The 72,089-nt window shown below is 39.0% G+C and overlaps 1 pseudogene; it reads left to right on the top strand.

Annotated features, from left to right (window-relative positions):
- Positions 1 to 15,131: 15,131 nt before the first annotated feature.
- LOC127660593 (muscular LMNA-interacting protein-like) lies at positions 15,132 to 67,540 on the top strand (annotated as a pseudogene).
- The last annotated feature ends 4,549 nt before the right edge of the window (positions 67,541 to 72,089 follow it).

Below are 72,089 nucleotides of genomic sequence, written 5' to 3'. Positions count from 1 at the left end.
GAGCTCCTCACCCTATCTCTAAGGGAGAAGCCCGCCACCCTTCTGAGGAAGCCATTTCGGCCGCTTGTACTCGCAACCTAGTTCTTTCGGTCATGACCCAGCCTTCATGACCATAGGTGAGGGTAGGAACAAAAATTGACCGTAAGATCGAGAGCTTTGCCTTCCGGCTCAGCTCTCTTTTCGTGACAACGTTGCGATAGAGCGAGTGCAATACCCGATTCTCCGGCCAACCTTCCGCTCCATTGTCCCCTCACTCGTGAACAAGACCCCGAGGTACTTGAACGGTTACGGTATATTTTATTATTTGTATTTGGCATTGGAATTTTTTCTTCCAACCTGGTCTCACAGAATCATGTTAATAATGTTTGCAAAATTATTTTTACGTGCCTCGTTGTATGTATCACTGCAGTTTCCTGGTGAAAAGAATGCTGCTACAGCAACATTGGATTTATTCACTTTAACACTAATCTCGAGTAAAATGACAGATTATCAGTTCATAAACACTTAATTGCTCTATTATAACAACTAAACCCTTTAACTATAGTCCATGATTGTGAGGCAATACATATGATATGAATGTTTACATTAGATAACCAACTATATTTACAAGCTAGTTCTAGGACGGGGTCGAGTACTGAAGAACACACGAGTCGACATGTGAGCCAAAAGTGACAAACTGTAGAAGCATCACAAAATGAACCTGTTGCTTCAGAAATTGTGTTTGTCATCTCACAATTGTTTTTGTGACACTATCGGTTAGGTTTAGGTTGAAGGTTTAGTGTAGGGAGGTCGGCTTTGTTGATTTAAAACTCGACAGAGCATTCATCTTTAATATCTCACATGGTTTTCATCTCCGATTTGCTTTTATAACAATATCCATTAAGATTTAGGTTTAAGGTTTAGGGTAGGGAGGTTTGTTGATTTTAAGGTTTAGAGTAGGGACATGGGTTTTGTTGATTTAAATCTCTGTAGAGCATTAACCTAAGTTTAGGAGACTTGCTTTTAGCGCCCCTAAATTGACATTACACCTTGGACTGTGGCTATTGGAAAATGAACCGCATAATGACATTTGCAATAATGTCACCACAGTCACCTAATTTTTATGCGATCAGGCTGTTTTTTCCTGCTGTCCACAAACCTATCAGTTGAGAACCATTGGCATATGTAATTTTTCAAGGCAAAGTGGTTAACCATCTTGTGCAGATAAAAAGGTTAAGGCAGCAGAATTGTAGGGGAAGTACAGATCTGCCTGTCTGAGCTATGTTAATATATCCCTGGTAGTGTTTCCCGGCTTTGATGCACTCCCATATGGCAAAACGCACAGGCTCATGACAGCCTTTGACAGTTTGAGATGTGGGCAGAGGTGAGCTGAACTGTAGTGAGAGGTGGCTGACATAGGCCGGGGTATAATTATCCAAAAAAAGCAATCACACACCCACATGTGGAGTGTCAAACCTCTGTTGACATGCCAGCATTTATGCAAATGTAACTAAATAGCGCTCAAAACATGTGACTTCATTCAGGTGCCATAAGCATTTTGTTACTGAAACAATTCTGGAAAACAAAACAAGTTTAATTAGAAGAACAGCTAATAGTTAGACATTATATTGCATGCACACACAGTTCCATCCCATTATACTAGAGTACTTCGACCCACTTTTCATTTGGTGTTTTTAACTACTCTGTACTTACATTGGTTACAATGTACTTATTATATACATACATGTTGTTGCATTGTACTTACATTTAAAGTATCTGCATTTAATTACATCTGTAGTTACACTGTTAAACTTAACCCCTTACCCTACCCCGACCTTTACCATTACCCTAAACCCTAATCTAAACCCTAGCCCTACCTGTACCTCAACCTTAGTTGCAGAAAATGTGAATATTGTATGAATTTTGCAGAACAACATAGTTACACAATATGTATTGTGTTTTATGTATTTTAATGTTACATAGAATGTTGCATTTACAGTTCATTCACAGACTTTTGTCGGAACATCAATCGTGTGGCGACAGCAACCTAGAATATAGGTTACTATACCTATACTATATTACTATACCTACAAAATTATTTTTAAGTTGCTCTTTGTACATATCACAGCAGTTTCCTTGCAAAATGAACACTAGAGGCACTACAACAACAGTGACTTCCCGAGTAACACGGCAGATTCATATCAGTTTATAAACACTTTTCACTCTGTTCTTTACTGCTATCTTATGACATCTCTTTTACTATAGTGCAGGGATACAAAAATGATCTAGCTCGTGGGCCACTGATGGAAAGGGTGACCAGGGGCCAGTGAATTATACCTGGTAAAACCTGGTATATTTGTTCATCTTGTCAACCACACCTTAATTAAAACATAATATCATCATAATTGCTGGTCAGACACTTGGATATTGTTAAACTGCATGTTAGACACAAATGAACACATTCAAATTTGGAGTTTGATGGCTTATAATGGATGGAGTTCATCACTCCTTCTATAACATGCAACTGTGGTCTCTTTTGAAAGTGGACACTTGGATGTTTCTTGTCCAAATGTCAGAATTTATAAAGGTCATGAAGAAAAATAGTTAGTAAAAGACACATTTTTGGTCAATTGATCAGCAGTTTATTTCCATAAATTTTTTAGATGAAATAATACATGACATTGACCTTGTTGATACATTGAAATACAATGGAGCTAAAGCTAGAAGTCTGATTCTAGCATCCCCAATGTCAAATTTGAGGAGAATAACTTTATAACTTTTAGGATTAAGAAACATTTTCCAAGACCGTGTCATGTGATTCTGGCCATGTTTAGCATTAGCCATTAGCATTAGCACCATAAATGAGAATGAACAGTACAAATGAAACATTTTCAACTGCATAAATCTTCCAATCATAATCGAGTTGTTATAACAGCTGTTTACACTGATTTCACATGAATTAAATTCATAGAATGAGGCAGAAAGCAGATTATTTGGGCATATTCCAATTAAAATTAATCATCCCTGTGCCCTACTCACTCTGAATGACAGAACCATTGATGTGGGTACTCTGAAGGGAACATGGAATTACAGATCAATAAACCCTTCGCTACCAGTCTTTAAAAGGGCCCTTTGTAAAACGACTGATTTTCTCAAGTTCGTTTTGAAGGACCCTTTTGAGTGGCATCCCCTTCCCGAAGTTCCCTTGAAGAGCCCGAAAACGCTGTTTGGAATCCAGTGTAAAACAGATGACAGCTCCAAAACAGTCAAAAACAATCTGCTAATATAATATAGACACACCATATAGTTTCATAATCCTCTATTTATTTATGTTTCATCAGTCAAAATGTAATTTGTTGGGGGCACTGAGGTAGGCATAATGTAATATAATACCATATTTGAACAAAAGGTGTCTGAATCAGAAAAAAAAGAAAAGAAAAGAAAAAGGAAATAATAGCCGGGGAAATTTGAGCTGTTGGAGGTTTAATATGTGCCTAATGTTGTGAGTATTCAGGCAATGAATCAAATGTAGTCAGACCTGTCAGCAGGTCGAGCTGGTAGATCAGCCAGGCAAGCGTAAACCATCCAAGACCAGCAAACCAGCTTAGGCTGGTTTAAGCTGTGTGTGTGTTTTTGTACCCCAGCAGGACACTTAGTTTTTTTTAGCCTTCAGGATTTCTTGTTTATGCATTAGGTTATCATGCTATCCAAAACAAACTGTAATCATCATATCATACAGCTGTCTGTCTGTATGTCAGCAAACAGCTTTGACTGAGGCATCAGCTGTGTTTCAAACTCAAAATGAGTTTGTTCTGGAAACTGCACTGTGCATGTGTAAGTGTTTACTATCAAAATATAACCAAAAGCCATATTGTAGGTGTGGCCAAATCTAAGTTTTATGAAGTAAATCAGTTTTGAAAGCCTCTGCGTCTAGAGGACCACTAAGCGCACAGCATGTTTTCTTCCCTTTAGCAATTGTTCTTAGAAAACAAGAAAAAGTGAGATTTCTGAGCTGAGAATATGAACTTTTTTTTTTAAACAAAAAAAGGTACATTTTTGAAGAACATCCTGTCTGCTCTTTTCCGTTTCATTTAAGTGAAAGAGGACTGGGGCTCCAAATTTGCTATAACTGTAACACTTCATATGAACCCCTTTTTTAAGGGTTTATAAAGGGGTTCATTAATGACTAATAACTCGTTTAAAAAATACACTATAAATAATTTATATGTGGTTAAAACAACTAGTATAAAAAGGATGACATTTATGCAGTACCTGCCAAATAATGAGCTTTTTTACCTCACATATAAATGCTTAATAACACTTATTCAACATTAGTAACCTATACAAATGTACTGTACAAACATTGAAACATTGTATGAAACATTGTTTAAGGATTTGCCAACATTAGAACCTAAGTTCAGTTTGGTTTAATGGTCATCAGGCTTAATTTCTTGCTACATGCTAGTAATGAATATAGGGTTCTTGCAGAGGACTTTAGAGTGACTAGGACTAGTTAAGTTGGGACACCACTCTGAGAAGCACCATTCTTTTGACATCACTTTTGTGAAGATCCAACTCAATAGAGTATTTTTTCACGAATTATACATTAGGATTTCTCTCATAAATGAGGCAAGAAGATTTTCAGTAAAAATGCCTTTAAAGTGCTGTAAGCAATTTTTATTGGAAAGGTATGTGAAAAATGGTCCAACTATGTTCTGAAAGATATTAATAATATAAGTGTTGTGAGTCATATCTCACATGTCTATGTGACAGCACTAGACTCTTTAAACAGCAAACCAAATTGTGTCCGTGAGCCTCGGCCTCGGTCTCTGACACTTTCTGCCTGTCAATTATTTTGCACCATCTCACGGTATTGAGGTTGTAACAAATGATTGAGGCTTAAAGGAATATTCCAGGTTTAATACAAGTTAAGCTCAATCTACAGCATTTGTATCATAATGTTGTTTATCACCAAAAATGATTTAAACTCTTGCTTCTTCTTTTTTAAAAGAAAATGACAAAGGCAAATATCTAAGTTACAGTGAGACATTTTTTGGAGAGTTTAAAATCAGAAATGTGAAGCTTATAATTGTATGAAACAGTTATATTAATTCTTCTGTTAAAACACATGTACTGTATTATTTGAGCTGTAAAGTTGTTTAAATCGTCATTTTTACAGTCGTTTTAGTGTTTGTTGACATTACATCATGGTAACGAAGTTGTCAAATTGGCTATAATTTTACACAGGTAAGCTTAGTAAGCGGTTTTATAACACTCAAACTGTCTTGTGCCTATACTTTTGGTTATTTTAATAGTTTTGGCCCCATTCACTTCCATTATAACTGTAACTGTTTCACTGTAGCCTTAAGTTTTTCTTTTTTTTTAAGGAAAAAATTTTTTTTTTGTGGTAATTAATATTATGCCACAATTGTCGATATGTCAATTGATCTTAACTTGAATTGAACCTGGAATGTTCCTTTAAGGCCATATTTATGCCATGTTGCTCATACCAGTTGTCAGTTGAGGGTGCTATTTTGCTGCTATTTCTGCTCAATGTTGGTCTCAATAAAGCACGTTTGGTATCTTTGGAGTGCAGGCTTTTGAAAGAGGGGGCGTGGCTAATCTAAAGTTGCATTTTATGAAAATTCTAAAACAGTTGAAATCGCTTACAGCTCATTTAAATTTCAGTGCATTCCTTGCACAAAGCTAACATAGGGCTTCAGAAGTCATATGGACTACTTTTATTAGACGTTTATAGGGCTTTTTTCATCATTTTGGAGCTTGATAGCCTCAGTTTGCATTCATTATATGGAAAAGAGTGGCCAGGATAGGCTTTAAAAATTTAGCTTTTGTAATCAACTGAAAACATTAAACCATACAGGTTTGGAACAATTTGAGGGCAGTTAAAAATTACAGATTTTTCATTTTGAGGTGAACTATTACTTGAACCATTGAAAGCTGCTAAATGTACATTGGATCATGGGTCTGCAACCTCTGTCGAATTACAAATCAAGGAGGATCCAAGTCTTGTGTTCTAGATTAAAGATTATGCCAGGAACAGCCTGGGACAAACACACCCCTTGCTTGGCTGTGGAGCTGGAAATATGAGCTGCAAGGAATGGTATGATCCACATTACACTGCGGACTAGAAAGAGTAGGAAATGGCTGCTGTGGCCTTTGACTGCTTCTGTTTGTTTGTGGGTTTCCATGCAAAAAGCTTCTTTGAGGCATGTCTGTGAGATTTGAGTCCGGACCCCAATCTGGTTCCGTCAAGGAGGTCACAGTTTGGCTGGTTAGCTTTTAAATGAGCCCCTACTGGTAGATACAGCATCATTATGCCACCACAAAGCATGATTATCCATTTACGGCCTATGTAAAAGTGGCTAAAACATCATTGCATTATAATAAATGTCTTTACCAGTGTCCAATTTATACTTAAAAGTAGGGCTGCATGATAGTTGAAACGTCATGGTTACTGTTGTAACCTCCGTTCCCCGATGGAAGGAACGAGACGTTGTGTTGATTGTAGTGACACAAGGGGTCTCTTCTGAGAGCCTTGCGTACCTCTGAACTTGAACTAGAGAAAAGGTCCCCAACCCTCTTGATGGAAGCGAGCGCGATCAGGAGGGCCGTCTTCAAGGAGAGGGCTTTGAGCTCGACTGAATCAAGCGGCTCGATGGGGGGTCTCTGAAGGCCCGAGAGGACCACTGAGAGATCCGAAGAGGGGAAAAGGGCTTGGCTGGGAAGAGTTCAACCTCCGGGCGCCTCTTAAGGAACCTGATAATCAAGTTGTGCTTACCAAGGGACTTGCCGTCTACTGTGTGATGGTGGGCTGCGATAGCAGCGACACACACCTTCAAGGTGGAGGGGGACAGCCTCCCCTCCAGCCACTCCTGCAGGAATGAAGCACTGACCGAACTATGCATCTCATTGGCTCTTCATATCTGGAAGAACACCAATTTGCGAACAGACGCCACTTGAGGGCGTAAAGTTGCCTGGTAGAGGGAGCTCTGGCTTGGTTGATTGTGTCTACGACTGCAGGTGGTAGACCACTTAAGTCTTCCACTTCCTGTCCAGGGGCCAGACTTGGAGTTTCCAGAGGTCTGGGCACGGGTGTCAGAGGGTGCCCCGTCCATGAGAAAGGAGGTCCTTCCTCAGGGGAATTTGCCAGGGAGGTGCTGTCGCAAGGAGCGTGAAATCTGAGAATCAGGTCCGGGTGGGCCAATAAGGAGCCACCAAGGTGACCTGTTCCTCGCCCTCCCTGACCTTGCATAGCACCAGTGTAAAAAGGCTCACCGGAGGAAATGCGTACTTGCGCAGCCCCCGGGGCCAGCTGTGTGCCAGCGTGTCTGTGTCGAGAGGGGCGTCCGTTAGGGAGAACCAGATTGGGCAGTGTGAGTTGTCTTGGGAGGCAAAGAGGCTCAAGGTCCACTCGTAAAGTGTCCTCGCAGGAGTCCTGGCCTATGGAGCTAGGTGCTCAGGGTAGATTTGAGTATCCGCTGTGGATTGGGTCAGCAAACTACTCAGCTGAATTGCGGACCTAAATGGTTAGGGAGGAGTCATCTAGGGATCCGAATGATCGGGATCTCCTGGGAGAGAAAGCGCACAGTTTTACCTCGGTCAAAGGAAAGAGCGCTAGGTGCAAGTGATCCACCCGGTCAGTCCGTCAGCATGTACCGAGTTCTACCGGCTTGGACCTGAGAAAACACGGGATGATACTGACTCAACCCTGAGATTGTAAAACCTTGCAAAGGTATTAGGTGTTGCCCAACCCACTGCTCTACATATGTCTGGCCAGTGCCCATGAGGATGCAACAATTGTTGAGTGTGCTCGGACCCACAGGGGGGGGGGGCACAGCCTGGGTGTGATAGGCCAATGAAATGGCGTCCACTACCCAGTGGGAAAGCCTCTGTTTGGAGACAGCGTTCCCTTTCCGCTGTCCACCAAAGCAGACAAAGAGCTGCTCAGAACGTCTAAAGCTCTGCGTGTGGTCCAAGTAGGTACGCAAAGCACGTACCGGACACATTCTGCCTCCTCCCGGGGCAGCGCTTGCAGGTTCACTACCTGGTCTCTGAAGGGCATGGTAGCAGCCTTGGGCACGTAGCCCGGTCACTGTCTTAGGATCACATGTGTGTCTGCCAGACCGAACTCCAGGCAAGTGTCGCTAACAGAGAACGCTTGCAGGTCTTTAGAGAGAGGGTCCTGAGTCCAACTGATTCTAGCGGCTCGAAGGGGGCTCTCTGAAGGCCCGAGAGGACCACTGAGAAATCCCAGGAGGGGAACAGGCTTGGCCGGGAAGGGTTTAACCTCCAGGTTCCTCTTAGGAACCTGATGATTAAGTCGTGCTTACCCAGAGACTTGCCGTCTACTGTGTAGTGGTGGGCCGCAATAGCAGCAACATACACCTTCAAGGTGGACGGGGACAGCCTCCCCTCCAACCTCTCCTGTAGGAATAAGACCACTGACCTAACTGCGCACCTCTGTGGGTCTTCAGCCTGGGGAATTCGCCAGGGTGCGATTTATTCCCTACAGGAATAAATAAAATTGTCCGCAATCTTACAATAAAATTCAGGCTCTGCATATGTCTTTGCTTTGCTTTTCATTTATTTTCTTGATGGATTTTCTGTTCTGGGGTTTCCATTTGTTTGGTCATGTGCCAAATGCTGCCGTCCCTTACCCATATTCTGAATGCCTTGAATGAGTGCTGTAATAGCATTTGATACACTTCTCAGATTAATATATCACCTACCATTTAGTGTAACCTTCAACATCATTTCCATATAATACAGTTCTGAAAAGAACTTACATAATGGCTCTACAGACATCACACTTTGACCTTGTATTTTCTAAAAACTCTACATGCCTGTCGATTTAGCACTTTATCCTAGATAAACCACAATGGCCTATAGCATCTATAATAAACCGACGAAGACAGATTATATTTAAAAATGACATATACCGTTCATCAAAAGATGATGTTTATATTGACATGGTTTGCTGATGGTCAGTTTTAGACACTGTTTGGATGATATTCCTGCCCTCTGCTTTATTGCTATGCCAGTCTGTCAGACACATCCTATTAGAGGGACATTCAATGAATTCGCAACTCAAATTTCAAACAAGACAAATTGTGCTCTGCATTCAGTCTATCATACTTTTGGTGGTAGTGTCTTTCATTTTTTGAGCCACAAAACCCTTTGACAAGAAGGTCACGGGTGGTCTTTAAAGTCTATTTTTATCTTGCTTTCGTGTTGTGACAGAGGGAATGCTTGAATGTCAAAGCTAAAATACGAACCCCACCTGAGGCTGAACATGTATTGATGTAAAATTCAGAGGAAAAGAGGCCTTTTAAATGGATAGTTCTCTAATTTGCTCTAATCACCACTGCTATGGGCAAAAGTCAGTGATTATCATTAGAAATTAAGGAAAAATGGTCGAATAATATGGCAAACCTTGAGAATTGCATCCTTGATGCAACATTTATTATCAATAAAGCACAGGAACTTTGTAAAGATGCCATTCTGTTTGTCTTAACAATCAAGCATTTGAGAAGACCTAACATTTTTTTACCTGCTTAATTACATCATGTTAATTCCTGTTTTTCAGTTTATCCACTCTGACTAATTCATAGCTAGAGGGTTGAAAATCTCCTGCTAAGCGTAATTAGTGAGCCTTTATTGTAAAGATATAGCTGCCTATTAACTTAAAATATGTAAGAGACTGACAGGCAACGATCTGTGCATCATTGCGTAATAAATAACCCTCCTTCCGATAGTATTACAAAAATGAAATGCTAAATTTAATTTCAAGTTAATTTGATTATCCGGATTTGCTCGATGTGTGTGATGCACCTTGCATTCTAAGTGATAATTAATGGCTTGTTTGGGATGGGAATACTTCTCTGTGACTGTGCATCTTTTCCTTGTTTAAGACAAACCCAGATAACTTGTTTCGCAAGTGACTGACTGACAGGAAAAACAATAACCAAGGAAATTAAAATAATTAATCATGCAAAAATGAATGGCGACACAACTGGCAAACTCTTCAGAAATATTGAGAGTAATTGCCCAAATAAATGTGCTTCAGTGAGCTCAGCGAGTATTGATGCTGACTACCACCCCCGGAGTCATGAGTTCGAATCCTGGGTGTGATGATGGATTCCAGCTAGGTTTCTTAAGCAACCAAATTGGCCCGGTATCTAAGGTGGGTTGAGTCACAAGGGGTAACCTTCTCGTGGTCGCGATTAGTGTTTCTTGCAATCAATGTGGCGTGTGGTAAGTTGTGTGTGGATTGTGGAGTGTAGCATGAGCCTACACGTGCTGGGAGTCTCCACGATGTCATGCATGTCGAGCCACGTGATAAGATGCGCGGATTGATGGTCTCAGAACAACTGAGACTTGTCCTCCACCTCCCGGATTGAGTTGAGTAACCGCGCCACCACGAGGACCTACTAAATAGTGGGAATTGGACATTCCAAATTGGGAAAAAAATGTGCTTCAGTTTGGTGCCGTTTATTATATGAGGCAGTGCTGGGAAAGTGTGACCATCAAATGCTTGCTGAAGTGCAATAGGCACTTGAGTGAAATCACTTTAGTTAAATGTCTCACATATGGCTGTGGACTTGCTGTCATGGTTAAATAAAAACTAGAAATAATAGAACACAAGCTCTGTTCCAAAATCTGTCCACCATCAGTGGAGAACTCTCGGTGCCTGCAAAGTCTTCTTCGCTTGTGTAACAGGTCTTGTAATATGACTCAATATCTTTTCATTGCTTCCCACTCCTGATTCTGTCCATATGCAGACTTCATCATTATACAATCAAATAGTGGCAAAAGGTTATCCAATCAGATTTTCTTACTTGATGTTTAAAAGTGTGAGTCTAAGCTACACCCTTCACGCCAGGTTCACACATCCTCTGTGAGAGGGGCTCAGCGGATTTGGGTATAGGACAACACTAAACAATCAGGAGATTATAGAAAAGACACAAAAGCAAATCAAAATTATTCAAACCAAACATATAATACACTACAATTTATATGTCGCCATACAAGTAAACTCAATAAAATAAAGTAAAGAATGAATAAACTGCCAGACCTTTTGCCATTCTGTGTATTTAGGTGTACTGTACAGTTTAGACACAACATTAATCAATCACAACCAAGTGTGCTGATAAAGATGAAGTGCATGTGACTGCTCGCTGTTGTCCTTGAAGCAGCAATAACCTCAGCTTATTACAACCTTATTAAAGAAAAAATTGGACGTAGGGCCCCAAAAAGAATGATTTCCTGCGTAGAGGTTCTGCTGATCCTCGCAGAAGAGACACGGCCAATCTGAATGTCCAACGTGATCGCCCCACTCACGGAGGATGTGTGAACCCTGCGTCTGTGCCTTCAGGTCAGAATTTTCAGTAAATCCTTCAAAACTGCAAACGAATTTAGGTGTACTGTACTTAGGTGTGTATTTAGGTGTAATGTAGTGTCAGATTGACAGATTCATCAGCCAATCATATCAGTTTTATTTGTACATTGTGGGTGTAGGGTTTTAGATAGATGGATTCTACAAGACCCCTGAAGGTGTCTTGTGGGATCTGGCACAAAACATTAGAAGCAGATCCTTCAAGTCCTATAAGCCATGAGGCGGAGTTGCCATGGATCGAACTTGTTGGTCCAGATTGAGATCTGGGGAATTTGTAGGCCAGGGAAAGACCTTTAACCCTTCATCATGTTCCTCAATCTATTCCTGAATAACGTGTGCAGTATGGCAGGGCACATTATCCTGCTGAAAGAGGCCACTGCCATCAGGTAATACCATTGCCATAATGGGTGTACCTGGTCTGCAACAAAGTTTTGGTATGTGGCACATGTCAAATTGATGTCCACATGAATGGATTGTCGTCTTCCCACAGGGCATCCTGGTGCCATCCCATCGGACCAGACAACCTTCTTCCACTGCTCTAAGGTCCAGTTCCGACACTCATGTGCACATTGTAGGCACTTTTGATGGTGGACAGGGGTCATTATGGGCACTCTGACTGGTCTGTGGCTATGCAGCCCCATACACAGCAGGGTGCGATGCACTGTGTGTTGTGACACACTTCTCCTGTAACCATCATGTGGTTCTGTGACTTGTGCCACAGCAGAACTGCTGCCTGTTCGGACCAGACTGGATAGCCTTTGTTACCCTCACCCATCAATGTGCCTTGGGTGCCAAACACTGTTACCGGTTTGTGGTTTGTTCCTTCTCTGACCACCATCATTAGGTACTCACCACTGCTGACCGTGAGCACTTCAAAAGCCTTGCTGATTCAGAGATGCTCTGACCCAGTCATCTGGCCAAAACAATTTGGCCCTTGCCAAAGTCGCTCAGGTCTTTACTCCTGCCCATTTCTCTTACTTTCAACATGTTTACTACGAGAACTGATTGTTCACTTACCATCTAATCTACCCAGACCTTGACATGTGGCCTTGTTTTGAGATAATCAACGTTATTCGCTTCACCTGTGAGTGGTCATAATGTTTTGGCTCATCAGTGTATAATGATTAAATTAAATAAAATAATTATATTCAAATAATTATAAATATAATGTACTGTATATAATAAAGATATTAATTCATATAATTGAAATGCATTACATAATTATGGTAGATGAGAAGAGCACTGATTAAACAATAGAAAAGATGCCTTTAGTAGGCAATCTACTGTCTATTTCCATATCATTGAACATAAGCCCTTAGAATCTGTACAACAATGCCATACCAACCAGCCAGAACACCCCAACAACCACAAAGAATCATAAGAAAAAATGTAACACCTAAGCAAATGATTAACAATACCCTGTCAGCCACTCACAATACATTAGCAACCACACATCAAAGTAAAACAAACAAACAAAAACACACAAAAAAAAAAAACATGCAGAGCAATGCCAAAGAAACACCCAAAGCACCCTTGTAGCAATTGCAAAGCAACATCCACCCAGAACAACCTAGATTGTGACAGCAAGTTTAGCATGAAGCACTACCATGTTCTGTTATACAACAAATGTCAAGAGTTATGTATATTTTTTGCATTGATTTTTCATACAAGATTTGCTTAAATAGACTAGTTTGAACATCTGTTACAGCCTACACATGATCAGAAACATTACAGTTATCTGCAAGGCAACAATTGTTAATTGTGAGATTTTAAAGAAAGTAGGAAAGGTCAGTCCCACCTCCTACATTTATACACATGAACGGCACCTCTGTTTCTACTGCATTACAATGAATATACAACAGCCTTAAAGCGTACAATATTATTTTCAATTCATTTCTGATCTATGGCAGTGTGAAAGTCAGCAGAAGGTAAAACAATACCCTGATTTTTAAAGTCACTCTATTCTGCCATAATGTATAAGATTGCTTACAGTTTATTTCTGTATTAAACAATAATTGTGTTTCTTACTAAGAAAACTGTAGTACAAAACTGTAGTCTGGTTTGGGGAAGTCTCATGTGCAAATGTGCTGTACAAGGCACTCTTTACTCTTTTACATGTTGTCTAAAATGATGCATCACATTTTGTGTCATCGTTTTTAGGATGGAAAACAAGTTTTACATTTTGGCATATTATCAAGACGTGCACATATTTCATCCAGAGGCAGTTCTCTGTTGACTATAAGCTAAACCACTTCTGCTGTATAAAATGAGAGCATGATTGAAAAATGAATATTATGAAAGGCTGTAGCGTGATTTTATAATCACAGCCCTTGATTTGTGTCTCAGACTGAAGACTCTGCTGTTTTCATTACATTCAATGGACCAATCAGACTGCATCTTTATAACATGTTACTGATCATTTGGATACAGCACTCGTTTTGATTCGGCTTGATGGCTCTTTGTTATTTTCATATGCATGTGCTCCACACTGCTTCTTTGTGTGTACTGAAACCACTTTAATAATTATTTTACAGGTCACCACTGTCTTTGCAACCAAGCTCAAGTCTTTCAGCCTTGTACCACTTCTGAAAAGATTGCCGTTAGAGTACAGGGTTACGACGACCTTGAAAAAGGCAATTCAGGCAAGCACACCAAACAAGGTGAGGACTATACCCAAAACATAGTTAGCCATACATCACACAGTAAGAAGGAAAAGGACTTGCAATCAGATAGTAAATTTAGATAAATAATTCTATCATTATTTACTCACCCTTTATTTTACACAGCTTTTGTACATCCAATAGATGTTTATGGCCTCAGATGTGGAGCTCCAATAAGGACAAAAAAAAAAAAAAGCACCATAAAAGTAGTCCATATGACTTGTACACTATATTTCAAGTTTTGTAAAGCCATATGATAGCTGTTTGGGACAGCTGTTATGTAGTGAAAAACCCTTTCTGCCGAAGCTCATTCGCATTTGCATTCAGATTAAAAAAGGCCACGTCTATCGCAAGACATTTAATCGTGTGCAAAAATGACACCATGATTTGTGGAAATACTACTATTGGGAAGACACGCAGGCTTGAGTGAAGTTTAAGATGCCATTTATTTGATAAATGTAAATCAGAAAGTAATGTCTCTCTCTTTGGCGTAGGCCCCATCCGGCGGTCCGAGGGAGTTGTACCCGGAACCATCATGTCCTGCCGGAGATAGGAGGCAGGGGCGATGAGCCTACCCCCGTGCGGGACAGGGCTCAACTGGTGGTGGTGGGGTGGTGGAGGTTGCCGTGTTAGCACACTGAAACAGCAATGTGGTAGATTGTGAGCGGACTTAGAAAGCAATGGTTAACATGCGATTGGCTAGGAATTACCCAGCTAATGATGTGACGATGTACAGCTGCTAGTCTTCCCGCTAGAACTACGCTGCGCTTCCATTTATTTTTCATATAAAAAATTGCATTTCAACTAGTAAAATGTCTTCAGATGCATTTTCAAAAGTACAATTTAAAAATGTGCTGTCATTCAATCAAATGCAATTACAGATATCTATAATTAATTTATTATTATTTAAAATTCCAGTTTCACATAACAATAATCTTTTATATCAATAATTACATTGTATCTAAGTGCAAAATCCATTCCTGATATCAACAACTGAATTACAACCAGTACAAATATATATATTTTTTAATATCTGTATTTTGGTTTAATTGGTTCTAACTTGTGTAAAATGGAGAATGAGACTTGAGAGCTGCAGGTACAGAGATATTTTTTAGCCAATAATAACTTAAATGTTTTGTCTGTTCATCATACAAAGCTGTCATATGGCTTCGGAATATAGCAGATGAGTCATATGGACTTTTATGGTGTTGTCATGATGTTTTTTGCAACTTGACAGCTGTGGTCACTGTACACTTTTGGTTTTGGGAATGGGTTTTAAACTTTTAAAGGGTGAATTAAAAGTGACCCTAAAAGTAAACAGGGTAAACTATTACTTTAAATGTCAAATACTACACAAAACTTTCAGAATTATTGAGATTTCAGTGATTGTGATATTGTTCTTTTCAGAGTCCCTTGGCAGAGGAAATGACATGTTTCTTGCATGCAAAAGGCATTTGCTGAAGGGCTTACAAAATCTGGGTGGGTCATGTGTTCTTGCATGTGAGTGATACATGAGGGACATGGACTTCTGGTAAAAAGATGTGCAGGCTGGAATGGGATGCACACGCACATATAAATGCACTCACTCATTCTATCGTATTCTCAAGATGCTAAGTAGCTGGAAATAGCCATCTGTGGCTGAGGCCCGCTTTACACAGCTGCCGTTTTAGATTTGGTGTCGCTTAGAAACATTTCCTGTTTCGATGTTAGACACAAGAGCCAGAGGACTCAAGGCTGAGGTTATTTACATCCATTTACATCCAAGATCCCAAGGAGAGCAAGCTTGGAGAAATGTTCAAGAACACCAGTCAAAGTGAGGTGAGTGTTTTGGTTCCTAGCCAAATATTGTCTGTTAATATGCTGCTAAACTTTCTTCAGAAGTTTCAGAATTATATAAAATAGATATACTGTAATATGACAAAAAAGATGGACTGTTTGTAGAGTACAAGCTAAGAAATCGTAACTCAACTCTCATTTAACTATTCAAGTTGACTTCTTCATATCTATTAACTTGCTCTAAAGGAAGACATCTTGATGATGAGTTTGTTGATTGCCTAGAGCAAATTCCTAAGGTAGTTGTTGTCCCCTATTAATAAAATACACATTAGGGTGCAAACACACTATACGAGAAAGCTTTAACTGAGCATTTGATGGATAGGAATAGTTATTGTGTGTAATTTCTGCACTACAAAAAGCTCCAAACAGACATGCAAATATATAGACTGTTTTCAGACTATTTCAAGTTTAAAGATGTTTCCTCATCTGCAATTGCTCAGCCAACGACCCAAGCTCATGCCAGCATCAAACATTTCCATTTGTTTCACCTTTAAGATATGTTTTGAGGGAGTGGAAGTTTTGAATCAAGCAGGAATAGAACCAATTTAGTTTCTGAAAACACAACTGGGCCCACCTCCCCAACTTCTCATTGGTCAACGAATGCCTGTGTCAGAGTGTGGTGCAGCAAAAGTAAACATTTTCTTTGGTCACATAAAGAAGCATCACTTTCGCAAACCCTTGCATTTTTCTTCTACACCCATTCGAATTGAAATCAATTGCATAACTTAAACTCTAGTGTGTAGGTTCCCTTACAGAAAAGAATTGGACTGAAGAAGTGAATGGGTCGCAAAATCAAGTGCACAAATCAAGTTAATACAGTGAATTGGATTTCTAAAAAAATACAACTTGACCCACCCCTATGAAATCCATATCCCATTATGAAATGTCACTTTTGCACACCTTTGTGCCTTTACATGCTTGCCATGCACCTACCCCATTGAAATCAAGGGATTTATAATGTTCTCTGACACAGTGTAAACTCTAGTGGGTTGGTACTCTTACAATAACGAGTTAGACCAGTGTTTGAAGTGGGCCGGTACATACTGGAATGGCGTAGCAGCAATGATGTGCAAATGACATCACAGAACTAGAAGTTATTCTTGCTTACCGATAGCTGTTCTAAGGTGCCAGTATGGTGTCCTTCTCCCATGAAACTCAGACATCAAGGTTTTCTTCCAACTTAGAGCACTGGGTTAGACTATAAAAGTGAACAGGCTTTTTAAGACAAACCCTAGGTGGTCTTACAGGTTGTCTCTCCCATCATCACTGTAAAGTTTGCCACCATTCAGTATATGTAGCTAATTTGTTTATCCAATAAGGTATGTTTATGTGTCTTTAATATTCTTGCTTTCTTAGACTCAGCCAACTGACAACTTAGCCCTTGACCAACCCACCACCCTACCTGGGCCTCACACGGACTTTGGTAGCATAACCCCCAAGCCTAACCTTGCCACCATGGAAACCATAGATAAAAAACACCCTGGCATTCCTCATCTAGACTTACACAACACTTCAGCTAGTTCAGAGGTCAGTTTGGGTCAGGTTTTAAATAGCACATCCCAGAGAGAGGAGGTCCTGAGCCCTGCCAGCTCGGTGTATTTTCTCACCTCCCCAGCATCATCTAAGGAGTCTATTCTCTCTGAGGACTGGGACAGGGAGAGAAGCTGGTCAGCACTCCACATGTTGTCAACCGATGGTTCACCTGTGTCCCTTAGTCGCACAATCTCCCCGTGTTCTTCCGTAACATCAGGGGCCTTTACACCCTCAGTGGTGAGAATCAAGAGGCACACCTTAGCTCCAGGCTCCAGTTTGATGTCGTCTGCTTGTGGAACACCCTGCTGTGGCAGTCAGTCGACTTCACCTTGTCCCATGTCTCCACGTGCTCGACACAGAACCCCACCAACCCAGCTTTCCCTGTTAACAGCCATTCTCAGGAAAGGCCGTCTACCAGTCCTGTCTTCTGCTTTACAGAGACCCTACACCCCCTGCTGGCCCATCAGTCCAGTTAACAGGTCATCCTGTGTAGCATGTTCAGCTGCCTCTGCCATTGCACCCATGAATGTGTCCAAAGCAAAGTTGTGTTCCCCCATATATAGACCCTCTAGCGAGTCTTGCCAGAATTTAAAGCCACAACCTCTGAAACCAGAACTCAGTTCTCTGTCAATGCCATTATTAGCCAAGGCACCTGATGAAATCTTGCTGAAACCACATAAAAGACTTGACTCTTGTCTACATGTCACCAGTAGTAACATTTTCCTACCTACAAAACACATCCCTTTGACTTCACCGAGCTTACCAACATTCAAAGCTGCCCCTGCTCACCTGTCAAAATCAGGTCACAAGGACAATCATTTGCAAACAGTTCCTATCCCCCTTTCGTGTACCTACTTCTCGCGCATAAGGTCCTTGTCTCCTAAATCAAGCTCTATGTCCTGTTCCAGCCCTGAGAATAAATCAGTGTCAGGTGATCACACTGCTTCTATGGATCCAAACAAGTCTTTTGCAATCTTAAAGCTTCATGTTGAACCAAAATCAGAAAACGATTCCTTAGAGCCAAAACAGGGTCAATCGTCATTTGATCTCTCTGCTGAGCAATCTCTGAAACATACAGGAAAGTCTTCTGACTATTTAAGCTCACTGGTACCAAAACCTGCACAGAATTCATGTAAATACTCTCCTACTCTAAAATGCACTGTAGAATCACGTGATAACTCCATATCACCAGTTTTAAGCCACACAGAGAACAAATCGGGACTCTCCTCCAAAATGGCAACAAAAGCAACGTCGAAAGAGTGTACCTGTCATCCCCGGCTTTTACACTTTCTCCTTCTCCCAAAGCTGTGGGTTTCACCTGTCTGTCATTCACACCTCCAGCCTCTCCTGCTTGTCCCTCAGTCTACCCAAACTCCCGGTCCTCCACGCCAGAGCGCTGTACTCCAGCGGTCCCGAGCCGTCAGCTCTCCCCATCATACTCCCTCTGTTCATCACCCTCTCTTTCCCTCTGGGGCAGCACACCTGACTGTGAAGACAGGGACAGTAAAAACAAAAAGGTACAGTACATGCCATTTCATCAATATCTGCATACTACTTGCATGAGAGAAATGGCTTTCATTCTATTATTGTCATGCATTCCTTACCTTGGCCTCCCACACAACTGGGAAACATCATACTCATGCAAGAGCAGAAGATCTTTGAGGGAAAATTTGGCATTTTGCATGTTCCATGTAGGTTTGTTATCTTGGTTTAGTTAATATGTGCATGGTGGACGTATATACCATGCAATATACAGATTTTGCTATACTATTTATAGAGTAGTAGATATAATTGCATGGCTTTCTGTGGGCAGTCACAACTTAACATATTAATATAGAATTCAATGTTGGCTATTTTATAATGTTTTCGAATGCGGCTCACCCTGAATTTACAATCAAATCCAAATCAAGTATATCTAAAGTGCTTCATAATGTGAAGCTGTTTTTTGCTCTATAATGACAGACTTGTCATTCATTTGTTAAAAATAGATTTATTTTTTGGTATGTGCAGATCAGTTTTCAAATAAAAAGTTAATAATCAAATAAGATTATATTTAGTTTGGAAAGTATTTAATAAATTAGATTATCCATGAAAATATATTACCACATGGCTATTTAAGTATATAAACTATTTTTTGTTGAACTTCCAGCAAAACGAACTATCTTTATACAGTATACTGTTACCGTAATTAAAAATGACTCATACCACCCACCCCTACTGCATGGAACAGCTGTAGACTGAGTTAATTCTGCTTTGTTAAACTATAATGAATTTACTTTTCAACCATTATTTCCTAATATAGACATACAAGATCAAATCCACCTACAAGGCCCTCGCTGCTATTCCTACAAATACACTACTCCAGGAACAGCAGGTGAGGTGCTTTATCTAAGTTCTACTATTATTTAACATGCAATTAATAAATGGATTTCATTCACTCAATCAATGCCAGCCATAATATCACAGTTATTTTATAGATTTCATGCAATTCTATAGTCAATAAAGAGGGTCACGGATGCTAATGGAAGGGGTCAAATTGAATCATTGTCAGCAGAATGGAATTGTTTGTAACTGGTTACTTTGCAAAAGGAACCTCAACAGGGCAAGGAGAATGAGTCATCCACATTGTGAGCCTCATTAGACATTAGTAGAGGTTAAACATTTTTGGAAAGGGTCATTCCATTATGAGAAATTAAGGCTAAGATTCAAACAGGCTAACACTTTCAGGATTCAGCAGCTCTTTCCAACAACCCCTTAATATCCAATTGTTAAGGTCATGCCTTCATCGGGTATATCATTAAAATATTCAAGCTTCATCTACATCTGTAATTTTCTTCTTGCTGAAGGCCATAGATGATGAGGTTAACAACGAAGAAGCATCACTTCTCCTCACAGACAACTACGCATGGGAGGACCCACATTCAGAGGTAGAATAAGATCACAGCATCTGATGTTTAAAGTGAAAATGTTTGATGTGAATTGGTTGTCTCTCTATGCAGATGTGCTCACCTGTGCAGCTTCATCAGCAGTCTGCAGAACTGTACGCCACCATCGATGAAGTCCTAGCAGACCCGATCAAAAGTGTGAGCTGCAACTGTAACACATTCTGCTCAAAGCAGAACCCCAGTGGCCCCTAAATGTTTTAGGATACTTAACTTAAAAATGACATTGCATTACATAACAAAATATCAAAACAAGTGGCCTTTTTTAAAGGACAGATAGTGCAAGAAAAGTTTTAAAGCAAAACATTTCACAAAATGGAGTTTACAAACAAAGCTCGGGAGGAGCATGCTCATTTAATCCAACCAATCACTACTCCAGAGTAAGCATCCACCCCAACTCCACATTCTCTCTATTTATGCAGCTACCTTGTTTTTAGTTGCTGTTTTGGTCATAAACATTTATGTACAGTATATAAGTAACCATTTGATGCGTAATATACATTTTTACACAGAGAAAATATTTAATGTGACATATTAGTAATTACGCCTTCAGAAGTGGGCAGTAGGGTAATTTCGATAGCAGCATGTCTTAACTGGCATCCAGTAAAAATCACCATGATGCCAGTTGCCAAAAAAGTCACTGCATAAAATGGCTCTAGTTAGTTCTAGCATCATTTGTTTTCAGATTCCACTTCTTTGATACTTTATTTACAGTAATGCATTTTTAAGAGTTGCTTTGGTGTCCATATACTTTTTGGAACAACTGTGCATTATTTGTAATTTATGTACAATTTGACATGATGATTGAAAATAAAAATACAAATATTTTTTTCCCCAGCATCATTCACATCATGTTAACAAAGCCACTGTGAAGTCTTTGGGAGCAGAGTCACCAAGGGTATGTAATTAACAACTGCGTCTACACTGATTATTCACAACTGCATAATTTTCAAAATCAAGATAAAAATTATATTGTTGGTCTAGAAATTAAACATTCATTATTTGAATGTATTTTCCAGCCAGTGTAATCTGTTATCAATCCACCAAAGATACTCTGTTAGTACATATGTGATCTGAAGAATTCAATCATCCACTCTAGCTAACAGTGATGAATCGAAGTTAGGAACCATAGGGCATATAGCCCCTGCTGTTCGAACCCTGCCTACAATCGCTACATCTTAGAGCCATTTTGATTACATTAGCTTTATGGGTTGCTTTGAAATCTATCACTTTTAAGGCTGCTGCATATTTCTTAACTCCTTCTAATCCTTTTTTTCTGAACATCTAAAGCCACAAACATCCTCGCCATCTTCAAAACTATTGGAACGGGAATATGTGAAATTTTGCTAATGTTCACTGAACTTTTGTCTCTTTTCTTATTTAAACTGAGACTTTTGCACTGAGAAGGCGAATATGAGGGATTATTCATGGTCAAATCTCATTGAGCATTTGCTATGAAAATATTCAAAGTAATGCATCTTAATGAAGAGCCATCTCAATGCTGGAGAAACTCAACAGTTATCTTCAGGGTAAAAATATATGTCATTTTTTTGGATTAGTCCCACTATCCAAACTGCTATATGTAATGCTACTTTGTTATGCCTATGCCATACTATTGTGCAGTATGGTTAAGCCCTACACAATATTTGGACAATTAATCCACACATACAGATGTTTTAATGCTATTGCATTGCAAATGACGGTAGAGCTTTTCTCAAAATGAACTTCACTTTTCACAGCCATTTTTGCAGTGACTTTTAAGCATCTGTTGTCAGTGTGTTACAAAGTTTTACAATAAGGTTAGAGATAAGGTTTCCGCTTAAATTGGCTCAATAACTTGAGTGAAGCTGCAGATGAATTATGCTTTTCTGACCTTCACTGAAGAATTCAATTTATAATAATGGTATTTCAGACCATGTTTACATTCTCAGAGCTTGGTAGAAAATTATTTTCTCCCATATTTTCTCATGTTTGGGCAATTGTAGCATATTTTCATGCCATATACAGGATTTGAAGAAGCATCTTCTTCTCACTATTCTTGTGATTTAGGCAATAGGAAAATTTTATAAAATATCAGACACACCTAAATACAGCATTTAGAAAATATTACAGACTGCAGATAGGCGTCTTTAGCTGAATTATATGGAATTACCTGAAATAATGGTAAATGTAATTAAAGTGGGGGTTGAAGGCCTGATTATTCCTTTCATGATTAAGAGCCTATTATACAAGCACGTCTTTTAAAGCTTGCTCATTCATGTCTTGAGTGGTCTTTTTGTCTTACTTAACAAAAAACGTACATTATGTTTAATGCAATGTTAATTTTTTTTATTATATATGCATTTAATTACTGACAATTTATTTTAGATGTCATGGCATAAACCCTCGTAGGCATTACATTTTTAATGAAACATATCACAACTTAATACAACGTGTGTGTGTGTGTGTATATATATATATATATATATATATATATATATATATATATATATATACAGTGAGGAAAATAAGTATTTGAACACCCTGCTATTATGCAAGTTCTCCCACTTAGAAAACATGGAGGGGTCTAAAATTGTCATCGTAGGTGCATGTCCACTGTGAGAGACATAATCTAAAAAAAAATCCAGAAATCACAATGTATGATTTTTTAACTATTTATTTGTATGATACAGCTGCAAATAAGTATTTGAACACCTGTCTATCAGCTAGAATTCTGACCCTCAAAGACCTGTTAGTCTGCCTTTAAAATGTCCACCTCCACTCCATTTATTATCCTAAATTAGATGCACCTATTTGAGGTCATTAGGTGCATAAAGACACCTGTCCACCCCATACAATCAGTAAGAATCCAACTACTAACATGACCAAGACCAAAGAGCTGTCCAAAGACACTAGAGACAAAATTGTACACCTCCACAAGGCTGGAAAGGGCTACGGGGAAATTGCCAAGCAGCTTGGTGAAAAAAGGTCCACTGTTGGAGCAATCATTAGAAAATGGAAGAAGCTAAACATGACTGTCAATCTCCCTCGGACTGGGGCTCCATGCAAGATCTCACCTCGTGGGGTCTCAATGATCCTAAGAAAGGTGAGAAATCAGCCCAGAACTACAGGGGAGGAGCTGGTCAATGACCTGAAAAGAGCTGGGACCACAGTTTCCAAGGTTACTGTTGGTAATACACTAAGAAGTCATGGTTTGAAATCATGCATGGCACGGAAGGTTACCCTGCTTAAACCAGCACATGTCAAGGCCCGTCTTAAGTTTGCCAATGACCATTTGGATGATCCAGAGGAGTCATGGGAGAAAGTTATGTGGTCAGATGAGACCAAAATAGAACTTTTTGGTCATAATTCCACTAACCGTGTTTGGAGGAAGAAGAATGATGAGTACCATCCCAAGAACACCATCCCTACTGTGAAGCATGGGGGTGGTAGCATCATGCTTTGGGGGTGTTTTTCTGCACATGGGACAGGGCGACTGCATTGTATTAAGGAGAGGATGACCGGGGCCATGTATTGCGAGATTTTGGGGAACAACCTCCTTCCCTCAGTTAGAGCATTGAAGATGGGTCGAGGCTGGGTCTTCCAACATGACAATGACCCGAAGCACACAGCCAGGATAACCAAGGAGTGGCTCTGTAAGAAGCATATCAAGGTTCTGGGGTGGCCTAGCCAGTCTCCAGACCTAAACCCAGTAGAGAATCTTTGGAGGGAGCTCAAACTCTGTGTTTCTCAGCGACAGCCCAGAAACCTTACTGATCTAGAGAAGATCTGTGTGGAGGAGTGGGCCAAAATCCCTCCTGCAGTGTGTGCAAACCTGGTGAAAAACTACAGGAAACGTTTAACATCTGTAATTGCAAACAAAGGCTACTGTACCAAATATTAACATTGATTTTCTCAGGTGTTCAAATACTTATTTGCAGCTGTATCATACAAATAAATAGTTAAAAAATCATACATTGTGATTTCTGGATTTTTTTTTTAGATTATGTCTCTCACAGTGGACATGCACCTACGATGACAATTTTAGACCCCTCCATGTTTTCTAAGTGGGAGAACTTGCATAATAGCAGGGTGTTCAAATACTTATTTTCCTCACTGTGTATATATATATACACAGTATATGTATGCATACACACATACATACAATATAACTCCTCTAAAAATACAGGCGTTAAGGTCAGACTATCTATTTGAATGTTATAGACAGCATCCATGCTAGTAAAATAAGATCCATATTTAGGCAGTATTAAAAGGCATTATAGGATGTTCCAAATGTCTTCTAAGAGACATTCTTTTGGCTAAATTCTAAGGGGTCTTCTTCATCTTCTTTAATTCTTCCAAAGTTTTACTAAACGCTTGTGCTTGCAAGCTTGCAAGACCGCTGCGATGAACTTGAAAACACCTTGTTTTTGGTCATTTTGTTCGAAATTATGTCACATCCATTCTTTTTGCTAGAAGTATATTGGTGCCTTAATGAAGCATTAATGCAGCATTACATGTATCCTTATACATGTCTAATTTAACCCAGTATGTATGTGCATTAGGAGCAAATGTGTTTGCTTTAATGCTGGGGTGTTAAATTATCGTTGAATTTAATTAATGCATTTAATTGTTATTCATTGATGAAGGAATGTGCAGAGTTTGTAGTGAATATTAGACATAGGCTAGATTTGCTGATTTTGTGAATTACATTGTCCTCATTCACATTTTTTTGTCTTTTATCTTTTTTGCAGACAAAGCCTGGCTTTATTAGATCAGTACTTATAACATCAAGATTAACAGACGATAAAAACAATGATGAATTCCACCCAAATCCATTCAAGAGCACATCCAGTTGTTACCAAAACAAGGTGCGTTTCTCTACATTTCTCCAAATTTCTCCAAATCCCACAAGGGGATTTCCATTGCTGAAAGGACATTTTTCTTTTTTTTGTGTGTGTGTGAAATATATATTTCCAACTTGTCCTAAGCTGTTTGTCTGATTTTCATGAAATGTTGTAGGTATCATCTAGAGATGCTATTAATTTATAAATAAATTTGATTCATTTGATTCTTCAGAAGATTTGAGTCAATGGGTTTTTGGGAGTGACCTGTAACATCTAATTGGCCTGTATCTTGTGAGAGATACAAACTTTGCTATTTTAGTCATGTGCTTGGACTCTGATAATTGCTGCTTGCAGCTATAGTGCATGATTTATATTTATAATGAACATTTCTCTTGCTATGTCCGTCATCTTTAGTGGATTTTTCACTCAGCTTGTTGCAAATTGTTATAGGAATGTGCTCAGTGAAGGAAACATGCAATATTGCCTTAGTATCTGACCAAAATAAAGTATTAAAAAAAGGTGCTTTTACCTTTTGGAAAAGTTATTGAGTTAGGAGGGGGCCTATGATTCATAAAAATGTTGGCAGCTCAGCAGCTCAGAACCTTGGTGTTGTTTTGACTGTTGTTGGTCTTTCTGTCTGTGTGGAATGTCCTGCCCTTACATGATCTCTTGGGCCTTTTAGCACATACTGTATATCAAGGAAAGAGGACATCAAAGTTTCATCTGTACTTCTAAATGAATTTAAAGTGCCACTTGATGTAATTTCCCTGTGGAGCTGCAGCATGTCCTGCTGGGTTAAATCTGTTCCCTGCAGGAACAGAAGTGCATGCATCACTAGAACTGCAGGTCATGTGCAATTCACCATTCAGAACCTCTCAAAAGATCATAAGATGTGATCATGCTGATAGACCCAATTTATACCTATAGAACATGTGCAAATCCCCACACCAGGATCTCTCTAAAATCCAAAAAATTAGATGTCGATACATTTTGATATATTCCTATTGAACTCTCAAAAAGCATATTATTCATAGAGGACATATAAAGCAAAATACTGTTTCCTATAGATTAATTTAACACTTGTTTGCTGTTATCTGCATGCCATTAATCATGTTGTGGGTACTAACTAATTGAAATGCCTCTGAATTTTGTACCAGCAAACTGCATTTTTAACAGCTTCCAATTTCTAGCTGATAGTAATATAACAGGCTCATAATGTAAATCATTGTAATGAAGTTGTAGGCAATTGTAATTTGATATAGTGCCCTGCATCAAACAAGTTATACAAGCTAATTAAACCTACAAAGAAAAACAAATGTTTATCTGACATTCCAGGAATTTATTAATTAACATGCCTTTGAACTATGTATTTTAAAAATATTTTTATACCATGTTTTTATTTTTCCATTCAACTAGGCAATGCTAAATATAATATTCACGTCACATTGATTCCATTGCATTCAAACTGAGCTAATGGTATTTTCTATCCCCTAACCCTAAACTTGTCAAATGTATGTTCATTGACAAAACAAGTAGTTTAATTAATAAGAATGCATAAGAATGCACATATGCTTTTAAGTTTGGAGTTAAAGATTATATATTATATTCTAGTAAAAATGTCTAAATATTCTAAAAACAATAATACATATTTGAGAAGATTTGAACAATTTGAAAAGCAGAAGGACATAAGGAATTAAGTTTAAAATATAACCAGTAGGGTTTATGCAAAAAAAAAAGAAAGGAAAAAAGGGCTTTTGCATTATTCTTTTTTGAAGAATGTTTATATATATATATATATATATATATATATATATATATAGAGTGGCAGAGTGGCAGAGATTCTCAGAGCGACCCACATATTGGCGTAAATTTCCGTCAGCTTCTTCTTGTGCAGGAAAGTCAGGAGCTCAATGTTTGTCATGTTTTTTGATGGCAGATGTGGAAAGTTTTGCATTTCCAATACAAGTTCCCTGCCATCAATATCTGGCTGTCCATCATGACTTAAAGCTGTGCTCAGGGTCTGACAGTGCTCTACCAACTCTTCTTTGGACATGTTGGGAAAGTTGAGGAGCACTCCAAATTTAACAACAATAATATCTTAATAAAAACCTAAAGTAATATTGACAAACTATATATCATTTGAAACCTCATGTTTGTTTTCATGCCAAGAGTTCAAAAGATAACACCAATTCAATTTTATGAGGAAAAAAATGTCTGAAAATGTTTTAAATATAAAGAAAGATGTTATGGATTCTCGATTTGTGATGTGGTTGCGAGCTATAACGCAAATATGTGCTCTTTTTATGCATTTATTAGAGGTTGAATTCAAATCAAATACTAAATACTAGAATTAAACACACAAACAGCAAGAATAATGACATCTGGTATTCATGCACAAAACTGTATTGCGCACTTCTCTAGCATACATACAGTAGTTACATTTTCCAAAAATTAATTTTGAAAGTGTTTGTTTTCCAGTAACAGTTAGATGGTAGCAATGTCCTACTAACTACACATTACTAATTTAGCCAATTCAAATAAAAATACCATAAAATAGTGCACAAGTTCAACTAACTGTCATGATAAGCTATTTCAAATTAGCAAACGTTACTAGCATCAATCGTCGAACTAACTGCTAACTTATGCATAATGCAACATAGATAAACCGATACATCACATTCATTACCTCTATCTTTATCCCGTTTTTCTTCCTCTTCTCTTCTTTTTTTTCTTCCCTGGGCACCAGAGCGCTTCGGTCTTTTTGACATAATGATAATTTATCTGTGAATTCGGCCATCCGTCACAATATCAAACAGGTAATGGATGTCTTTAAGTGCAGCAGGGTGGGGGGATTGATACGTCAGTCGGACCGGGTGGATCGGGAAAGCAATGTAGTTATGTTTTTGTGGGATGATCGCTTTTTATATATATATATATATATATATATATATATATATATATATATATATATATATATATATATATATATATATATATATTTTTTTTTTTTTTTTTTAATCTGTAGTATTAAAGTTGTATTGTTAAAAAAAAAAAACTCCTTTGGACGCTCAGGCGCCCCAAGGGGTGGGCGGCGCCCCTAGCATTTGCCTATTCCGCCTATGCCGGCCCTGATGACACCATTTCTACTTCCCTCAAGTAATAACAATAAAATGATGCACTTCTTTTGGGGTTTTAGGCTATTTTGATCTTATTTACATGTACATTTCTCAATTTTACCATTAATTTGAAAATACAAATAAGCACATTTATGAAACTTTAGTACAGTAAAAACGTCTCGTTACTGACGTATCCTCCGTTCCCTGATGGAGGGAATGAGACTTTGTGTCGATGAGTTGACACTAGGGGTTGCACCTGCGGAGCCCAGACATCTCTGATCTTGAGAAAAGGCCAATGGAAATTGGCGTGTGGAATTTGCATGCCACTCCCATACGGGTATAAAAGGAGTGACGCTGCAAACACACATCAGGTATCGCACTGAGGAGCCGAGCCAAAAACCCAACACATTTCGGTTCAGTGTTGTGGCAGGAGGGACACAACGTCTCGTGCCCTCCAGCAGGGAACGGAGGTTATGTCAGTAACCGAGACGTTCCTTATCTGTCGCGCACTCGACGTTGTGTCGATGATTTGACACTAGGGGTCCCAATGGAAAACACCACAAGAGCTGAACCGAGTTACACAGACTGGCGGTGCGAGACGGGCAGACCTCTGTGTGCCTCGTAGCCAACGCAACAAGCCATCGCATAACTACCCCCAATGCACTGGCAGCCATGAAGCAGTTCCCTGCACCTAGGGGAATGGCTAACTGCTCAGGAGTATAAGGACTGGCTGGCCCAGCCGTGGCCTTCTCTCTATTGTTCTCCCCCCCAAAAAAGGAACAGAATCGTTCGGCTGGGTGCCAAATATATGGTCCAAGCTGGGGAGGTGTCCCTCCAAAGAGGAGGACACCACGGAGACCACACCCGGCCCTGGGGGGTGTTTAGGTGGAATACAACACACGGTCTTTACCGGTTAGGAGGGTCTTTCCCTTTACTCGTTGAGGGAGCCCTGGCCTGAGTGATCATGTCTACTACCACGGGTCGTAGGCCACTTAAGTCTTCCGAGTCCCGTCCAAGGGCCAGACATGGAGATTCCAGAGGTCCGGTCAAGGGTGCCAGATGGTGCCCTGTCCCTGAGGAAGAAGGTCCTGCACATGGCGCACCAGCCACGCTGGGAGGCATCTGTCATAACCACGACGTGCCTGGGGACCTGGCCTAGGGGAGCTCCTGCCTGTAGGAAAGCTAGTTCTGACCAGGGGCTGAATAGACAGTGATAAGCTTGAGTGACGAGGTGTGTGCCGTTCCGCCATGCTTGTCTCTCAACTCAGGCCTGTAGCCAGTGCTGAAGTGGTCTCATATGCATCAACCCAGTCTACTCCATACCGAGAAAAGAGATGCTCTGTACCGGGGTGAGCTTGCTCTTTTCTCAGTAGACTCGAAGCCCCAATCGGCTGAGGTGCCTGAGCACCAGGTCCCTGTGCGCACACAACATGTCCCGCGAGTGAGCTAGGATTAGCCAGTCATCGCAATGTCTTTATGCTTTTATGCATCCGTGGCAGTGTGTAATTGTGATGACATGTACCTTGCAAATTGATTTTTGAAATTTTTTGCACACCATGCTGGTTTTAACCCTCTGGGGTCGGCAAACGCGCCGGCGCGTTTTGCTGGATATTTTCGTCATTACAGCAGAAACAACTTAAAATACTCCGTCATTTTTGGGTATACAGATAAGTGTAAGACATCATTAGAGACTATAAAGGGTCTACTTTTATTTGTGTACACTCACAATAACAACAAAATCGTGTGCTTTTGTAAAATAAAGAAAATTAAAAGGTTGAGCTTTCAGCAGTCTCTTGTCTCCACGAGCATATTTCAGAAACACGTCACAAAAATGAACTGAAACTCTGCTAATTATTTTCACTCAAATATGAAACATATGTCTAAAGAAAGCTTAAAATGTCTACTTTTAAATAAAACTATTCCAATTTAAAGCAAATATTCTCCTGCAATGCAATCTGTTTGAAACAAAGCGATGTACAGTTTTTACCGGTCCATCTCATTATCTGTAATGTGATCCCACCCACCAGCAGAGCGAGCCATTCATACGCTAATGTGCCGAGACGATCAATGCAAATGTACACGCCCCCTACTCTGAGGTAAACACTTTTCATTCATTTTTCTGCGCGTTTGCAATGACACGGCCAGAAAGCTCCAGGATATTATGGAAGATTTAACATTTTCCTCAGAAGAAGAGCAGGACCCGTAGAGCAGCAACGTTTGTATTTTGAAGAGAGACTTGATCCAGCTGAGGTTACAATTTCAGACGAGTAAGTCATTTAGTTTTCATTAGTTGACATGCTATATTATATATACATGTACATGTAAATTGTATGCTGTATGATATAAATATGATGTGTAATATGATATAAAAATAATATGAATGTTTAGATTATATTTTATCAAGTGTTTAAAATGCCTCATTATCATCAACAAAGCTGCTTGCAAATATGTGTTCAGGTTAAATTAGTAAAATACATTTTAAATATTCCCATATTAGAAAATCAGAATGATTATAAATCAGCTTTGATCACAAATTGCATTTTACAATATATTTAAATAGAAAACTGTTCTTTTAAATTGTAAAAAGAGTTCAGAATAGCAATATTGTTTCAGTATTTTGCATCAAATAAATCCAGTCTTTGTGGGCAGAAGAGACTTCTTTTAATGGTAGTGTAGGTCTAAAATTAAGTAAAGTTTTATGTAAAGAAAATATATAGTCAGATTACTTCTTTTAACTTAAAACTTGATTTTGATCATTAAGTCTCCTCACATTAATTCTCTCTCTTTCACATTCCTCATTGATGGGCCCAGAGGAGTGGTCTTTGTGTCACATCAATGTGAATCTCATCAATATTCATGATAGTTCACGCCTCCAAGCATATTGCCATTCAACACTAAAATTGTCACACAAAAGTTAAATTACTATATTGTTTTGTATGAATGAGTGATCAGGATGATTTTCACATCATTTTGTAGCAAAAACTCTAGGCTACAAGATCCAGTTCTCAAAGTATTTGAGAAATGTTTAGTATGTGTTATATGGCCTTATTTCAGTGACTTAAAATTTTTGTTTTTTCAAAAACCACGCATAAACATTATTTTCTCAAAAATACAAACATGTACACACATGTTGCTCACATATTATTGTAGCCCAGTTTGTGCTGAATACAGTGTTATCAGACTTTAGCCATTAATATGTTTTTAAGCAACTGAAAAAAGCACAAATGTCAAGGCATGTCAAAACTTCTCCAGGGCCCAAAATACCCTCAGACCCCAGAGGGTTAATGTCTCTTGGGAGACAGTCCGCACACCTTTTATTTCTGTGTGTGTGTGTGTTATATTGTGTATTCTGCCTCATGGCTGTTTTAGTTTCACCCATTTATTTCTGTGTGTGTGTGTGTGTGTGTGTTTAGTATTGAGGCTGATTTATTGGTTTTATTTTATATTCTCACCAGTGAATATATTTATATTCTCACCAGTGAATATATTTATATTCTCACCAGTGAATATATTTATATTCTCACCAGTGAATATGTGTGTGTGTGTGTGTGTGTGCCTGTGTATAAGTGTGTGTATATTTTACACTCTGGATGATTTATAGTCTCAGACTTAAATATCTGTGTGTGTTTCTTCTGCATTGTGGCTGATTTATTGATAGTATTTGACAGATAAAAATGTAATAATAAATAAATAGCTCTGTGTTATGGTCTTACCCATTCATTTTCAATGCCTGGTCAATTTTGACCACGAAGACCAAAGGATTTTATTATTATTTTTCCACCAAATCGTGCGCCGCTCAGATAAAGGAAACCATTTTTATTACATCTGAAATATAGATTTTGGTAAAAAAAAAAAATTAACAAAGGAGGGGTTAAAGTGTAACACTCATTATTAGAGCTACCGTGCAACTTAATCACACCCGAACAAGCTTGTTAATGTAGTTGGTTATATAATGCAAACATTCAAATGTATTGCCAAGTCAGTCGCTTTAGTAAGTATTTTGATGCCATAAGATAGCACTGTGTGAGGAAAAGAGGGAAAAAGTGTTTATGCACAGACAATAAAATTATTGCTGGTTATTTGTGTGAAAGGGAATCAAAGTAATTGTCTTTGTAGCGCCTCTAATGTTTATTTCACCAGAAAACAATATATATATATATATATATATATATATATATATATATATATATATTTAATTCATTTGTAACATTGGGATCCTTCAGAAGGATCTGCAAGTGATAGTGATAGTGCTCCATTCCAAACGTAGACCAGGATATACAGTATTGGCTTTTCACTTGTTATACCTGTTGGAAGCTGTCACTAGCTATGTATCCATCCAAGCAACACATTTATTTAAAAAATCTGAATACTGCAAAAATTATTTGATAATATGGCATTCTTTTCAATTGGTGATTGGAAATTGGTGCAAAATGAAAATGGATGTTGAGGCCACTGTGTCTCTTTAATTAAATATAAACAATTATTTGTGGACTGTGACAAGGATGAGTGGCCAGGCCATAAGGATGGATGCCTGCTGCTGAGTTGCCTCAATCCGCTGGCAGAGGGATAGAGAGGAGCCAGAGATGCCAGTTCGAGAGAGAGAGAGAGAGAGAGAGTTGCATGCAGCCATCTAATCACCAGGGTGATCAACAGTGTGAGTGTCACACAGAGTTGTGCGAATGTGTGTGTGTGCCAGCATTCCTGTATGCTGAAAAGCATTCTTATGCTGTTTTTAAGTCGAACAGTCTGTCATTAAAGTCATACATGAAGTGTTCACCGGGTTCCCGCTTCCTCCTTCAATAGGGAAGGCAGAGGTCTGTCACACTGACAGAAAAAACTAACTCAACGAATATGTCTCATCTCACTTCCTAGCTATCTCTGTTGTAAATCAGTATATCATGAAGAAAAATTCAGGCACAGGCAAGGGTGTTGATCCCCTAAAAATTGGGAGACTTATTACTTAATTACCTGTGACATAATTGCGAGGTCATGCTTTTAAAAGCAGCTGGTATTAATCAGCAACATTGCTGTATAAATGACACTATCATGCATTTATGCTGTAGATATTAAAGAGTACATTGTTATTATGAAGAGTAAATGACATGCATGAAGAAATAAATATAAAAAGAAGTGCAATTTTAATCTTTTTCAAAAACTCTAAAATATTTTTTTCCCTTTCATGACCATTAAAGATGAAAGATAATTATCTTTTAAAATGAAAATAGACCTTTGACATCATATACAGTATTTCACTTGCACTCATCCTCTAATGACTTAAGAAGATGTGTCTTGGAGCGAAAGCATGTCAGACAGTCCTGGGAGGTAATAGAAGCTAATAATTTTGATGACAGGAGTTGTGTCCGGCATGCCAGAATAACCAGAGCAACATTTCAGATGCTATGTGATGATCTTGATGATATTCTCTGAGCAAATTAAGTATTCATATGGCTTGTAGAGGCAGAGTCACATGACATTTTTGGATGCATATCTGTATTTTTATACACACAAATGAGCCAAAACATGCCTAATATGCTGTTAGTCCTCCGCGTGCTGCCAAAACAGCTCTGACCTGTCGAGGCACGGACTCTATAAGACCCCTGAAGATGTCTTGTGGTATCTGGCACTAAGACATTAGCAGCAGATCCTGTAAGTTGCGAGGTGGAGCTGAAGTGGATCTGACTTGTTGGTCCAGCACATCCCCCAGATGCTCAATTAGATTGAGATCTGGGAAATTTGGAGGCCAGGGCAACACCTTGAACTCTTCATTATGTTCCTCAAACCATTCCAAAAAAATGTGTGCAGTGTGGCAGTGCGCATTATACAGCTGAAAGAGACCACTGCCATCAGGAATCAGTGAAGGTGAGATGTGGATTACTGTATGGCCATACCATGAGCTTTCCAACTGACCTGAGAAATATTTACTCTCAGAATATTTCACCAATAATGTAATGTGTCTTGTATTTCTGTCGGCTGTTTAAAAGAACTAGCAATACCCAATTTGCGTTCTGCTCAGTTCGTTGTGGTGCATTTAGCTTTTTTGTGTGAAAACGCATTTGAATGGTCTGAATGTCTGAATGGTTACTGGAAGAAATGCTTTAGCAAATAGTTTCAGGAATGCTACACATACTTAAGAAAATAAATAAATGCTTATCCCAGGGTCACCAGAATGTAATGTGTTGGTGTTGTTTTTTTTTCCCAAAAAATAAATAATACATTGATTTAATGTTTCTTAGGCAGATTTAGCGGTCTGCAACACGACCCGGGGCCGACGGATCCCGAGAACCTGACAGGTTGTAAACAGGCCTACCAATCTTGTTTTGAGCACACACTCTCACTCAAAGACACGCGCGAATGGATGAATTAGGGGCCGTTCACACCAAATGTGTTTTTGCGCACGTCTGTTCTGTTTTCCCATTGTTTAAACACTTGCTGAATTAATGTCTTTGACATTTGCATCGCATCTTGCTTTTTCTTCAGTGTCTCATGCAGAACCGGCACTGTTTAAACATGCATATTGAGACACCTGCTCTCTTTTTCATTCTTTGCGCTGTTTCTAGATTTTTTTTTTGTGCAGTTGTCACAAAGTCCCCCCCCCCCACCCCCTCCCCACTGTTTAAGTACTGTTAAGAATGTTGCCTATATGCTTATATAAAATACAGCTATACTAGGAGTTGGGGCTTCATTCAGGAGTGGGTTTGGTTATTATATTTATATTTATATTTTTTATATTTATGCATCTGGCAGATGCATATTAGCAATAATTAATAATTATCAAAGAGAATGATTAATTATTTAAATCAATAGAACATTGATTAGAATCAACATTAGCTTATTAATCATTCAAATCAACAATAATCAAAGATAACTATCAATTATTAAAATCAATAGAATATTAATAAGAATCAATATTGCTAGGGCACCACTCTGGAATCAGGGACTAATAACAGACTATAATAACAGTCTCAATATAGGATTGTTCTCTTAGAAAGTCAATGTCTGGATAACATCGACATTCAAAAGGGAAAAATGAAGGCTTGAATCTGAGCACTGACATCCCCTGCCAGCCCTTGGCACAGGTGTATGCAGAAAAATACCAAAACACTTCTATTTAAACTACTAAATAACTAAGTTTACCGATGTAGTAATATCAATTAATAATCAATACAATGCAGTCAATAAACTTCCGACTTACAACTACAAACTAAACAGTGACATGATTAGAAATGGTAACAGATGAGCCTATAATACATGAGAGGGGGGTAGAGGTGTGTGTAAGGAGAGGAGTCATCAGCGAAGTCGACTCGGTTGAAGAAGGAAGAGAAATCTTCATTCTTCACATCTGCAGGCAAAAGGGTGAGATGTGGATTGCTCAGCGGTCTCTTTTGGATCCAATAGGCGGATCTTTTGTGACGTCATTGTTTATGTTTGTCGCGTTGCATCATGGGAATCGTGTGGCAGGAAACACCGCTAGATACCTGTAATTGTATTGTTTTGCACGTTTGGAGGATGATTTAGAGAAGAGGATGGTTCACTCTTGCTGTGTGGTCGATTGTACGGCTCGTTGGGGGCCTGATAAAAAGTTTTTCCGAAATTCCCTCCGAAAAGGATCGCGAAAAACGAAAGAAATTGTTGCGTGCAATTACGCGATTGAACCTAGTACATGCAGCATTTGTAAGTCCTATCCTGACAGCTGCTTCTACTTTAAACATTAAAGCTGCTACATGACTGCATGTTTCTCCAAGACTGGATTTGAAAGAAGGAGAAATGTGTAAGCTGTGATATACAAATTTTCACCATAGTACAGACGCCATTGAAAGTCTCACACTGAACACAATTGAATTGGTACAACAGTCACTACATTTTCAATAAATAAATAAGAACACTGATCAATGAAGACTTACCCGACTTTGCAGTCGCAGTGAGCAGTGATTATTTCGCCGTTCTCTTTGGCGATCACCCACGGAAGATGCGAATCACGCTGTGACTCTGCTTGGCCAGGTCTAACCTCTGCTTTTAGCACGATCACTGCTTTCTGTTTGGCAGAAAAGATCGGCCCAACTTTTCGAGAAACAAAATAATCATAGGCCTCCAGACTTTTGAAAGCCTTTAATCTTTCATGAGTGAAGGGTCCAGGGGTTTCTATTAAATAAGAATAAATGTCTCCCCAGCAGATTGGTGGCCAAGACACGGGCGAGTCGGACCAACGTTTTTTGTCATCCCAGATCTCATATGGGCTTTGAATAACTTCGATTTTGTCACCAATACAAATTTTGAGCTTCTCTCCAAACCTCCTCCGGTCTTCAGATGTTAAAGTGCTTATATATTGTGGATTTCGCCCGCTAACTCTCTTGAAAGTGCTCGTCGCGTCTTTACAGCCCGCCATACTGTTTGTTTTGTTGCCACACAACCACTCGCGCATGCGTGCAAAGATGTCAACAAAGATCCTCCTATTGCTTGCTCGGTGGAACACGGAAAATCTCGGCTCGTCCAGTGAGATGGGTTGTATGGCCAAAGTTCAGGTACATATGTTACTTCCTTGGACAGCGAGGCTACACCTGGAAGCCGCAGGGCTGCAACTAGACGTGGTGAATGCTGTCGCTGGAAGCAAGGCTTAGAAGAAATCTAAGGGGTTTTATACTTTATTCTTTATACTTTGATTTTGGTGCCGTTTTTGTGTTATCATGCTTTTGAAAAAATTTCCTGTGAATATCAATAACAATTTGGCCCTTGTCAGAGTTGCTCAGGTCTTTACTCCTGCCCATTTCTCCTGCATTCTACATGTTCACTACAAGAACTGATTGTTCGCTTAGCATCTAATCTACCCAGACCTTGACATGTGGCCTTGCTAGGAGAAGATCAACATTATTCGCTTCACCTGTGAGTGGTCATAATGTTTTGGCTCATTGGTGTAAAATCTATAGGAATATATGGTAAAGGTGTTTCCATTGTAGTTTATGCGCATAACTCATTACCAAAGGAAAAAAAAAAAAAACAAGCAAGCATATTTTTATGTGCATCAGGTTTTTTATGCATATTTTAGAAACTTTATTTGCATTTTGGAGTTTCCATACAGCATTTTATATGCATTAGAATATTTGGATGGAAACTCAGAAATCGTGAATATGAGCATTCAAGCTTTAAACTTGATGTCAAGCCATTGCCTTCTCCAAAACCAGCATTTTCAGCACTGTGTGTAATTTGACATTTGCTCTGACCTTTGTGAACCCACGAATATTCAGACACTATCCCATGATACATCATGCCTTCATTTTCCAAGTTTGTTCTCTCCCTCATTTCAAATCATCTTTTGATGTGTTCCACAATAAAAGAGCAATCTGAGAAAATGTATGCTCTCTAATATTGACCATGTGTGCTACAGCCCTCTCAAACGCAAGCTTTTAGAAGCTATCAATGGTTGATGAGTGCCTGTGTTTTGACACTGTATCATTCTCATAACAGGCCTTTTTATGCAATTGCAGGCAGTTCAAGTCATCAAGATTTGTCAATAAATTGTTGTTTTGGAAGGAGATTACGGAAGAGAGTAGAAGCATTTAAAGTATTTCTCAATCATGTGTGAACTTTTTCAGGCTTTTCTTTAGAATGTGACATTTAAAAAGGATTTCAGGTGCGTTTGACATTCATGCTTCATTTCATTCCTATTGAGAAGGCGTATTAGTGGTGAGATGTGCCTACATTCACATTCACTCCATTCTGATTCTTTTGTGAAATTCAAATGATCCTCAGTAAATGTTTACCTGGAATGTTAGCTGGGTGTGCTAAATGACTATTACAATGGAATTCAGATTGTTGCTCAGAGTATTTGCATATACTGTATGGTGTCAGTTGGCTGCTTAACCTGCGGCACACTTAGCAAAGGTACATCATAATCACTATCTTTTTACATTTTTTATGGCACTCTTTAAAGTGAGCACAATAACTCTCTGTGGTTCAGACACTTTCATTTTACTAAATGGAGTTACGAGAATATCAAATCCCCACCAAATTCACACAGCAATTCACATCTGCACAAACAAGATGCACACACACACACACACACACACACACACACACACACACACACACATATATACAGTATATATATATATATATACACATACACACACACATGAGCCAAAACCTTAAGACCACTCACAGGGGAAGCAAATAACATTGATCATCTCCTTACAAGGCCACATGTCAAGGTCTGGGTAGATTAGATGGTAAGCGAACAATCAGTTCTCATAGTCAACATGTTGAATGCAGGAGAAATGAGCAGAATTGAGCAAAGGCCAAATTGTTATAGTCAGACGACTGGGTCAGGGCATTATACATTATGTTTGACTGACATAAAGTTTCAATCAATCAAAGTTTGTTTGTTATTATGTTGTTTAGGGGTCGGGTGATCTGAGATGTAAAGTGACAAAATGCCCCAGATATTGAAAATTTGGTTAATTTTTTTAATCTGTTATCCAAAATGTTGTTTTTCTAACTATTATAACTATTAATAACTATTCTAGCCCTGATGGGTTTAGTTCCACTGCAAACACTGCAGTTACCATCTTTGTTTTCACTGTCTCACAAGCCTGTGTTGTTGTTGTTGTTGTTGTTGTTTGTGTAGTTCATTTAAAGTGATCAAATAAAATAAAATCAGCTCTGACACTGAATGAAAGGAAAACACCCACCACAACTCCAACACTTGTAACAGTGATTGTCAACATCCAATGTGCCGGCAGGCAGGAGAGAGCTGGGCCCACTTACATGAAAAACCTTTTGAGTAATGACATATACCTTCTGACATATTATATCTGACATATTTTCATTAATTTTATTATTTATTTATTAATTCACATAATTGTTCAGATTGAAAATTGTATTTGATCAATTCAAGATTTGTCATAAAAGGACAATACACTGTGTGTTGTTATGTGGCTTGAAAAACAATATGCCCCCAAGGTAAAATGAAGACAATGAAATGAATGGCGGAATCCAAATATTGCACCTTAATAAAAAAGCTAACTGCAATAAATAGTTTTCTTAGTATATTTGCGTGGGTTTCCCCAGTGAAAATATCTAAACATTCTTAAAACAAGAACAATTTAAACTTAAAACTTAAAACAATTTACTTGACAAGCAAAACGACATAAGATATTAAGTCTTGATTTCAGAGACATCTTACAGAATTTAGTGGGGGTTTATGTTGGTTTTAATAAGAAAAAAATATCTTGGTTATGTGAGACGTAACCCTGATTCCCTGAGTGGGAACAATATGCAGCATAATCGCATTGGGACACGCCCTGAGTGTTACATGGTCTGAAGCCCTTGTACAATTACGGCAATTTATTGGCTGGCCCCTGGAGCTATGTCACAGGCTCCATAAAAGCGCTTGCTTTGGAGCCATCAAGTCAGATTTTCTTCAGGAAGACACAAGCCTATGCTGCTTCTAGAGAGTATGGCCAGCTTTGAAGTATGGAACTCGAGCTGTGTAATTGCATTGGGAATTATATACATTCACGCCATGTGAACAGAAGCTGCCAACTGTCTACGCCCATGTGGCAAGCATATAGCGGTGCACAAGCGAGCTAAAGCATCTGAATAAAACAGAGAAAATGTACTCCTGTTCCAACAGATAGAACCTGGGAAGCAGGAGTCAAACTCTCATCCAGATTATAAAATAAAATAAAATTATGTGGAGAGGACCACCCTGCTGCCTTACAAATGTCCTCTAAGGATGCACTTCTAGCCAAAGCCCATGAGGATACCATGCTCCTCGTAGAATAGGCTCGAATACCCGAAGGTGAAAGTAAACCGCATGCTTCGTAAGCACTTGAAATTGCATCAGTAAGCCAATAAAACAGCCTTTGCTTGAGCACCGAAACACCCCTGTTGCGGCCACCAAAGCACACAAACAACTGTTCTGACTTACGCCTCTGACTGGTATGGTCAACATAAACTCACAGTGCCTGAACTGGGCAAAGCATATACAATCTTTCATGCTCCTCTGACTCAAATGATGTACAAACTACCTTGGGCAAATATCCCAAACAAGGTCTTAACACCAGTCTCAAACACCCTGGTGCAAAATCCATACATAAGGGATTGATCAACAGGGCATGCAAATTACCAACTCTTTTGATCGATGCCAATGCTACTAGCAGGGCATTTTGAAAAGTCAGAAACATATCAGCGACTGTTGCCAAGTGCTCAAACGGAGCACACAAGAGCGCCTCTAAAACAACAGATAAATCCCATAAGGGAATGCAGACATGACAAGAAGGTCTAAGCCTGCATACCTGCCGTATAACACGAGAGAAAAGAGAATGTCTACCTACAGAGACTTCATTGATAAGCACATGCTCAGCCTCTACAGTGGTAACATAGACTTTATGCCTTGCCAGGGCAACCCCGGACCCAAAACGCTCTTGCAAAGAAATGCAGCATTGTACCGACAGGGCAGTGAACTGGATCTTCCCCTCGTGTTATACACCAAGAAGAAAAAATACCTCACTTGAATGTATAAAGCTGCCTAGTTGATGGAGCTCTAGAATTCAGAATTGTATCAACTACAGTGGGGGATAATCCATTATTCAAAAGAGCACCCCACTGAGAGGCCATACCCATAACTTCCACAAGTCCTGCCGGGGGGTACCAAACGCTGCCCCGAACCTAAGACAATATGTCTGTTCTGACTGGAATCTCCCAAGGCATTTCCTCCAGGAGATGAGTCAAAAACCATACTTGAGACGGCCAAAACGACACCACCAACAGAAGCCAAACCCGATCCTTCCAAACTCTCTGCAGAACCGCATGCAGCAGACTGATCAGTGGGAACACATAAAGACACATTTTCGGTCACTGATACTCCAATGCAATGCAAAGTGGTGCCGGGGCAAGAGGGAAAACCAGAAGGGACAGTGTGATGTCTCACACTAAGGGAGCAGGTCTAGTTCCGCTCTGCCAAGCCTTCTCCAGATTTGTTCCATCAAGGGCATCAAGCGTTGTATAGACAGGAGATCCGCCCCAAATTCAACCAGCCTGGGACATGCATGGCTCGTAGAGACAGAACATTGTCCCATGCCCACAGAAGAAAGTGACATGCCAGTCTAAGCATGGCATGAGAACACACTCCTCACTGGCAATATAGGACACCACCGTCCTGTTGTCCAACCGGATGAGGACATGGCTGCCCTGAATCTCCGGGAGGAAAATCTTTAGCAGCAGCACCATGAACATTTCCAACAGTGCCAATATTGCCACTGGCCTGTCCAAACTCCATAGGCTGGACGACCCCTGTATACAGTGCCCCAACCTGGGGAGGTGGCATCTGTCGTCAACACACCTGACATCAAAAGGTGGGTCTGTTTCCATGGTAACAGAGTTCGGTAGCACCCACGCGTCACTTTGAAGAGGCTGAATGCATTCGTCAGTGGTTGCATTCCCTTTGTGGAGTTCATTCAGCACTGAAAAGGTCTCGCATGCAACATTCCCATGGGAAGTATTTAAACATTTTAAAATGTTCAAAAGCTTGTTTTCTGAACGTGAACTCAGCATTGGAAAAATATAGTTTATAGTCTTGAAAAATGTCTAGAACATTCTGAGAATGTCATTCAGCCGACTTTATTCATCTACAGAACAGTGTAAAGCTAATTTAAGTTTAAAACTTTTATTTAATCGATTTGGGCTGTAAGTGTTGGCACGCTGAAGCTTTTCACCTAGTATTGTGTATTTATTCTTAATTTAAAACATCTTTATGCAATGAAATAATATGTTTTTTGTACTGTGGGCTAATTCCGTGACTGCCGTCTATTATTTTGAATGGTGTGGAAAAGCAACATTAATAAATAAACGGAAGGATACTGCGATTAAATTAATCGCAAACAGTGGCCATTCATTTGTTCAACGTGCACAAAAAATACATAATAATAATTTAACTGTAATGTAATGTAATCGTAGTGCAAATCTAAATACAAATCTTTTATATACAGTGCAAGGGAATGTAATGGCAGAAGAGGTTGGATATGTTGGATAAATATAAAAAGATGCTCAATGGGGCAGTTTAAACTGTTCATGAGATGGATAGCCTGAGGGAAAAAACTGTTCCTGTGCCTGACAATTCTTGTACTCAGAGCTCTGAAGCGTTGGCCTGAAGTCAACAGTTCAAAAAGGGAGTGGGCAGGATGAGTGGATCACCATCCATGCATATTTATACCATGTGGAAATGGGGTCCTACAGTATAACCTCCCGAATTTGGAACCTGTGAAAGAAGATACAGGGGCACATGATGTAAAAAGAAAATCTTGAAAGAAGAAAAACCTGTTAAACTAGCTGTGGTTTTGGAAAATTTGAAGATTGAAAGTGACAATTGAGTGTGATTTGTTTGGACTGTGTAACAAACTACATTACTCTGCTCAACGAAATACTGTATGATGTGGAACTTGCCACTATTTGGTTTATTTGGTTATTTGTTCAAGGTTTTCATCTAAAGAACACTTCAATTTTTTGAACTGTCTGCAAAATATATAAACCTAATCATTTATTTTCCATGTGTCAAGCACTTTCAACTTGAGGAGGAGGAGGCTTGCTTTGCTCTTGAAAAGAAATTAGCGCAACGAAGAAGGCAGTCATTAAATGTGTAAATGGGTTTAGAAATGCTGTTTGTTCATGATTACAATTCCGTCAGTGGGACAATATAATTAGACGAGCTGCTTGCCTATTACTGTAAAAATTGGAATGATTACAACTGTTAATATGAGCGTGTACTGTAGCTGTATCCTATTTACATATACTGACATTTACAAATAAATAACAGGCATGATTTTGTATTTATTTATTTACTTTTAAAAGAGATGAGAAATGCTTCCCATTTATTTTGTTGTTGCATCAAAGGCTGCACATCCAATCAAACTCAAAGTATTTTTCTGCAAAGTCACTTGCAATACGGCTATTATTAATATAATATTTTGCCCTTTTTTTTTTCATTGGTAAATCTCAAAAATCACACTTCTTTTCTAGTTTATGCATTTACAGAATTTATAGTTTTCCTAATCAACCTGTCATGTTATTAATGTTGCATCTTGTTTTGCCTCTGCCAGCCTGCGGTGCATTTCCCTTAAAACGGCTTAACTCACGCTTAACCACCATAGTATGACGCATCGAAATTAACTAGTTATCACGACTGTTTCCCGAAAATGTAGTAACTAAACTCAACAAAAAAGAAACGTCCCTTTTTCAGGACACTGTATTTTAAAGATAATTTTGTCAAAATCCAAATAACTTTACAGATCTTTATTGTAAAGATTTTAAACAATGTTTTCCATGCTTGTTCAATGCACCATAAACAATTAATGAATATGCACCTGTTGTAAGCAATTAAGGTCACAGTTACTAAAACTTAGAGGACACTAAAGAGACCTTTTTACTGACTCTGGAAAACACCAAAAGAAAGATGCTCAGTGTCCGTGCTCATCTGCCTGAATGTGCCTTAGGCATGCTGCATGGAGTCATGAGGACTGCAGATGTGGCCAGGGCAATAAATTGCAATGTCCATACTGTGAGACGCCTAAGACAGCACTACAGGGAGACAGGAAGGACAGCTGATCATCCTCGCAGTGGCAGACCACATGTAACGACACCTGCACAGGATGGTACATCCGAATATTACACCTGTGGGACAAGTAACAGGATGGCAACAACAACTGCCCAAGTTACACCAGGAACGCACAGTCCCGCCATCAGTGCTCAGACTGTCCACAATAGGCTGAGAGAGGCTGGACTGACGGCAGGTCCTTACCAGACATCATCAGTAACAACGTCGCCTATGGGCACAAACCCACCTTCTCTGGACCAGACAGGACTGGCAAAAAGTGCTCTTCACTGACGAGTCACTGTTTTGTCTCACCAGGGGTGATGGTCAAACTCACATTTATCGTCAAATGAATGAGCATTACACAGAGGCCTTTACTCTGGAGTGGGATCGATTTGGAGGTGGAGGGTCCGTTATGGTCTGGGGCAGTGTGTCACAGCATCATCGGACTGAGCTTGTAGTCATTGCAGGCAATCTCAGCGCTATGCATTACAGGGAAGACATCCTCCTCCCACATGTGGTACCCTTCCTGCAAGCTCATCCTGACATGACCCTCCAGCATGACAATGCCACCAGCCATACTGCTCGTTCTCTGTTCCTCAAGACAGGAATATCAGTGTTCTGCCATGGCCAGTGAAGAGCCCGGATCTCAATCCCATTGAGCACATCTGGGACCTGTTGAATCGGAGTGTGAGGGCTTGGGCCATTACCCCATAAATGTCCGGGGACTTGCAAATGCCTTTGTGGAAGAGTGGGGTAACATCTCACAGCAAGAAGTGGCAAATCTGGTGCAGTCCATGAGGAGGAGATTCACAGCAGTACTTAATGCAGCTGGTGGCCACACCAGATACTGACTGTTACTTTTGATTTTGACTCCCCCTTTGTTCAGGGACACATTTTTCCATTTCTGTTAGTCATATAAATGGTAAATGGTCTGCACTTATATAGTGCTTTTTCCATGTCTGTGAAACTTGTTCAGTTTATGTCTTAGTTGCTGAATCTTTTTATGTTAATACAAATATTTACACATATTACGTTTGCTGAAAATAAAAGCAGTTGAAAGTAAGAGGATGTTTCTTTTTTGCTGAGTTTATGTCACACATATATTGTTTGAACCACGTTGGTTCAACAATATAGAGAATATAGTCATTAATATAGTCATAAACCTTTATGCAGGGGGTGGAGTAATTACTTCTGTGGAAATCAAATTATAATGGCTCATTTACACATACACCAGAGAGCTGTTTAATTTGAAAAAGCTGCTGAAGACATGAAAGCAGCATGAACTTTGTAAATGCAACAGATGCAATATGCGCTGCAATAGTGAGGTTTCCATTTACATCACACTTTGGGGTTCCCCCGACACACTTGAGCAAATACGCACATGCACACTCTTTAAACAATTATAAGAATGGCACTTGTGCATTAACATAAGCTGTTTTCCAAAATATATAATGTGTGCTAAAGTGGTTTCCCCTAACATCCTTTAATCCTTTAAAAGTTTGTATTCATATTTTAAGTGATGTTTCAAAATGCTGCTTACTGCAAAACCCTGGAATCAGCAGTTTTTTTTTTTTTTAAGTGCATATATATGTGGTTAAAGTCTTGACAGAATGAAATACAGTATATTTAGTATATGGAATGAAAGCTGTAGAAGCCTTAGCAAAGTGAAATAATGTCCACACAGCAAACAAACAAGAAACTATGCTTCTAACCACAGGTAGAGAGCCATAGTTTCTAGTTTCAACCACACAACTTTGTGATGCAGTTTGCGAATGTTCATTGCAACTATGGTTTTGGGAAACAACACGTTTATGAACTATGATGGTAAAGATAGAACGGATGGTGACCATAGTTGGCTAACAATGCTTTTGGGAAACGCACCCCTAAACTCATGAAAATTAAGGCTATGGCACATTTTTTAGAAAATGATTTTACATAACAAATAATGATTTGTACAAGTTTTGTGATAGTTCTGAGGTGAACTGGCCTCTGTGCGGCACTTAAAGTGTGTTAAAGTTTCTTCAAAAACAGATGAGGTTTTTATGGTTAATGCTCTATTGTTTTTAATCAACAAAACCTACCTACCGTACCTCCCTATTCCATACCTTAAACCTAAACTTAACCAATAGAGTAATTGCTGTTCACAATCACAATTGCTGAAGCAACTCTGTCATTTTCTGGTGCTTCAATGACACTTTTGGCTCATGTGTCTACCTGTGCTCCTCAGAACTTGTACCCGGTCCTCTGCATCACAAAGTGCAATGCTCTATCAAGCTTATAAATGTAATTGGGTATGTAATGCAAAAGCTAAAATGTAGCACCTTACAAGTCATGCACTACAGTAGAAGTTTTTTGATGCTATAACATCATAGCATTGTGTGAGGAATGGGGTGAAAAGTAAGTTTTTGTGAACTGGTAGTCTGCCATTTAATGTTGATTTGTGTGAAAGTGAATAAAAGTCTTTGTTGTAGCGTGTAGCAGCCAATAATATAATAACTACCATTAATGTAATAACTGCCAATAATGTAATACATTTTACATACATTTTTTATTTTTTTTATTAACCCAGCCAATAATCTAAGAACTTATTACATTATGGGCAAAAAGTTATTACGTTATTGGTTCATGAATGTTATTACATTATTGACTTTTATTACATTAAGAATGGAAAATGTATTACGTTATTGGCAGTTACAGTATTACATTAACGGTAATTATTACATTATTGGCTTCTATATAATTTTATGATATGTTGCTCGTAACAGTTGTCAGTTGAGGGTGCAATTTTGCTGCTGTTGTTTTTGACAACTGTTTCTGCTCGTGCCAGTATCGGTGAAGATCATTTGGTATTATTTTGGAAAAAGGGTTTGTGGTTAATCCAACGGTACATATTGTGGAAATTCTAGAATGGCTAAAATCGCTTACAGTACCTTTAAATCATTAGGAACCTGATAATCTTTAAAAGAGACACAATATAGCCACACTGTCAAAATATTTAAATTTACCCCTATATAAATTAGATGTTCATAGATATTACTGTTGTTAATATCATAATTTTTGTTTGATAAATTGATGATTCTGCATCCCAACCTGAAAATCAATGCTTATATGCAATATTATTGGTAATTGCATGGGTGCTTCCAAATCAGGTGCTGGAGCCACATTTTCAGCCAGCCCTTTGAAGGCACACTTAATGCCATTGTGGCCTGGATTGAAGTTGAGTGTGACACCCCTGAACTATTTTATATAATCATACTTTGTGAAGTAATTCTTATATAATTGTTGTTCTTTTGACTCTTTGTGACTATATTTTTATGCTCATAAAGTTATCATGCATAGATATCAGTCTGTAATTCATATACTGTATGTCATATAAAGCTCCCTAAATCAGAGTGGTATTTGAGCCCTTCCCCTCCTGTTTGATTATGTAGTTGAGCTGTGATTTCGTCAAAACTAATAGATGGCTGGATGACATGAGGCCAGTGGGAGATTAATATACAGGTAATTGGCAGCTGTAATGAGGGCTAATCTTAGAAGAAGCGGTATTAATGACCTAACAAACTTCTGAAAAGCCCCATTTTGATTTTGACAGTACAGACACTTGAGGTACTGTAGGTGGACAATTTTCAAGAATAGCTTGTGATTGTTATGTAAGAATAGTGAATTTTAAAAAAAGAAACTCATTCTTAAATCTAAGACCGTAAAATACATCTTTTAGTTCCAGCTCTGTCAGCTATGAAGGGTTTCCTATGTGACTTTCGAATCAATGTACATTATACCAGTCAAAGGTTTGGACATACCAACTCATTCTTTATTATTTCTATAAATAAATAAATAAATACAAATCTTACATTAGATAAGTAAATATGTTAAAATGTTTACATTTTAGATGCTTTCAAATGTCCATATTGTAAGTTTTAGTGTCTATTCAAGCGTACAAACTTGCATGTTTAAATGTTACAAATATTAACGTACAAATAGTTACGTATATTAATAAGATCAGGCTGTATATACACGGGCTAGCTCACTCTTGGTCACAGACACTTCTTTACTTTTTAGGACTATTTATTACATTCAGAGATTAAGAAGTCTACATGCTACAGCCTGACAGTATTTGTTGTATATTTTATGGATGCTTAACTAGTATTTATTGTCTATATTGTAAAGACAAAATTTGTTTGGTCATTCTTTTTTCTTTTTAAACTAAACACAGCAAAGATTATGAAATGAAAATGGAACCATAAATTCACTTATAAGCTTCTTGTATTATCTATTTTAGTAATTTATTATGATTTGCTCGTCTGCCTCAATAATGTGATGTCTTTGAATTATATTTATTTTGGAAAATTCAGTAACACTTTTTTATGGTATGTTCCTTTTGTTAAAGGTGCAGTATTTAAGATTCAGAAACCCTTGTTATTAATGACACCTGTGGCCGTTCAGTGAACTGCGGCCAACTACCTGTTGCTCATGACCGTGCGCACACTACATAGAGACAATGATGTAACATACAGAGACAAAGTGATTCACCGGCATCATGCTGACAGATGAGGTAGCATCATTAAAATTACACAGTTATGATTGTTTTAAAATAAACTTTGAGACTGTATTTTATATTTGAGTCTCCGGTGCTGGAACAAAGTGTGGATAAAGGTCTGACTATGTGAGACTGTAGTTTGAATTAATCACTTTTCTTTGCATGATACATTGACTGCATTTATACGATAGTCTATGTCGCCGTTAGATAGCTAACAAGCTATATCAATAGCTGTTAACTAAATTTGGTGGATGATGACAGTAGCTGTGTATAAAATAGACTGTACATTCTAAATATGTTGACACAATTCAGTATTGATGTGATTCCATCACAACTGTCATTTTGATTTATCGATGCGCTATTGTTTTATGATAATATAATGTATACATTTTGTGTATAACCAAGTTACGTTACACTAATGAATGGGTCTTTTTGCATGATCTTGAAGATTGTCTAGAATTAATTTCATGTGTTATTGTAGTTTACCTTAATGAATAATTATAGATTAACATTGACATTAACCTGACTTTTAGTATAAAGAGAAGATTGTTGATTTATTTGAATGTTACGAAGCAATTTGTCAGTGTTAGCAGGCAAGATCAAGTTAGCTAAAATTACACAGATAAATCCTTATGGCACTATATTTCACATGCTTTGCAGTTATGTAAGTTTACCTGTCCAATAAGAAGAACGCCAATTCAGGGTCAGTTTTGTTCCCCAAAACCGAACAAAGGTGCTTCCAGGAATCAAATGCCCTGCCGATGTTCACTCATGTTTTTTGCTCAACCATGATCACGTTCCCGCTTAGCCAGAAGGGATTCTGTAGTTAAATGTTTTTTTTGGCTTACTCTGAATTTGTGTAGGTGTTGTTGTTGTGCTGGGAGCCGGCCGTTTGCTGGATTCCATCTCTAAGATAATGTTACCTAGTGTTGCACGCTGTCGGTTGATGCTGTTTAATCGAGGAAGAGAAGCTATTACCGTCTGAGGCTCTCGGAAACACGCAAAATCCTTTGGATGTGACACGCGCCCTTCACATGAAAATCAGTCTACAGGTTTAAATAGGCAACCTAGGAAGTCCGGGTAGGTCTCAATTTTAAAGTTGTGTTACTAGCCGTTCGCACATTTGCAAAAAAAGGCGAATGATACATGAACAATTTTAAAAGTTTATAAAGGGGTTCATAAATGACTAATGATTCTTTAAAAAATGCTTTATAAACATTATAAGTTGTCATAAAAACATGCATAAAAAGGATGACTTTCTTGCAACACTTGCCAAATAATGAATCGAGCATGTTATAAATGCATAATAACACTTATTCAACATTAGTAACCTATGAAAATATACCTTAATGTAAAGTGGACGGAATAATTTTCAAGGGGCTGCTAACATTATAAACCAGTACATACATTTCAGGGGGCTTATTACAGAAAACCTCCTATCTTAAGATTTAAGTTAAGATCTGATCAGTCAAGTTAGGATTTTTCATAAATTCATGCAAATGCTAACTTGATGTAGGATTCTTATCTTATCTCACAAACTCATATCTTATCTCTAGTTAGGATATCCTAAACCACTCCAAGTTCGGTAATCAACTCTTATATATGGAAACAAGCAACCAACGGCACGCAAACGGCTGAGGTGAAGTTAACATTAGATAGATGTAAACGTAGAAAAAAAACTAAGCACTTTTAATTTCAAGTCTGCAGAAATAAAAGTTTGATAACTTAATTATCATAAAAGACAGAGACAATAATAATAATAATATAATAATAAAAATGTGAATAGAAAAATAAAGTATATATAGAATTACACAATAGGAGAATATTTATATGCACACATATGTACAATATACAAATACAAATATGTTATATACAAAAGCATGGGAATGTAAGTGTAAGAGGTGTGGTAAATTGGATAAATATAAATAGATTAAGCTGCAAATTGCACATTAATCATTGTGGCAGTTTTAACTGTTCATGAGATGGATAGCCTGATGGAAAAACTGTTCTATGTTGGAATGTTCCTCCTAAAGTCCACAATCATTTCCACCATTTTGAGCATGTTCAGCTTCAAGCCAAGAGATCAGTGAGGTGCGTCGCAGTTCAACCGGTAAGTAATTTTGGTGAGGTCTATCCTAAGTTATAGGTTCAGGCAATATGAAGTATCCCATGTCTTATGGTTGGAGTTGCAGCATCTTTTCCATAATATCACTTTGTTAAACAAATAACTTTATGGAACACGTTTTTCTTGGCCAAATATTAATAATATTGCTGTAACCTACAGTGCACTCTGTGCCTTTGCATAAGAAAACATGGTGGTTTTATCTAATCATTATTTCTGTGTTATCGTTAAGTCATTAACAGCTGAAATGTACTAAAGCATGTTTTAATGATGGGGCCCTGATAGCTCAGTCGGTAGAGCATGATATTCTTAATCTCAGGGTTGTGGATTCGAGCCCCACATTGGTTGTGACTATTATATTTTATGCCAAATGAATAAATGTAAATGTAATAGGAGTATAAGGAGCCTTCTGGACTCATCTGCCTCACTGCCAGAAGAGCTCAATCACTCATGCAATCCTAAACGGACCTAAGCAGCTGGCATCTTGCCTTGGAAACAGCTGATGAGAGAAGGTCAACTCCAGGAAAGCACCTGGATTGGATGACATTCATGGTTGTGTTTTAAAGGTATGTGCCGCACAATTAGCTAAGGTTTTTACAGACATCTTCAGTCTGTGATTGCCTCATGATTCAAGAAAATCACCATTGTGCCAGTGCCCAAAAAAATCCACCATCTTCTGTCTGAATGACTGCCGCCCAGTAACACTAACGTCCATCATCATGAAGTACTTTGAACGGATGGTCAAACACACATATTCTTTTCTCTACCTGCCTTCATGGACTCCCTTCAGTTTGCATGTCGCTCAAACAGATCCACAGAGGACACCACTACCTTGACATTACACACCACTCTGAGCCATCTGGAGAAGAGGAACTCCTACGTGAGACAGCTATTTATAGATTACAGCTCAAGTTTCAACACCATCACCCCTGCCAAGTTTGTCACAAAATTACAGGCTCTGGGGCTGGACAATCACCTATGTAACTGGATCCCAGACTTTTTTGACAGAGAGTCCACAGGTGGTTAAAGTAGGAACAACCTCCACACTCACCCTCAGCACTGGGGCCCCACAAGTATGTGTGCTCAGCCCCCTAATGTTCTCCCTGTTTACACACAACTGTGTGGCAAAACACAGCACCAATACCATCGAAATTGCTGACGACACCTCCATCATTGGCCTCATCTCCGATGAGGATGAGACGGCCTATAGAGAGGAAGTCATGGTGCTGTAAAAGCAATCTCTCTCTTAAAATCAGTAAAACCAAGGAGATGGTGTTGGTTACAGGAGGGTACAAAAGGTAGGCCATGCTTCCCTATTCATCAACAGAGCAGAGGTGAAATGAGTCACTCCTTGCAGTTCACATCTCAAATGACCTCACCTGGTCTCACCATGCATGATACCCTCACCAGCATCTGTTAATGCACAGCAGAGAGCATTCCATATGGTAGTATCACAGCTTGGTAAGGCAGCTGCTCTGTTCGAGACCACTGGATCATTCAGAGTGCTTAGATCAGCAGAGCTCATCATAAGCACCAAACTCCCTGCCCTCCAGGACATCAACACAAGGAGATGGTTGAGGAAGGCACACAAAATAATCAAGAACTACTTTCTGGTATACACTTTAGGAGCATCCAATCTCACACAAACAGACTGAAAAACAGCTTTCACCCTCAGGCCATAAGACTTCTCAATAGTTAATATGCTCTTGATACTCACTCCGTCATTGCTGCTAAGTGGACAGTTCTATCTGTCACATCACTGCGACATTTTAACACTTGCTCATACTCTTCTTTTTTTATTTTTTTATCCCCTTTTCTCCCAATTTGGAATGCCCAATTTCCAGTACATAGTAGGTCCTCATGGTGCCACGGTTACTCTCCTCAATCCGGGTGGTGGAGGACAAGTCTCAGTTGCCTGTCAATCAACGAATCTTATCATGTTGCTCGCTGTGACACCGCAGAGCACGTGGCGGCTCATGCTTCTCTCAGCGATCCACACACAGCTTACCACGAGCCACACTGAGAGCGAGAACCCCTTATCGCGACCACAAGGAGGTTACCCCATGTGACTCTAGTTGACCGCAAACTGCATTCTGTTTGCCTGCTGCCTTCCAAAAATAAAAACCTCAGCATTCAACTCCAGATCTAATTCAAAGAAATCAAGGTAGTGCTAAGATCATGATATTTGCTGATAAATATATGGCTGATTAGACTCCTTTAGATGTTAATAGCGGAGATGTTACAGTTTAGAAAAGATAATAATGACATATCATACACAATTCTTCCAAATGTGTTTTGCCTTTATAAATCGCGCCACATGCTGTTGAGATGGGAAGCACATTTAGTTATTTTGGGATAAACCACTAGAGCATTTTTATTATGATTAAGTAATAATTTTGTTTATTTTCTGTTTAGTATAATTAGTTTAGTTCATTATATCTACCATTCGCAGTGGTCTCAAATTGCTATCTTGACTCATTGTCCTATAATTACTAATTTCTCTCAATTATTTGTATGTCTGCATCCATTGTGCAGTAGTAAATAGTGTTTAATAGACTTGTGATGAAGCACAGGTCTGTGGCCTCAGACTGTCTGTAATTCAATAAGTGTTTATGGATTGATTCAGCATGAGATATGGAGAGCCGTGCTAAAACTCCACTCTCCAGCCTGATTGAGAGATAGATCTCTATCCTCTTTCAAATGTTTTTTTTTTTTACATTTCATAAAAACCTTTTCTGCGTGCACATTTCCTTGTTTTTCACAGTGCTTCAAAGGCAGCACTGTATGGTTAGGGTGTTCTAAATTCTAGCCAAAATTAAACCGTAAACGCTTTAGTAATGTTCCTTTGTTTATAAAGCAGTTCATTAATGTCTAATAAGTAATTTACAAATGCATTATAAATCATTTGTAGCAACATGCAAAAAAATGGACATTTTCATCCAATATTTGCCAAATAGTGAGCACTTTAACTTACATGTTATAAATGCTTTAATACACGTATACATGCATATTTTAATCAATATCATAAAATGACCTTATTCATAATTTGTCACAGTGCAGTAACAATAGACTATTATAGTGAGATTAAAAGGATCGATTTTTGTCATTTTGCTAAAGTCTGATTTTGTCTTTATTTTCATTACTGTAATATCTTGACTCACTTTTGTTGTCACTTCCGTTGATGTCAAAAGAATGGTGCTACTCCAAGTGACCCCAACTTACCTAGTTCTAATGTTGCCTAAAGTCCCTTGAAAAAACAAAACATATTTAAGGTCTTCATTCTCATTCACAGCATATATCATATAACATAGACTGACAACCATTCAGCCAGTGACAATGGCACATGTGGACATGCTGCTGCTGCTTCACAAATAGACATACATAAAATCACCTAACGAATCAGGAAAGCTGCACAAACGCATTAACACATGAACATGAAACACAACCCCCCAAACAAGCAGATCTATCGCCAAGACTTGTGTACTGCTGCTGCTCCGAAGATCCATGTGTACCAAGAGTATGCTAGCGAGGCATGCCATGGCCACTGGCGAAATTGCAAAATGCTAATTAACAACATTTCTATGTGTGCCTTAATCTGCTTTGCCGAAAGCCTTAAACAGCTTGTGACGTAACTCGTGTGTTTTTTCAGTTTACCTGGACCTGGAAAGAGCTTATTTAACTATGTGTGGGTTTATTTAAACTAATGAAATAAGATAGCTACGTGTGCTGGGCCAGAATTGGCTTTGGCTTACCTTGTTAAAGACGCGCTTCTATGTGTCAAGCCCCAGCAACCACATGAGCATTTACAGAAATAAACTCTCATTGCATGCAGCAGTAAAACTGAGCAATTTATATGTTGGAGAAAGAGAGAGACACAATTTGATTGGCTACCTAAATTAAATATAAAAACACCAATCAGCTTACACCATGCGACCCGATTGGCTTAAAATGTCACATGTGAGTGAGCCGATTGGCTAACAGATAACAAGTTACAGCTTGCGCCACATAGATTTACATGACTGAACTTCAGTTATATATTATCATTGATATTGTCTTTTTCAGCAATTAAGGGGTTGCCAACATTATAAAGCTGTACATAAAGTTCAGCAGTTTTTATGTTTTTTTTTTTAAATTAAGTATATTTAAGCATTTATAACATTTAAGTTAAAATGCTCAACATAAAGTATTGCAAGGAGGTTGCCCTTTTTATTCATGTTGTTGTAACTGGATACCAGTGTAGTCATCGATTAACTCCTTTATAAACCCTTGACAAAAGAAACATTAATGTCAAGTTTTACTGTATTTTGACTGGATATTTATATATGCAATTTATAGCGATTAATTAATTGCCATAGACAATTTAATTCAAAAATAAATAAATTGAGAGCACTACTATAAATATAAGCAATTAAGTTGTACATAAACATTTACTTTCTACAGCAACCCCAAAGGGAAAAATATACAATAGCAAACATTCAAAGAACTTAAACTACAAACAAAGGAAAAACACCATATGCAAATACGGTGTTTTTCCTTTGTAATATTAATTTTTCTTCTGAGGACAGTGATATGCTCTGTACAGTATATGTTCATTATATCTTCCATTTGTTGTAGTCTCAAATTGCTATTTTCACTCATTGTCCTGTTTTAATAATTTCTCTATCATATTTGTCTGTGTCCATTGTGCAGTAGTGAATAGAATTTAATAAAGATGTGATGAAGCACAGGTGGCCTCTGGCTGCGGGTGATGTAGCAAAAGAGCTCGCAGGTGGGAAGCGTCTTTCTTTCTCAGACTGTGTGTAGCTGATGAAGTATTTATGGATTAGTTCAGCATGAGTGATGGAGAGCGGTGCTCAAACTCCACTCTCCAGTCTGATTAAGGTATCTCTATCTACTTCTAAAGGTTTGGGAGGAAGTTTCATGTAAACAAAAACTTTTTCTTTGTGGTTTATTTACAGTGCTTCCAAGGCAGCCCTGTATGGTTAGGGTTGTTCTAAACATTTTAAGCATTATAAAACAGGAAACTCTTTATAGGAATTTTGTCAAGGTTTTATAAAGCGGTTCATTAATAACTAATAATTAATTTACAAATGCGTTTTAAATCATTTGTAGCAACATGCATACAAAGGGCAACTTTCTTTCAGTACCTACCAAATATTGAGCATTTTAACCTCTTGAACTCTGTGGGACACTCAAATTTAAAAGCTCACCATTTGCACATACTGTGGACTAATTGCCAAAAATGTGAATCATATTTGCAGATATAAGGTAAAAGCAGAAATAACCTTTTTAGATATTTGGGGCTTACAGCAGCAGTAATAGATATGTTTGTATTTTTTGTCTTATAGAAATCAAATTTCCTTTTGTGATTTTTATACTCTTATTAATATTTCTACCACAGGACCTCTAGACGGCACTGATTTGTGATGCAAATGTTTTCAGCCCACCTGGCACCAACAATCATGCCAGGATCCAAATCATTGAGATCAATTCTTTTTCCAATTCTGATGGTTGATGTGAACATTAACCAAAGCTCCTTACCTGTATATGAATGATTTTATGCACTGCACTGCTGCCACACGATTGGCTGATTAGATAATCTCATGGATAATTGTTGGTGCCAGACAGGCTGGTTTGAGTATTTCTGTAACTGCTGATCTTCTGGGATTTTCACACACAACTGTCTCTAGAATTTACTCTGAATGGTGCCAAAAACAAAAAACATCCAGTGAGTGGCAGATCTGCGGATGGAAATGTATTGTTGATGAGAGAGATCAACAGAGAATGGCAGACTGGTTTGTACTACAGTATCTCAGATAATCACTCAACAATTCAATTCAAACACTGTACAATTGTGGTCAGAAGTGGGTTGGCACAGTTTTGGCGGCACGATGGGCACACACACACACACACACACACACACACACACACACACACACACACACACACACACACACACACACACCAATCAGCCATAAAAAGAAAACAACCTGCCTAACATTGTGTAGGTCCCCCTCGTGCCACCGCTACAGCATACACTTATGTTGCTGTGCCTTTAAGCAGCTTGAAAATTTCCAGAAATTTTGTCAAGCCTTTAGACAATTAGTCAATTAGCTTCTGATAAGAGGTGTACTGAATTGGAGGTGTACCTGTGGATGTATTTTAAGGCCTACCATCAAACTCAGAGCCTCTTTGCTTGACATCATGGGAAAATCAAAAGAAATCCTCCACAAGTTGGTTTCATCCTTTGTAGCAATTTCCTGACTGAAGGTACCATGTTCCTCTGTATAAACAACAGTATGCAAGTATAAGTATATTTTTGCCAGGTCTCCCTTGCAAAAGAGATTTTTAATCTCAATGGGTTTTTTTCCTGGTTAAATAAAGGATAAATAAAAATAAACACCATGGGATCACACAGCCATCATACCGCTTAAGATGGAGATGCATTCTGTCTTCTAGAAATGAACGTAGTTTGGTGCAAAAGTGCAAATCAATCCCAGAACAACAGAAAAGGACCTTGTGAAAATGCTGGAGGAAACAGGTAGACAAGTATCTATATCCACAGTAAAATGAGTCCTATATCGACATAAGCTGAAAGGCTGCTCAGACAGGAAGAAGCCACTGCTCTAAAACCACCATAGCCAGACTACAATTAGCAAGTACACAATGGGACAAAGATATTACTTTTTGGAGAAATGTCCTCTGGTCTAATGAAACAAAAATTTTACTATTTGGCCATAATGACCGTTATGTTTGGAGGAAAAAGGCTAAGGTATATGTACAGTTCTGACTTCAACTGTGTGTGTGTGTGTGTGTGTGTGTGTGTGTGTGTGTGTATTAGGGCTGTCAATTTAACACGTTAACTCAGTGTGATTAATTTGATAAAAAATAACGCATTAAAATATTTTACGTAATTAATCGTATGCCCCCGGACCGTAATAAGGAAGATTCATGAGAAATGCAATCTTGTAGTACCAACTGTTTACTCCAGAGGGCAGTAAGTGAAACTTCAGCTGTATGAGCAACACGCAGTTTATACAGAAAAGAAAACAACCCACAACACAAACATGCGTTATGTTCTTGCGTTCAAGACACTTGATGGAGCGCTAATCCGAACTAAGGGATCAAGATGTGTTCTAAGTATTAAACTATATTTAGCTTGACACAGTGACTTAAAAATTTATGTTTATGACGCAACGCACCCGGGACACTACACAAGCATGTCTGATGCAGGTGTACATTAAAGGGTCCTTAAACAAGCCCTCATAATAAATCTCAAACTGATTGACAAATTCACTTGTGAAATGAATTGCTGTGAACTGTATGCTAATGATTGACTTATGATCAATAATATGGTAGTAAACAATATATTGTATTCTAAATCTGCTTTTTGTATTGTCTTATCAATGATTAACTCTTCTGCTACAAGAATGTAATGCATTTTAATTATCTGAATATTTTTTATTTTATATACATATAATTTTTTTATATTTAAAGATAACTATTTATAGTTGTTCATCATTATATATTTAATTATTGTTATATGAAGGGCTTTTCAGCAAATATTTGTATATGCAATTAAATGCCATTAATGTCATTAATTATATATATACTGTATATATATATATATATATATATATATATATATATATATTTTTATTTTTTTTTTCCTGCAGGTGTTCATGCTCATTCATATCTTATAATAAAGCCTGATGATCATTATACAATACTGAATTTTATGTACATAGTTTTCTAATGTAGGCAGCTCCTTATTAAATGCCTCACAGGTGTCCACTTTACATAAAGTTGTGTTTTCATAGGTTACTATTGCTGAATAAGTGTTTTTAAGCATTTATAACATAGGAGGTTAAATGGCTCACTATTTGGCAGGTATTGCTAAAGTCACCCTTTTATGCATGTTTATATAACTTTATATTAATGATTTATGATGCATTTGTAATTTACACATTAGTCACATTAATAAACCCCTTCATAATCCCTTAACAAAGAGGGCATTAACATACAATGTTACCATTAAACTTCCACAATTAATTCAGCTTGAACTGCTTAGCATATAGACTAAGTTTTACTAGATAATTTGGGACTTGGGAGTGCTTTTCAGAAATTTTTCTGACAATGTCTTGCCATTTTATATTATGAAAACTGAATCGAAATTGAAAATATACTTATAATATAAAGTATACAAATTTAAAATATTCTTCCTTGAATATATTTTAAAGAAAAGTTCACACAAAAAAAAAAAATACATTTATGTAATTATTTGCTCACATTCACGTTGTTCCAAAACGTATGTCATTTTTCTTCTTCTGTGGAATAGAAATGGAGATATTGTGAAGAATCTTATGGCCACTTTGTTCCATATAATATAAAACGAATTATGTATAAGTAACATAAAAGTGGTATGTAGGCCTATATGCTGTATTTCAAGTCTTCTCAAGTCATATGATAGCATTGTGTAAGAAACAGACAGAAATGTAAGTGGTTCTTCACTGAAATCTTAACATCCACCCTAGCACATTCATGACAGTTCTTGAGAGAAGTAGTGAGTAAATCAATCTTTAGAGTCTTCAATGAATCCATTGATGCAATTCAAAAAGTGTTCTCATTAAGTATTTAATTTACATAGAGCAAAAGTCTAAAACCTAAACTTACCTGAAACTTTAACACTATTCTTCTGTTGCAAGCACTGCTAGTTCGGGAAATGCAGTGTATTGAAGTTTATCGCTCAACCTTTGTGAATTCAGAAAGACAAATCTGAAATCTCCTGCGGCTGAATTATTATTATTAATATTGGCTTTTACAGTCACTTTTATTGAGAAGAGAGAGGACAGGAAATGATGGTGGGAATGAGTTCAGAAAATGTCACAAGTCATATTGAAACTCACTTTGCCAGCATGCTTATAATTCAGAACACAAATGACAAGGTTATTTTGACTTTTGTGATTTCACTAACACTAGCTTTTTCTTTTTCTTTTTCTTCTTCTTCTTTTTTTAAGAAAGTAGTATCATGGTATTCTATAACATATCTTCTACAACAACATGTACACAGATACTCTTAATGGTGATTCTCATTACGGTAGTACAACATTTGTATTTATTTAAATGAGATTATATTAAAATGCAGTACACGAATACTACCATTATGTATGAATACAGTGCTTTACAATTTAAATAATTTAACATTATTTATCAATATTTGGGAGGGAAAATATGCTTAATTGTCCTAAACGTTATGTCACAATGCAAAATAAATAACAGACTTTGGTAGCACTTTAGGTTAAGTGTTTATAAAGGGGTTTTATGACTAATACTTCATTACAAATTCATTACAGATCATATGTGTTTATTGCACGTTGGGTGGTTTTCATGTAATGCCTTCCAAATAGTGAGCAAGTTTCCTCACATGTTACACGTATTTAACATTATTAACTTGTGAAAATATACCTTAATGTAAAGTTGACACATATGAATAATTTATAAAGGAGTTCCCAACATTAGAAACCCATATACTTAAGTTCAGTATGGTTTAATGGTCATCAGGCTGTATTAAATGATAAATGCTGTGAATGAGCACGAAGACCTGAATTTATTTATTTCAGAGGACTTTAGGTAACTTAGACTAGATAAATTGGGATAAAACTTGGACTAACACTATTCGTTTGACATCAAATAGGAAAGGCAAGTCTATTTTTATAGCACATTTCATACACAATGGCAATTCAAAGTGCTTTACATATAAATGATAAAGAAAAAACAAGACAAAATACATCTTAAAACTAATTAAGAATAAGACATAGGAATAAAAAGTAATACATTACATTTTAAAAAGTAAAAATTATTCAAACAAATAAAAAAATTAAAAGAATACAGAAATAAAATTATACCGTACAATCAGTAAGTGCCGCACAGTGCCCAGTGAATAAATGCACAGCTAAACAAATATGTTTTCAGTCTCGACTTGTATGTGGAAACTGTTGGAGCACACCTATCTTCTTCTTGAAGCTGGTTCCAGCTGCGGGTTGCATAATAGCTAAACTCTGCCTCAACTTGTTTTGAGAGAACCCTTGGAATTTCTAACTCAGTGGTTCCCAACCCTGTTCCTGGAGGCTCCCAAACACTACACATTTTGGATATTTCCCTAATCAAACACACCTGATTCAACTCATCAGCTTGTTAGTGGTGACTCTAAGACCTGAATTGGGTGTGTCAGATAAGGAAGATATTCAACATGAGCAGTGTTGGGGGGCCTCCAGGAACAGGTTTGGGAACCACTGTTCTAACTGACTTGATCTTGACCTCTTTCCCCGCCAGCGTTTTTAAAAAAAGTTGCCAGCCACCGCCAGGGTTTTTGACGATTTTCGCTAAATTTTAATGGCCCGCAGAATATTTTCTTCCATGAATATATGAAGATGCTATATATCAAAATAAAGATCTGAGCCTCTGCTTTTAGGCAAAAAAAAACGATTTTATTTTATCTTCATCTTTTTTTATTGCCACTTGAACAGAGGTAGGTTTTGTCAAAAACAACATTTCGGACAAAAAGCTGAGAAAAAGGCATTTTTATCAAACAAGTGCTTTTAGTATTAGTATGGTGTTCCACTTCACGTTTGAGACGATCGCAGTCTGTTTCTTTGATCAAAGAGTTGCGTACTCTTTCAAAACATGCGCGCGGGTCTTCCTTACCGTATACCACCTAAAACAAGGTACCCGGAAAATTCTGTGTTTGGCGGGGAAGCGTTTTTTCATAAAACCCGGAAAATTCCGTGTTTGGCGGGGAAAGAGCTAAGGATCTGAGAGGTCTGTTAGTTTTATGTTCAGCAAGCATATCTGCTGTGCATTTAGGTCCTAGTCCATTGAGTGATTTATAAACAAGTAATATCACTTATAATATCAATTCTAAATGTAATGGGAAGACAGTGTTAATACATGAGGACTGGAATAATATGCTCTGATATTTTGGTTCTGGTGAGAATCCTGGCAGCAGCATTCTGAATGAGCTGCAGCTTTCTAATGGTCTTTTTGGCAAGGCCAATGAGGAGTTAATTGCAGTAGTCCACCCTACTGGTGATGAATGCATGAACTAGCTTCACACTTTATATTAGGTGGCCTTAACTACTATGTACTAATATGAAATACATACAAGACTATTTATTTACTCTGTAACTACATGTTGTTCTGCAAAATTCCCACATTTGCTGCTACAGATTTTGATATACGGGTAGGTTTAGGACTAAGGGTAGGGTTAGGATTAGGGGTTAGAGTTTGGTTTTGAGGTAAGGGTTGGGTTAGTGGTAAATTTAACAGTGTAACTGAAAATGTATTCAAATTCAAGTAATTTAAATTGAATTACAATGCAACAACATGTTTATACATAAGAAGTACATTGTATCAAATAGTCAAGCACACAGTAGTTAACCTTCTGGGGTCTGAGGGTGTTTTGGGCCCTGGAGAAGTTTTGACATGCCTTGACATTTGTGCTTTTTTCAGTTGCTTAAAAACATATTAATGGCAAAAGTATGATAACACTGTATTCAGCACAAACTGGGCTACAATAATATGTGAGCAACATGTGTGTACATGTTTGTATTTTTGAGAAAATAACATTTATGCATGGTTATTGAAAAAATGACATTTTTAAGTCATTGAAATAAGGTCATATAACACATACTTAACATTTTTCCACAAGCCTTTTGAGAACTGGATCTTGTAGCCTAGAGTTTTTGCTACAAAATTATGTGAAAACCATCCTGATCACTCATTCATACAAAACAATATAGTAATTGAACTTTTGTAAGACACTTTTACTGTTAGAAAGGTAATATGCGAGGAGGCGTGGAATATCATGAATATTGAGGTAATTTACACCTGAAGAGACAAAAGACGCCTCCCCCTGGGCCTATCAATGAGGGATAGAGAATGAATGTGAGGAGACTTAATGATCAAAATCAAGTTTTAAGTTAAAAGAAGTAATATGACTATACATTTTCTTTACATAAAGACTTTACTTAATTTTAGACCTACACTACGATTTAAAAGAAGTCTCTTCTGCTCACCAAGACTGCATTTATTTGATCCAAAATACAGTAAAAACATTGTGTGAACTCTTTTTACAATTTAAAACAACAGTTTTCTATTTGAATATATTGTAAAATACAATTTGTGATCAAAGCTGAATTTTCAGCATCATTACTGCTGTCTTCAGTGTCACATGATCCTTCAGAAATCATTATATTATGCTGATTTTCTAATATGGGCATATTTAAAGTGGCATTTTACTAATTTACACCTGAACACATATTTGCAAGCACAAGCTTTGTTGATGATAATGAGGCAGCATAAACGCTAGTTAAAATATAATCTAAACATTCATATTATTTTTATATCATATTACTTATCATATTTATATCCTACAGCACACAATTGAAATACCTCCTTTAGTTGAAACAGCATTTAAATGTAACTAAAACTTGCCTATTAGGACATATTTCAATGTCAATACACTGAATCCTGGCTGGCAAGTCTGGAAACAGTCCCACTAGTAAAATATGTACATGCTTATATAAAATAGCATGTCAACTAATGAAAACAAAATGACTTACTCGTCCGAAATTGTATCCTCGGCTGGATCAAGCCTCTCTTCAAAATACTAACGTTCATCGGATGTTAACTCTTCCTTAATATCCAGGAGTTTCATCGCCTGTGTATCATTACAAACACGCAGCAAAGTTGAGTTGTGTTGTGTTTGCATTAAACCTCACCGTCTGGGGTGTTTCCCATTTGCGTTGATTGTCTCAGCACATTAGCGTATGAATGGCGTGCTCTGCTGGTGGGTGTGATCACATTAGCTATAATGAGTTGAGCCAGAAGAAACTGTACATTGCTTTGTTTCAAACAGATTATTGCAGGAGAATATTTGTTTTAAATTGGAATAGTTTAATTTAAAAGTAGACATTTGAAGCTTTCTTTAGACATATGTTTCATGTTTGTGTGATAAGTATTCGCTTAATTTCAGTTCATTTTGTGACGTGTTTCTGAAATATGCTCGTGAACACAGAGACTGCTGAAAGCTCACCCTTTTTATTTTATTTATTTTACAAAAGCACAAGATTTTGTTGTTATTGTGAGTGTACACAAATAAAAGTAGACCCTTTATAGTTTCTAATGATGTCTTACACTTATCTGTATGCCCAAAAATGACAGAGTATTTTAAGTTGTTTCCGCTGTAATGACGAAAACATCCAGCAGCGCATCCGTCGACCCGTCAGTGCATCCGTCGGGTTAAGGCCACCTAATATAAAGTGGTTCCCTCTAAGTCTTTACAGAATTTTAAATATCTAATTCTACTGCTTTGATGTGAATACTGAAACTAAGGTCGGATGCCAAAATGACACCAAGATTCCTTGAGTTTTTGTCTTTAGACTATTAGAGTCAAGGTATGTGTTCACCTTGGGAATTTCACCTTTGTTGCCAAAAACAGTGACCTCTGTCTTGTCGTTGTTTAACTGAAGGAATTAAACTTATTGCCAGTAGAGGTGAGTAGAACAGTGGTGAAATCAGCTTGAAAAAATCTGACTGACAGATGCACGCATGCTTCCATTTATTACCGTATGTCCGGGGGCGGGACATGCAAATTCTGTCTGCTAATTTCTCATTGGCCTTTTCTCAAGTTCAGAGGTATGCGAGGCTCCCAAGGAAGATGCCTTGTGTCACTATATTCGACACGACGTTGAGTGAGTGACAGAAGGGGAACATATTTCTTATGTTTAAGAAAATAAATAACATTCCTACTTTTGATGGGGTGCAACCCATTCACATTCCATGTGGAGAGAGACAATCCACTCATATTAACCTTTGACATTTTGACATATTAGAGAAAAACTTTTGTGTGTCAACAATAAAATTAAAAAGACCACATTCCACATTAATGCAACAGTCAAACCCCGAACTTCCCCCCCCAAACCAAACAAACAGAAAAAGAAAAACGTGTACATTAACCCTGTGCACGACAGCACCAACTGGCGTCCATCCCTCCAAACTCAGAGATCATGTATGCCTGCAAAAGTCCCTGCGACAAATTTGCCATCAGATTGCTCAAGTCCAGTGATTCTATTTAAATTTTGTGAAACAGTATTATACTACAAAAGATAATCTATAAAACAAACTCCAGCCAAAATGCACAATAAGCACAACAAACATGTAGATTCATACACAAAACTGTCTCGAAGGTGCAAGCCTTCACATAACAAACTCCAGCCTGTAGCGGAACCAGCACCATTTTTTTTTTATACAAAATAAATTACAAAAAATTATAAAACTAAAATAATAATAAAGCCATTCAGATTCCTCGGACATTCAAACAAGTGTTCTGTGAGCCGGCTTTTTCGTAAGTGCAGTAAAAGACATAATCATTCCAATGACCTGCAAAAAAAATAAATAATCCATGAAACACACTCCATCCAATAGGAGGCATAAGCACAAAGAATGAGCAGATTCATCCATAACTGTCCCAAAGGAGTGTTCTTCCACAAAACAAACTCCAGCCACTAGGCAGAACCATCACAAAAAGAAAGAAAAAAGGTGCCCAGCTTCCTCAGACAGCCAAAGGCATGTTCAGTGAGTATGTCCATCTGGAGGCACCTAATAAAACATACCATGACTTCCTCAGTCCATTGGTTTTATGAAAAACAATGCTTGTTGTGGGCATGTAAATATTTTGCAGCCATCCTTAGTATCTATTCTCAATTTGGCCATTAAATTCAGTGTAAAAGCTTCCCTTTATCGCTGCAAAAGGTTTCTTGAAGGAGTGTTATTCCACAAAACATTCTCGAGCTGCAAGGCAGACCAACACAAAAAGAAACAAAAATGGCACCCAGCTTCCTCTGACAGACAATAGTAATTATAGCGAGTTAATCCACTCTGGGGATAAGAATTAAATGGCTTACTCACCCTCTATGAAAGACAATGCTTGTTGTGGGCATGTACAAATTTTGCCACCATCCTTAGTATCTATTCTCAATATGTCTGGAAACATCAGTGCAAAAGCGATCTTCCTTTGATGTAAGAGTTTCTTGCATTCTTTGAATCGATCACTTTTCTCTCTTGTCGAATCCGCAAAATCTGGGAGAAAGAAAATGCTGTGTTTTTTTCTAAGAAAGCTTTCCTTTGCACCTTGCCTCACGCAACAAAAGATCTTTATCAGATGATCTCAGAAATTTGGCCAGAATTGATCAGGCCGGTATCCCTCAGCCGATCTCCGAGCCAGGACTCTGTGAGCTCGCTCGATTTCCAGCTTATAGCCTGTTATGTCAAACAGACTCAGGAAGAACTGGTCTAGGAATTTCACCATATCCCTGCCTTCTTCATGCTCAGGAATTCTAACAATTCGGATGTTATTCCTTAGGGCCGTTAGAGATTTCAGCTTGATCACGTAAGTGTCTTTTAATATCTCCTGAGCCCGAGGATTTTGACTTCTTTGCCATGTTGACTTCAAAGGATAGATATGTGGCAGGGTGTAATGAATCTCATTGGATTATAACATAAAAATTATTAAAAACCAGCAAATTGTGCAGAGCTTGTCGTTCACATGTCCGCTCCTCATATGGCATCCGGTTTCTCTCCATCATTAAGCATTTTTACAAGCGCAATTTCTGTGCTGTGATGCGGTTAGAAACCAGACTGGTGACAGCACGAGTCCAGACATTACTGGGATCAATATACAGCAATCAGACTGTAGCAATATGACAACACTCCCCCACCCTTTAAATTTCACTCTAATTATAATATATTATAATATATTTGTGCTGCGTTGTAACATACCTTTCATAACTTAAGTATGAATAATTATATTTAATTATAATTATATTACATGTTAGTCTATTTGGCAAATATTGCATGAATGTTTTTTTTTTTAACTGCATGTGAATGATTTATAATGCATTTGTAAATGACTTACTAATCATTAATAAACTACTATAAACCCTTAGCAAAAGGGAACATTAATGTCAAGTTTTACCATAGTTTTTCACACATTTCCTTTGATTTTGACAGGCTTGGTAAGATTCATCCACGCATTGTTTATTCACGGTTTCATGGTTTGATTAGTTCACACCTACTGGTTCTCTCCCATTTCATTAGTAACCAATTTATTTGTGTGTGTGTGTGTGTGTGTGCGTGTGTTTGTGTGTGTGTGTGTATGTCAGCAATCCAATCTTGAATGAAAATGCAGCAGATGGCAGAGGAGCTCCAGACCAGTGCTGCGCTGGTGGAGTGGAGCAAGGAAAACTCTAAAAGCAGCCTCACATCTCTGATCACGCAAACCAGGAGTTCTCCACAAGATGTTTCCATCTCCATCAACACTCACGAGACACACATTTAATGCTGAAATTAACTGTGACTACACATCAAAATGGCTGTTCACTGTTCTGAAGCACAGGTTAAGAATCTTAAAAACTACTCAGTATCCAGTTAAAGTAATTTCTACCTAAATAAATTAATAGTGCATTTGACAGTGTGATTAAAATAATATACACTCACATGAGATGAAGACTCCAGTAAAATCCTCGTAACAAACTCCAACTCTAGCCTTTTCAAGAGACCTGGTTGCAGCAGCAGAGAGACTAATGCTGACATGGTTGTTTAGGAAGATGAATAATAGCAAGTGAAACATTAACATGTAATTACTTAGTGTGCATTTACAGACAGATTATTCTAATATTACCCATACTAGGAGTGGTGGTGGTGTAGTGGTCTAAGCACATAACTGGTAATCTGGTAATCTGAAGGACGCTGGTTCGAGCCCCACAGCCACCACCATTGTGTCCTTGAGCAAGGCACTTAACTCCAGGTTGCTCCAGGGGGATTTTCTCTGTAAAAAGGGCTCTGTAAGTCGCTTTGGATAAAAGCGTCTGCCAAATGCATAAATGTAAATGTAAATGTACTGTCAGCATCACTTTCAAATCATAACACTTATTCAACACTTCTGATGCGATTTTAATCCATTTAATAATAAATATATGTCATGTTCAAGATATTTCCCTTGTACTTTTTGAACTTTTACAAAAAGAACAGCTTGTAGTGCACAGTCATGTGTAGTAAGGGATTGTATTATAATATAACATTTATATTATAAATGATATCACAGGGCTGTTGAATGCTTGATACAAATTAGTTGCCGGGTATTCTAAGATATGAAATACTTTTTTCAGTAAACTCTAAGCCTAACAGCTATGAAGTAGCTCCAGGTCTTGACCACATAATGCAGAGTTTACGCTACATGATTTTAGGCCCGATTTTCACTCGCAGAGAGTTTTGTGGAGATCGCCGACAAAAGCCCGAAATCATCGAGCTAACTACCATGAGCGACGAATGCAAAGTATGAATTATATAAGACGCAATCTGAGAGAAGCGTCGATGTCAGCGAGATATCTATAATATTAAATATCTGGACCTGTCTGCGATTCCACATCATGCAATGTGAAATTTGTTTTGACTGAATATAACAGCAGCGTTGATCTACAGCCAATGAGAGAGCAAGAAACAGGCATGGGAAGTATCAGTGGGAGGAGTCTGCAACAGAACATCATCTAGCATGGCTGTAGTATCAAGAAAGTCTCAATGGACCGAAGAAATGGTGGAAAAATAATTAGTGTAACATTGACAGGAGCACCAGCACCTATTTGATGTTTCATCTGAACTTTACCACAACCGGGTGGAGAAAGAGAGGAGTTGGAGAGAAATTGTCAATTCTTTTGGACAGTCAGGTACGCAAATAGGTAGATTTTCAGTAGGAGGTACTTTTGCCAATAAAATATATACCGGATTCACTGCTTTTGTCTCTCAAGTTAGGGTTCCCATGGTATACAAATAAATCCCTTAATGCAGGAGCATTAGAACATACAATAATAAAAAGATTTGTAAAGTAGTTTAGCAACCTTTTGTCCTATTGACCTGTTTCAGACATTTTTTCATCAGCAAGTGGAAACAATGGCGGTGAATGGGAAAACACCTGTTAAAATGATCTGCTAAAAAAATCAAGATAAACATAAAAAATGGCCTTTAATCATGTACCCTCAGGTGGACAGGGCTGTTGCGCTCCACCTGTGTCCCGAAAACCCTACCACCTGGCGGGGTCGTCCTGTACTCCCCTCCAAGGCCTGTAGGACAACGTCTTCACTGACGGCCAAAGCCTACAGTGCCGCTGGAAACGCCGCTTCCGCCCCGCATGCCATAGCTCTCCTGCAAGTCCACCAGGCCAAGGCACTCAAAGATCTGCACGGGGGTAGCTCTGATCCCGACGTGCTGCAGGAACTGAGCTCAGCGACCAACCTCACCCTCAGAGCCACGAAAGTCACAGCGCAGTCACTCGGGCAGGCGATGGCCACACTCATGGTCCAGGAAAGTTATCTGTGGCTGAACTTGGTCGAGATGCGTGAGACCGACAAAGCGCGCTTCCTCAACGCCCCTGTCTCCCAGTTCGGCCTCTTCAGCAACACCGTCGAGGACTTTGCCCAGCAGTTCTCCATGGTGAAGAAACAGACAGAGTCCATTTCGCATATCCTGCCCCGCCGCAAGCCTGCCGCCATGGGCCATGCCCCGTCTGCTCATCTGCATCCTCCTGCGGCGAAGAAATGCCCTGCTCTGACTCATTACCCCGGACCATTTGACTCAATTATGCAATTCAGTTTGCCAGGCCCCCGCCCCCCTTCGCAGGCATCTGCTTTTCCGCAGTACACGGCGAACATGCCAAATCCCTGTGCGCGGAAATCTCTTCTCTTTCACTCAAAGACGTGATAGAGCCTGTCCCTCCAACTGAGACGAAGAAGGGTTTTTACAGCCCTTTCTTCATCATACCCAAGAAAGGCGGCGGCTTACGACCGATCTTGGACTTGCGAGTTTTCAACCGGGCCTTGCACAAACTCCCGTTCAAAATGCTCACGCAAAAACACATCTTAACTTGCATCCGGCATCTAGATTGGTTTGCAGCGGTAGACCTGAAGGATGCGTTCTTTCACATCTCAATTCTGCCTCGACACCGACCCTTCCTACGGTTCGCGTTCGACGGCCAGGCGTATCAGTACAAAGTCCTCCCCTTCGGCTTGCACAGCCCCGAGGGCCAGCTGTGTGCCAGCGCGTCTGCCCCGAGGGGAGCCTCTGTTCGGGCATACCAGAGCGGGCAGTGGGAGGTCTCTTGGGAGGCAAACAGGACTACCTGGGCCTTACTGAATCGTTCCCAAATCAGCTGAACCGACTGGGGGTGCAGCCTCCACTCTCCACCGGGCCAGCGTTGTCGTGACAGTGCGTCCGCTACCACATTGACCTCAATGGTCTGGTATTTCTGAACAGAGGCTCCCCTCGGGGCAGACACGCTAGCACACAGCTGGCCCTCAGGGCTGCGCAAGTACGTATTTCCCCCAGTGAGGCTTCTTGCACAAGTGCTGTTCAAGGTCAGGGAGGACGAGGAACATGTCACCCTAGTGGCTCCCTACTGGCCCAACCGGGCCTGGTTCTCGGACCTTGTACTCCTCGTGACAGCCCCTCCCTGGCGAATTCCCCTGAGGAAAGACCTTCTTTCTCAGGGACGGGGCACGCTCTGACATCCGCACCCAGACCTCTGGAACCTCCACGTCTGGCCCCTGGACGGGAGGTGGAAGATCTAGCTTGTCTACCATCTGCCGTCGTAGACATGATCAGCCAAGCCAGAGCCCCCTCTACCAGTCAACTTTACGCCCTGAAGTGGCGCTTGTTCATGAATTGGTGTTCTTCCCGGGCTAAGGACCCACAGAGGTGTGCAGTTAGGTCAGTGATATTATTCCTGCAGGAGAGGTTGGAGGGGAGGCTTGAAGGTGTATGTTGCTGCTATCGCGGCCCACCACGATGCAGTAGACGGCAAGTCTTTGGGTAAGCATGACATCAGGTTCCTAAGAGGTTAAATCCTTCCCGGCCAAGCCTGTTCCCCTCCTGGGATCTCTCAGTGGTCCTCACGGACCTTCAGAGACCCGCCTTCGAGCCGCTAGAATCAGTTGGACTCAGGGCCCTCTCTCTAAAGACTGCCCTGCTTATCACGCTCGCCTCCATCAAGAGGGTTGGGGACCTGCAAGCGTTCTCTGTTAGTGACACTTGCCTGGAGTTCGGTCCGGCAGACACACATGTGATCCTAAGACCACGACCAGGCTACGTGCCCAAGGTTCCTACCATGCCCTTCTGCTTGCAGGTAGTGAACCTGCAAGCACTGCCCCGGGAGGAGGCAGACCCAGCCCCATTGTTGCTGTGTCCAGTACGTGCTTTGTGTACCTACTAGCAGCTCTTTGTCTGCTTTGGTGGACAGCGGAAAGGGAACGCTGTCTCCAAACAGAGGCTTTCCCACTGGGTGGTGGACGCCATTTCATTGGCCTATCACACCCAGGCCGTGCCCCCCCCTTGCGGGTCCGAGCTCACTCAACAAGGAGTGTTGCGTCCTCGTGGACACTGGCCAGGGGAACCTCCCTGGCAGACATATGTAGAGCATCAGGTTGGGCAACACCTAATACAATCTCAGGGTTGAGTCAGTATCGTCCCGTGTTTTCTCAGGTCCGAGCCGGTAGAACTCGGTAACACGCTGACGGACTGGCCGGGTGGATCGCTTGCACCTAGCGCCCTTTCCCTCGGTCGAGGTAAAACTGTGTGCTTTCTCTCCCAGGAGATTCCATATATTCGGATCCCTGGATGACTCCTCCCTAGCCCTGTGGGTCCGCAATTCGGCGGAGGAATTCACTCACCCAAACCACTGTGGGTACTCAAATTTACCCTGTACTGGAATAGGTGCTCCACAGGTCGGGACTCCTGCGTGGACTCCTTCTTTGTGTATTTTCCGCAGTACGGTCCCCTTGCGAGTGGACCTGCGTCTCCCTTAGGCAGTTCCAGCTGCCCTCCGGTCGCCATGCTGTAGCAACTCCCCCCTCCTTGACGCTGGATCTACCACTGTGCCATTTTTCCACATGTGACCTGAATGGCCCATGTGATGTATTCGCCACTTTACCTCCCTGTCCCTGGGCAGTTGTGGTCTCCGCAGGGTCTTTTCCCCCTGAAAGAATAGGAAACTGGGTAAGACCCCCTTCCCACAATATGTGTAAGGGCCCCAGCTGCTTTGGCTCTATGCGAAAACATAGAGAGAAAAGAGGCCTGGCTAGGCTCGGCCCGTTCCCAGGTTGGTAAGCGTCGCCTTGTTCCCCTGCTTAGGGTAACCAAAAGGATTCCGACTACTTTTTATGGAGAAGGGTACGTGCAGTCTGACACAACTGGTTGCCTTTGCACGTAAAATACCTGCCCACTCTTGTGTCAGCAGTACACGTACACGGCTCAGCGCATTGAGTGATTTGAATTGGACTCCTAGTGTCTAGACTAGGATGTAACCTCCGTTCCCTGAGGAAGGGAATGAGACATTGTGTCCTCCCAGCCATGTCGCTGAGCCAAGCCACTGTGGTGGCCAGAGCATTTCCGGCTCCTCAGAAAATTCCTGAATGAACTCAACGTATTTCTCCACT

Source organism: Xyrauchen texanus, chromosome 20, assembly GCF_025860055.1.
Source record: "Xyrauchen texanus isolate HMW12.3.18 chromosome 20, RBS_HiC_50CHRs, whole genome shotgun sequence".
NCBI lineage: Eukaryota > Metazoa > Chordata > Actinopteri > Cypriniformes > Catostomidae > Xyrauchen > Xyrauchen texanus.
This window is presented reverse-complemented; position numbering and strand designations above follow the sequence as displayed.